General features: G+C 35.1%; 1 protein-coding gene and 1 long non-coding RNA gene across 2 annotated transcripts; both read right to left on the bottom strand.

Annotated features, from left to right (window-relative positions):
* Window positions 1-20,463: 20,463 nt before the first annotated feature.
* On the bottom strand, window positions 20,464-63,541 carry LOC125107747 (uncharacterized). Its single transcript, XR_007129646.1, has 3 exons — window positions 63,477-63,541; window positions 60,819-60,876; window positions 20,464-20,528 (listed from the first exon to the last, which is right to left on the bottom strand). It is a non-coding gene; the product is annotated as an uncharacterized LOC125107747 (long non-coding RNA).
* Window positions 40,998-41,864, bottom strand: LOC125107746 (40S ribosomal protein S3a). Its single transcript, XM_047743117.1, has one exon. The coding sequence runs from the start codon at window positions 41,851-41,853 to the stop codon at window positions 41,059-41,061; it is 795 nt and encodes a 264-aa protein (XP_047599073.1). The 5' UTR covers window positions 41,854-41,864; the 3' UTR covers window positions 40,998-41,058.
* Window positions 63,542-72,089: the final 8,548 nt, after the last annotated feature.

Here is a 72,089-nt window from a genome sequence, read left to right as displayed (position 1 = left end):
ACAGACAGATCACAAGTAGGCAGAGAGGCAGGCAGAGAGAGACAGGAGGAGGAAGCAGACTCCCTGCTGAGCAGAGAGCCCGATGCGGGACTCGATCCCAGGACCCTGAGATCACGACCTGAGCCGAAGGCAGAGGCTTTAACCACTGAGCCACCCAGGCGCCCGCATGATAAGATTTTGAATGGATAGAGACCAATGAGTAATTCTTAGCCTTCAAAGCAAGACAGGCATATTGACAATGAAAAGTGGATACGTTTGAAGGCAGAAGGCAGGCCTGACTTCAGAGAACCAAGGAGACAGTTAATAAAACATAGGTCAAGATACGTGGATAGCCAAAAAGTATATCACTATAGTAATACAACAAAAACAAATCAAGTATAAATAACTCCAATTTTAAAGGAAGCTGCCATAATAAAATGTCAATGGAATATCTCCTTTTTATCCACCAGTCCTCCTTCTATAAAAAAAATGAATAATAAAAGACACCAACGGGTTATTATGACAAATTTAGCCATACAGTCACACAACTGAAGCTACTTTGACAGATGTGGAATCTTTGTTAGAAAAAAAACATGAACAAAGACTCAGGTACACAGTATGGGTCATTTAGGGACCTAAACTACTTGGACATTCTATAGAATATCACACTGGCCACTTTATCAATGATAGTATGTTAACTGAGTCCAATAAGCAAGGTATGGCATATTAACTGAAGACTTACTAAAACACATGTACTCTGAATGATAGGAGATAAACACTATATATCAGTGGCATGTTAGGGAATTTAGTGATCTTCAGAATACTGGGATATTACTTCCAACTAAAAGGATATATTATTGTATCTCATACCTGCAAGTACTTAAGGTGGAAGTACAATACCTACTAGGTTTGTTTGGGTTCTGAAAGCAGCCTATTCATACTTGGTGATAGATAGTTCTCCTACCATTCACTGAATGATAAGAAAAGCTGTCATCCTTGAGAGTGGTCTAAAGCACGAAAGAGTTCCACAGCCCAGGCCATGGTACAAGTAATCCTGACATTTGGGTCATATGACTTAGCAGGATTTATGCCACTAGAGGTACCTCTGGTGGGAAAAGGAGCTCTGTGGATTTTACGAGAAGTCCCAATAGGAGAATCACAGGCTGAGTAAAAACCTAAGTTCTTACAATGGATTACAAAATTTTGCATCATCTGTCCTCTGTCCTCTCTCTGACCTCAACTTTCTTTTTCTGTTATTCCCCCAACACTATTCATTCCAGTCACACTGGCTTCTGTGCTGTTCCAGGAATGTTCCCAAAATAAGGGGTTTGCTATTTCCCTGCTGCCTGGAAGGCTCTTCTCCCAGATGTCTGCATGACTAATTCCCTCACTTCCTTTAAATATTTCTCCAAGTCACCTTGTTAATAAGGTCCATCTTGTAACCTGCTCGCTTCCTCTATCACCACTCACACCCAAAGCTTCAAATCTCTATTATCCTCCACTACTTTTCCTTTTTTAAAATAGTTCATTACAAGTTCTAACATCTTGGATATTTTACCCATTTTTTTTTTAATTTTTACCTGTTTTCTGTCTCTCTTCACTGACAGAATATAAGGCAAAGATCTTTGTTTCATTCACTGATATGTCCCAGGTGCCTTCAATAATTCCTGGCAAACAGTAGGTACTCAATAAATTTTAAGAATAAATTGAGAGGAGAGAATAATCACCACTTTGACTATAATAGCCTTTGAAATGATAACCTTTTTACTTCAGGGAAATATTGAAAGTCAGGACAAAAAAAAAAAAAATACACGCATCTGAATAATGCCTCACAGGAACAAAGAAAAACAATCCAAACCGGTATGAGGAGAAATTAATGTAGTTTGTACAATAAAGATATACTAAATTAACTGGTCTTCTAAAACCTCATTAACATCTATAGAATTTCTTCTTTATCTACAGCACAACATAAGCAGTATTGCTTATCATGATGACAAGATTCTTAAAGGAAATGCTGCTAAAATATATTCCATGTGTACTCTTCAAAAGTCTGGAGAAGATAATGCAGGTATTCATATTATTCATTTTGTATAAATAAAAACAGCTTGAATGGTTAAAAGTATAAGTAGTTAATTTCTCAGCTAATATTTAGAAAATACTAATGCAGATTCACACCTTTGCCTGTAATTCTAAAAAAGAGATGCCCGATGTCATACTGTGAAATCTCAATTATCAGTGTATAGTTTTTCCAGTCTGCGGATTCTGTACCATGTGTTTCAAATCACAGAGTAACTGCTCTGCCCTACACAGAACATTTCTGACTGTCAGATTCTGTCTCCATCTCTAACCTCTGCCTATCCAGGTGTTCCCACATGCGTAGGTGACCACCTGCAAATTCTGGAATTGGTAGCAGTCTAAAACTAATTCAGACCCTGCAGAATCCATAGGAGTTATTTCCATCCTGAGGCAACAACTTAATAAAATCATAAGTTAGTCCCAGTGGGGACTAATTACAATCTAATCCTATGGCATATAAACAGAGCCCTAAGTTGACGGCTCTCAATACCAGTGAAAGCACACAGTGTTGGCCTGAAAGGCTGAACTGAACATCTCTGCTTTGTTTCTTCTATTTCCTGTGCTTCCATTTGAGACACTTTTTTTTTTTCCCAAACAGAGCTGATTTTTTTTTTTAATTTAAAACAATTCTAAGTTTTATTCTTTACAGATAAAGAACCAAAATTCCAGGGTGGAGAGAGCCCCGTGATTCAGGCATAAATGTTCTTCAGTTTAATTCATGCATGAAACTATTTTTTATACTACAGTCTAAGTATTGGAAAGGTTCTGTAAATTTCCTGAAGTTAATGATACAAAGCCAATGAAAGTGATGGAATAGTCTTTGGAATACATAGTTTAAAAGTGTATAATCAATGATGTTTCAGATTATGAAAGCCAAACCAGGAGGAGGAGGACAAAACCCGGACAGTCAACACAGGCAGAACTACAAAGCTATATGGGCTACACTAAAATCTGTATCAACAGTTTTGCACTTTTTCTAGAACTCCGTCTCCTTGACCTCCCCAGGGGCTATATAAAAGATTCTCAAACTTTAATGTAATTTTCCCAAGAAAACCCTTATTTTTCTTCTTTAAATTCTCCCTCAGTTTCCCCCAGCTCTGTAATTAGAACTATAGACCCAGAAACTTAAGACAAATAGCTAGGGTTGATCCTAGTGTCCCTGTTTTCTCAGTTCCCTCATTGACTACATGAGCAAAATTTGTCAATAATATCCCCAAACATATCACCAATATTTTGTCCATTTTTTACTGACCTACACCTAATTCTGAACCACCACTTCCTTGCAGCTAAACATTGCAGAAGCCTGTTAAGAACAAAAAAAAGGCTAAAATTAAAAATAGATTTTGTTTATGACTTGGAAAAATTAAATCAGCTACATTTTTTATAGATTGTTTAATCTAGTTGACCATACTACTTCCAGAGGGTAAATCACCTGCTGAAGCTCTCACAGCTATCTAGTAACTAACCTAAAGCTGGAATGAGGGACATCAGTGCATCAGAAAGTCCAGTGTTTCATTACATCTTATTTTATTCATTTATTCATTCAGCCCATTTATTGATCATCCACTATATTTTAGGCAAAGTACCCGAGACTACAGAATACTGCGGAAATATACTAAAATTAACAGAATTATCTATAGCTATAGAAAATAAAGAAAAATACATTTCAGAGTTTGCTTGTAACTGATCAAATTGCTTGCACACATACCAACTATCTGAATTTTACATCTCACTTATTTAGAAAAAATTTCTTGCCTGACTACTGGCTCGATCTATCTCTACTCCCTATCTCAGTGACTGCTTGCCAGTCAATTGCTCCATTTAGTAAGATATTTTGTTATATACTTTTTATATGCTTTTATATTTGATATATATGTCAAAGCAGTAAATTAGACATTATAAATCCCATCTTTCAGGTGATTAAACTGAGGTTTATACACCATAGCTAGTAAGAAGTAGAAATAATTTTGATCTCCTATCTCTACAGCTTATGCCTATACCCATTCAATTATGCCATTTTGTCCTCTGATTATTTTTCCTAGATCTTCAGTACTTGAATGTTTCCTGATTTTTTAACTTCATCCATATTTTTCATTCTGAAGTCCATATAAGAATTTTTGGTCTCTATAATTGCACTATTGTTTTCAACTGTAATACCCTGTCTGGAGCATGTTTGCCCATTCTATTTTGATAGCCTGCCTTTCCCCCACAACCAAAACCCTGTGACCAAGTGCTGCGAATGACAATTATCCACAAAATATTTTTGGGTGTACCTAGATGAAATATGATTATAGTATTAATATACACAAAAAAGGAAGTATAAAGTCAATGATCACATTGACTTTATATCACATTACAATGATCACATTTAACAATGTGTTAAAAGTAACACATTGTTACTTTTACAATGCACATAAATGACTCAGTTCCACTGACAACAGTAATTGAAATGAGGGACCAACAAAGAGGAAGATTACCTTTCTGTCCCATGATAACCCACTCCTAACCATTATTACTGATACTACAGTTGTGATTAAAAAAAAATATTGAAAACATCACTAATCTTCTTTTCCATAACAGATTTCTCAAGTTGCACCTGGTCTACCTGGACATTTTAAGTTAAACAAGATAAGAAGCCCTGACCAGCCTGTCTCCAACTTCGTCTTTAGCATTACAGAGAGTAAGACAAGATGCAGTTTCTATTCTTATATCTATCTTCTTTTCAGCTCACCCATGGCTTTAGGGTGAATCTCTTAAAGTTTGGCTTTCATGACTTTCCATGTATTTTGATTTAGTAGTTTTGGTAATAGTTTTGCTGATTAATATTTACTTCTCCATCTTAAACCTTCTCCCTGAATTTTGGAGAGACTTCTAAACCTAAACATCAGGTCCTGACCTTTGACATGAAATCTCATCATTCATAGTCCCTGCTCTCCTGAGTAAGAGGAGGAAAATTGTTCTATGTCAGAATGGTGACATTTTCAATGTGACTTAAGAATTATTTTCTCTCACAATTTGAGAGCAATGTAAAGGAACCTCAGTCTTATAAATAACAAAGAGAAGGAGTTTCTTCATTTTAACACATTGTGAACATAGTGACTGATCAGTACAACAATTTGCTTTTTTCTACTTGCTTTTCTGTTAGAGAAACAAGTGCTCCATGTCTTTAAATTTTAATGCATTCCTAAAATAGAATTTAAAAATTAAATAATTATGACAACTACAAAAAAAGAAAAAAAATGTATTCACAGACTCCCTATGTCTAAATAAATGCAGAGAACTCAGTACTCAGAATATTCTTTTGAATGATCTTTTGTGGTCCCATATCCATTGATCTGAATAAAAAGCCTTTAAAATTCAGTCAAGTCTGAAACCTTATATATTAAAAACAAATATATGGCCTTCATAATTTAAATTAATCTTGTACTTCCAATTTTTGTTTGCCATTATTTAGACACATACAAGTCAGTGACAAACATAGATGTATTTACAATAACCAACCATGAATAATGTACAGGACAATTTAACTGCCCCTTTTTAGAAAATGGTCAAATAGAACATTAAACAGAAAACCCAGGTCATATTATTTTAATGACATCTATTTGAGATTTATCTTGAGTATGTCCAGTTTCACACCAAGTGGCTGGATAATTCAACATCCCACCTGCAGAAGGTTCCTGGCCGCATAAAATTCACAGCCAGTACTCATTTCCTATTCACTTTTAGAAGCAATTTAAGCATTGATTTTAATGTTTAAAGGCAGTTTGAGTTCCAGATACCCAGATGCCTAATTTTTATGCTGTATTTTTATAAGAACATGGTTCAATTTATGGGTTCCTGTGAACAAGTTTTAAGTTTGACTTTTGGAGAAACAGGTAAAATTTAGAGGCCCAGGTGTATGTGCATCTTAAATGGTACCTTGTTATTTTGAATTATCTTCTGGTAAAATTCAGGATCTCTTTATTTGTTTGATAATCTGTATCATTATAGACACATGCAACTTTTTAAATACTTAATATCTAAACTGGTCTATTTACCTATAGTAAAGCAAAAGACTTAGCAAAAACATCAGATTTTATTTTTATCCTCAAACTGTATATTATAAGGAGACTGTTTTAAAAATTTACACTAAAATTTTAAGCAGAGAAATCTTTGAAATTGGAAAACAAGAACTGAGTTCCATTCTAACCATGTTTCTACATGAAGAATCTAACTAAAAACAAAAGTTTCTACTCCATTAAATCAACTACTGTAATAGTTGATTTAATATATGACTCAATGATTCAAGCTAGACTTCACATCACATTTATGATTGATGAAGAAAAATTCCCATTCTTCTCATTCAGGGCCTTGAAGACATGAATAGATACATATGTCTTACTATTTTTAGACCTCCCACAAAGATAGTTTGAATGAATATCAAATGAATATTAGAAAGAAACAGTGAAATAATTTTCTAAAGTTCTCTCTACTCTTCAGATGACATCAAAATCTAAATTTTATCTGTGTTATAAAACAGTACTTTGGTTTTTGAAATACAGAGTATAAGGAAACATCATAGGAAATGCCAATATGCAAAACAACAAGGCCTTACAGGCACATGAAAAGATGCCAACATCACTAAACATCAGGGAAATAGAAATCAAAACTACAATGAGATACCACCTCACAGCTGTCACGATAGCTAAAGTCAACAACACAAGAAATAACAGGTATTGGTGAGGATGTGGCAAAAGGGGAATCCTCTTGTACTGTTGGTGAGAATGCAAACTGGTACAGCCACTCTGGAAAACAATATAGTGGTTCCTCAAAAAGTTAAAAATAGAACTATCCTACAGTCCATCAATTGCACTAATATGGATTTACCCAAAGGAAAAAAAATACTGACTTAAAGGGACTCCGGCATCCTGATGTCTTAAGAAGCATTGTCATCAATAGCCAAATTATGGAAAGAGCCCAAATGTCCACTGACCAATGAATGGATAAAGAAAATGCAGTATGTGTATGTAATACACACACACACACACACACACACACACACACACACAGGAATATTACTCAGTCATCAAAAAGAATGAAATCTTTCATTTGCAACATGGATGGAGATAGAAGGTACTACGGTAAGTTAAATGAGTCAGAGAAAGAAAATACCATAGGATTTCATTCATATGTGGAATTTAAGAATCAAAACAAATGAACATGGTGGGGAGAAGAGAGAAGTAAACCATCAAAGACTTTTAACTATAGACATCAAACTGAGGGTTGCTGGAGGGCAAGTGGAGGGGGATAGGTTCAATGAGTGATGGGGATTAAGGAGGGCACTTGTGATGAATACTGAGTGTTGTATGTAAGTAATAAATCACTAAATTCTATATCAGAAACTAATATTACATTATAAATTAACTGGAATTTAAATAAAAATGTGAAACTTAAAAATAATGAAAACTAAAATCAAAGAGTCAAAAAGGGGGGATACGTGCACCCAAAGTTTCCAGTAATATTATCTATAATAACCAAACTACGGAAACAGCCCTCGTGTTCAAAAACTGAAAAATGGATAATGAAAAGATATACACACAACACACACATACATAAACAGTGGGATATTACTCAGCCATAAAAAAGAATGATATCTTGTTATTTGTGATGATCTTGTTATTTGTGATGGACCAAGAGAGTATTAGCTTAAGTGAAATGAGTCAGAGAGAGTCAAATACCAATGATTTCACTCATATGCACAATGTAAGAAACAAAACAAATGCGCAAAGGAAAAAAAGAGAGAGTGAGAGAGAGGCAAACCAAGAAACAGATTCTTAACTATATAGAAGGAACTGATAATTACCAGAGGGGAAGTGGGGAGATGGGATGGGTTTAATACATCATGGAAATTAAGGAGTACATTTGTTGTGATGAATACAGGGTGATGTATGGAAATGTTAAGTTATTATATTTACACTTGAAACTAATACTACACCATATATTAATTAACTGGAATTAAAATATAAATGATCAAGACTGAAACAGAAAGAAATAGGAAACCAGAACAGACCCAAAATCAGCAAGGAAATTGAAGCAGTAATAAAAAAACTCCCAAGAAACAAGAGTCCAAGGCCAGATGGCTTCCTAGGGGAATTCTACCAAACAATTAAAGAAGAATTAATATCTAATCTTCTGAAGCTGTTTCAAAAAATAGAAATGGAAGGAAAACTGCCAAACTCTTTCTATGAGGTCAGCATTACCTTGATCTCAAAACCAGATAAAGGCCCCACCAAAAAAGAAAATTACAGACCCATATCCCCAATGAACATGGATGCAAAAATTCTCACAAAGATACTAGCCAATAGGATCCAACACCGCATTAAAAGGATTATTCACCATGACCAAGTGAGATTTATTTTTGGGCTGCAAGGGTGGTTTAACATCCGCAAATCAATCAATGTGATACACTACATTAATAAAAGAAAAGACAAGAACCATATGATTCTCTCAATTGATGCAGGAAAAAGCATTTGACAAAATACAACATACTTTCTTGATTAAAACTTTCCATAGTGTAGGGATAGATGGAACATACCTCAGTATCATAAAAGCCATATACCAAAAGCCCAGGGTGAATATCATTCTCAGTGGGAAAAACTTGAGAGCTAAGGTCAGGAACATGACAGGGATGTCCACTCTCATGACTGTTGTTTTACACAGTACTAGAAGTTCCTAGCCTCAGCAATCAGACAACAAAAAGAAAAAAAGTCATCCAAAGTAGCAAAGAAGTCAAACTCTCACTCTTTCCAGATGACATGATACTCTTATGGAAAACCCAAGAGACTCCACCCCAAAATTGCCAGAACTCATACAGAAATTCAGCAAAGTGGCAGGATATAAAATCAATGCACAGAAATTAGTTGCATTTCTACACATTAACAGTGAGACAGAGGAAAGAGAAATTAAGGAATTGATCCTATTTACAATTGCACCAACAACTGTAAAATACCTAGGAATAAAGCTAACCAAAGAGGTTAAGGATCTGTACTCTGAAAACTATAGAACACTTATGAAAGAAATTGAGAAGGAAAAAAAGAAATGGAAAAGCATACCATGATCATGAATTGGAAAAACATATTGTTAAAATGTGTATGCTACCCAGAGAAATCTACAAAATCAATGTAATCCCTATCAAGATACCATCAACATTTTTCAAAGAGCTGGAACAAATAATCCTAAAATTTATATGAAACCAGAAAAGAACCTGAAGAGCCAGAGGAATGTCAAAAAAAGAAAGCCAAAGCTGGTAGCATCACAATGCTGGACTTCAAGCTCTATTACAAAACTGTAATTAATCATCAAGACAGTATGGTTGGCACAAAAACAGACACATCGATCAATAGAACAGAATAAAAACCCCAGATATGGACTCTCAACTCTGTGGTCAAATAATTTTTGATAAGACAGGAAACAATATCTAGTGGGAAAAAAGTCTCTTCAACAAATTGTGTTGGGAAAAATGGAAAACCCCATGCAGAAAAATGAAACTGGACCAGTTTCTCATATCGTACACAAAAATAGACTCAAAATGGATGAAAGACCTAAATGTGAGAAAGAAAGCCACCAAAATCCTAGAAGAGAGCACAGGTAGCAACCTCTTTGACATGGACCACAGCAACTCCTTGCCAGACACATCTCCAAGGACAAGGAAAACAAAAGCAAAAATGAATTATCAGGACTTCATCCAGATAAAAAGCTTTTGCACAGCAAAGCAAACAGCTGACAAAACCAAAAGACAACCTACAGAATGGGAGAAGATATTAGCAAATGTCTTGTCAGATAAAAGGCTAGTACACAAGATCTGTTAAGAACTTATCAAACTAAAAAAAAAAAAAAAAAAGAACTTTTCAAACTCAATACCCAGAAACCAAATAATTCAATCAAGAAATGGTCAGATGACATAAACAAACATTTCTCCAAAGAAGAAAAACAAATGACCAAAAGACACATGAAAAAATGCTCAATATCACTTGGCATCAGGTAAATATAAATCAAAACCCCAATGAGATATCACCACACACCAGTCAGATGGCTAAAATTAACAAGTCAGGAAACAACAAATGTTGGCAACTGCGCAAAAAAAGGGGAACCCTCTTCTGAGGGGAACTTCTCACTTTTGGTGAGAAGTCACACTGGTACAGCCATTCTAGAAAACAATATGGAGGTTCCTCAAGAAAGTAAAAATAGAACTACCTTACGACCCAGCAATTGCACTACTAGGTATTTACCCAAAGGATACAAACATTCTGATCCAAAGAGGCACCTTCACACCAATGTTTATAGCAGCAGTGTCCACAATAGACAAAATATGGAAAGAGTTCAGATGCCCATTGAGAGATGAATCGATAAAGAAGAAGTGGTGTATATATACAATGGAATAATAGTCATCAAAAAGGATGAAATCTTACCATTTACATCAATATAGATGGAACTAGAAGGTATTATGCTGAGCAAAATACATCAATCAGAGAAAGATAATTATCATATGGTTTTATTCATATGCAGAATTTAAGAAGCAAAACAGAGGATCATAGGGGAAGGGAGGGAAAAATAAAACAAGACAAAAATCAGAGAGGGAGACAAACCATAAGAGGCTCTTAACTATAGGAAACAAACTGAGGGTTGCTGGAGGGAAGGGGAAGGGGTAACTGGGTGATGGACATTACAGAGGGCACTTGATGTAATGTGCACTAGGTGTTATAAGCAACTAATAAATTACTGAATTCAACATCTGAAACTAATGATAAACAATATGTTAAATAATGGAATTTAAACAAAATAAGTTTAAAAAAATTAAAATTAAAAAAAAAAAAAAACAAGGCCTTCCATCATATGGCAGAAATAACTACTAAATGCTAATACTAAGTTGTCTGAGAACCAGTAGACATGCACTGGACTATGGCTTTTAACTCTGTGTACTCCCAGAGCAGTTTTGGGATTTAGGATCACCAATCTGTATATTCTTACATTTGATCTAGATATGGAGGCTGAAATCTGGCTCCAAACAACTTCTAAATATAGTCAAACTTGTTAATGATATATTAAGTTTTATATTTTATAAGAGAAGTGAAGATTCATGCTACCCAAATAGAAATACTATTTGAATGTCATTTAGAAAGACGAGGTGAATTTCTATCATTATTTATTTATAGAATCAATTGATATAATGGCATCTTTAATCCCAACTAGCAGATATCTACTTTTTCTCTCATTGTCAAGAATCCCAGTTGTCCCTTTCAATTTCAAAGGAATTCTAAAAATAATATCCTGGGACTCCTAAACAAGATTATACATAAATCCTATGATAGTCATCTTAATTATCCTGCTGATTGCTCTATTCCCACCCTGATCCATTTCTCAAATTAGAACTTGGTGGAATTACATTGAGATCAGCTTCACTATCTACAATATATTCAGTCTGCCTAATTTGGGGGTTCCAATAGTTCTCTATTAATGTCTCAGAGGAAAAACTATGTATTGCTCTTCCATTTATAAAGAGCCATTTTCTTACATCAGATTATATGTAAAAGTATGTGTTATATAACATAAGGAGTTATAATGAAGGTAGTTTATAAAACACTGTAAAGAAAGAGAAGGCAGTAGTTGATAACATGTAGCTCAGGAAATATTTAATATAATTAATACATAAAAATAATTATTATCGGGGCGCCTGGGTGGCTCAGTGGGTTAAGCCTCTGCCTTCGGCTCAGGTCATGATCCCAGGGTCCTGGGATCGAGCCCCGCATCGGGCTCTCTGCTCAGCGGGGAGCCTGCTTCCTCCTCTCTCTCTGCCTGTCTCTCTGCCTACTTGTGATTTTTGTCTGTCAAATAAATAAATAAAATCTTAAAAAAATAATAATTGTTATTATCCAACAGACACATGAAAAAGTGCTCCACATCACTCAGCATCAGGGAAATACAAATCAAAACCACAATGGGATACCACCTCACACCAGTCAGAATGGCTAAAATTAACAAGTCAGGAAATGACAGATGCTGGCAAGGATGCGGAAAGGGAAACCCTCCTACACTGTTGGTGGGAATGCAAGCTGGTGCAACCACTCTGGGAAACAGCATGGAGGTTCCTCAAAAAGTTGAAAATAGAGCTACCTTACGACCCAGCAATGGCACTACTGGGTATTTACCCTAAAGATACAAATGTAGTGATCTGAAGGGGCACTTGCACACAAATGTTTATAGCAGCAATGTTCACAATAGCCAAACTATGGAAAGAACCTAGATGTCAATCATCAGATGAATGGATAAAGAAGTGGTATATAAACACAATGGAATACTATGCAGCCATCAAAAGAAATGAAATCTTGCCATTTGCAATGACGTGGATGGAACTAGAGGGCATTATGCTGAGTGAAATAAGTCAATCAGAGAAAGACAATTATCATATGATCTCCCTGATATGAGGAAGTGGAGAGGTATCATGGGGGCTTGGAGGGTAGGGAAGGAAAAAATGAAACAAGATGGGATCGGGAGGGAGACAAACCGTAAGAGACTCTTAATTTCACAAAACAAACTGAGGGTTGCCAGGGGGAGGGGGCTAGGGAGAAGGTGGTTGGGTTATTGAATCGAGGAGGGTATGGGCTATGGTGAGTGCTGTAAAGTGTGTAAACCTGGCGATTCACAGACCTGTACTCCTGGGGCTAATAATACATTATATGTTAATAAAAAATAAAAAATAAATAAATTATTATCATATATTATTTTTGTGGTATTATGATAAAGCTGCAAAGGAAAATCATATGTAAGATAAAATCCCCTGATCCTAAAGAACTTACAATTGAGCTGAAAAGGAAATAACATATCTCAGAAGATAATATGGTAGTTAATATCAAATTCTCGAATATATATTTCATGCTAAAAATGTTCAGAAATAAAAGTAATACCTTCCACTTGGTAGCATAATACCATTTGGTTTCATTTACAGAAGCACTTTAGAGGTTTACTAAGAGTGAGTTATCTTAAACTTTTATTTTCTTTCATAGTCGTACATTGAATTAGGAAAGGCACAGCAGAAGCAATGTAAGAAGTATTAGATAGCTAAATCAAATAATTATTATAACTGAAGATTGAGTATAATACTGGATTCCAAATGTGAGTATCCTGAATGTCTGTCTATTTACTTCAACTATCTACTACGTATATACACTGGGTGGCCCCTAGGGTCACAGAAATTAAGAAATTAACAAAAGCAATATGGCCTAAAAGATTATTAAAAAGCCCCACTGGTCAATTTTAATTACAGCAGATTAGCATGGGGAAGAGAGTTAATAAACATCTACTAAATATGAATTTCTTATAGTACGTCACATTTTAATATACAGCAGATTAGCATGGGGAAGAGAGTTAATAAACATCTACTAAATATGAATTTCTTATAGTACGTCACATTTTTTTGTATCTAACATAATTATTATGGTTTACCCATCACAGACACTTGCTCATTCAAAGCTGACAACCTCACAACAACCCTTTTAATAGAATAGTTATGAATGGGGCACCTGGGTGGCTCAGTGGGTTAAGCTTCTGCCTTCAGCCCAGGTCATGATCTCAGGGTCCTGGGATTGAGCCCTGCATCTGGCTCTCTGCTCAGCAGGGAGCTTGCTTCCCCCTCTCTCTCTGACTGGCTCTGTGCCTACTTGTGATCTCTCTCTCTGTCAAATAAATAAAATAAAATAAAATAAAATAAAATAAAATAAAATAAAATAAAATAAAATAAAAAGAGAATAGTTATGATTACTACCAAGCTTTTTACATATAACCTAGAGTCAGAAAATTTAAGTGACTTGTCACAGTTAAACAGCCCAGACTTAATTATAGACATTGACTGGGACACACTGTCTTCTTAGAGATAAAAGCTACAAAATAATCTTAACATCTTTCAACTATTTTTTTCTCTTTGTCCACTGTTCAGAATAATAGTAGTGTCCTAAGAAGGAAGTCATGTAAACAAAGTAAAACTTTGAAGACAAGAACTCTTCTATTACAGTTGGAAAAAGGAGGGGGAAATGTAGTATATTCTTTTTTCTAGGAAACTTCTGATTACCATTCAGAATCTACTTGCAATGCAAATGAAAGGGTGCAGAGAATTCTCTTGGTATTACTCTTTACATTTAAACATGTCTCACTTCATTGCTAATACACCAGGTTCACTGTGCATAATGAGTGTCGTTGGCAGTGGATTTTGTACATTCTATAACTACAAGAAATAAGTCAAATCCTTTTAAAGCCTATGAAAAATTAATGCTTAACAAAAGAAGCATAGTAATTCTGTTATTCATTCCTGGATTAGGTTAATCTGTTCTCCTTTGTTATTTCAATCTGGTAAACATTTTCTTCATGCTTTTGGATTTATCTACCACATTATGAGTTTATTTTGTCCTCTTAATTTAAAATTGAACAGTGTGACATTTTCTTTAGCCCTGATACAGTGTTACACAGGGTTTTTCAGTTATTTTGCTTATTTTCTAATCAAGTAACACTGTTACTAGACACTGTTATTTAACATATGCTCAAATCAATGTGAAACCAAAATATGAGTATCTTATATAAGTAGATTCAGGTATAGAAAGTGGATTTAGGTCATGTGATAGACAAATTAAAGTAATTGTATAATACAATATTATATCCTTCACATATTTCTCATGTCAAAGTTGAGACCCTTAGTCCATCCTACACTATTGTTTACCCATGATTTTGGGCTGGATTTATATCCATGTCCATTCAATGGGCACTCTTTCATGTATTACTCACAGTTGTTTAATACAATATATTAAAAAATATTACTATGAAATTTTTATTCAGATACCAAAGAATGTTTATGTTCTTTCAGCCAAAATAGACACTTCTAGGCACCTAAATCATAGAAATACTCTGAACTACAAGGAGGAAAGTTTGCCCAATATTTATCTCAAAATTATTCATACAAAATATTGGAAAGAATATAATGTCCAGTATCAGCCAAATGTCAAGTGCATTATGAAACATCTAAAATGATGTGAATAAGAAATATTTAATCACACAGGAATCTAGTCTAGTGGTTGAGTACAAGTCTTATTGGACTTTCTGGGTTCTCCTACAAACTGCTTCCACAAAATATCTCCCACAAACCACTAGTTGAGTGATCTTGAGCGAGTTATTCCTTGCTTCTTATTTTCTCAGCCGTTAAAATGGAGAGTGCCTTACATGTAATGAATCAGTGTATGTTAAAGTCTTTGAATAGTGTTTAGGAGGTAATTACTGCTCAAACAAGATGAGCTATTATGAGTATTTTATTATAACTCTAAAGTAATATATTAATGATTTGAAATATTTAAAAGATTAAAATAATGAATGTTAACCATACAGTGAGATTATTGGTGGTATTGTTATTTAAAATTTGTTAATTTCATACTTTTTAATTAAAAAATATTTTTATAAACATGTATTTTGAAATAAAAATTAGAGATGTGAAAATACACTTAACAATTATTCTAAGTGACAAAACCAACCCTACATGGCCTGTCGATTGATCATTGATTCCTAGATCCTTTTGAATCTAAAAAATTTGGAAACAAATTTTGGAAGCAGACTTCCTCTAGGACTGTTTCAGCCAAGATTCACTGGATCATTCTGTGCTTTTAAGAAACAAAAAATAAAAACACTATCTCAAACTAAGGGATAGAGTACTCTCTGCCAGTCACAGTTTCTCAGGTATCCAGATTGATGGAGAAACCATCTCAAAGTTCCATTAATGAACAAGAATAAGGAAAGCCCTAGACAACCTTGCATTAGCAATTAAATGCTTTAGCCTAAAGTGTCATACTGCTTCTAACAACTCATTGGTCAGAACTAGTCACATGATGAGACTAAACAATGAGAGAGCCTTGGTGTGGCAAAAGGATTATCCTTTCTTTCACAAAAACATATTAAAGACTAGAGAGTTAAGGAATGTGCCTAGCAGTCTAAGATTTAAATGCCAATTGGCTAGAGATTTAATCATATGAATAATAGCTTTACCTTTCAAAATGATGGTTTCAGTAAAACTAAAGCAAGAAATAAAGGAGGTCAAATGACTGAAAGGAGGCTGAATTTCAGATTTAATTAAGAGGGCAAAGGGAAATTTTTCAATATGCCACAAGGCTCTACACTTCTGAGTTTAACTGCAAATGTCAGAAATCAAGCAGGGAAAATAGTAAAAGGAAAAAAAAAATCAGTAACACAAAAAGCAGATGAGGTAATAAGTATAGCACAAATCCACCAAAAAGTGAATATTTCTGTCTCAGAGCTATTTAAAAGGTCCAGGAACAATGTCCTCTTTCTCCAAATGTCAAAAAATTTCATTTCTATATCAGTAGACTAAGAATTAGTTACTCAGTATTCTTGGATGTAGTCCAAGAATGGTCCCAACCTTCTGTTATTATCTGGTCAGTATCAGAAAATACAACTAACTTTTGCCCTTACTTTCTAATTTGTAAAATTATTTTTTTGGGGGGTGGGGGAGGTTGAATAACAGAAGATTCCTTTGAATTCAGCCCCAGAAGATTCCTTTGAATTCAGTCCATTCTAAACTAAAGGTTTAGATTAAAATCAGTTTTATATTGTCATTCTACCTGCCCAGTGAGTCCTCGTTGGTCATTCATTTCCACTCCCTTTCTTCTTCCACTGTCCTATATTATCCATTGTGTCATGTATTTTCTACTATATTTCTAGGGTCTCCTTCTCAATCTTTTGTTTACCCCCAAACTCTAAAAGTTGGAGTGCCTAATGTTTATTTCTTTGAATTTCTTTTCAGCTACATTCTAATGTCTATCAAATCTTTGGTGAACACATAAATGGCTTTAAATATTCTGATAATTCCTACATTGACACCTTGAGCCCACAGTTTTCTGCTCATCTTGTTTACGTAATTAACTTAGTTTCTTGGCATCTCTCCTTGACTGTCTAGTAAGATTATCAAATCAACATACCCAAAACTGAGCTTTCTGGTCACTCCCCATCAACCACCACACACACTCACACCCTGTAAATCTGTTTCTTCTCCATCTTTACTAAAGACAATTGTCCAAGTTGCTCAGCTTGAAAAACTCAGAGACAACATGAAGCACAATAGGTTATTTGGTAAAAATTCTTTGCTTTATAGGTAGATTATTCAAAAGGTTAAACAAACAGACAAAAACCTTTTACAATCTCTAATCAAGAGCAGACCAAAACTCCAAAAAAACTTTGTCCTGTTAATAGGGAGAAAACCAAATTTTAATTTTGCACCAGTATACATTAGGTATTAAAACTCATTTTTAAAAAAATTTAATAAACCCATTCTAATCTTAGCCAGCTTGACCACACATAAAATTCCTTTTCCAAGATTCATTTTCCATAAACTTCCTACAGCTTTTCTATGTTCATTCAGATTTTGTCTTTTTTTTTTTTCTTTTTTCTTCTCTTTCTGGAACAACAGTCTTTCCTTACCTACTTTTCATACAAAGTTGTTTCTTCTCACCCTTATTAAAGGAGCTTAAAATACATATATTGATTAAAATGCTTTATTCCTAGTGAAAACTAAGAAGTAAGCAATTGTAGATGGTTACACTCACATTCTGTGGATTGGCAAATCTATAAATATATTTTATAATTTCTAGAAGCATATTCTTCCTCAGTAAATTTTTCAGTGTGGCGTAAAACATGTTTATCAATACACCAATTATCTTTAGTTTCTCTGTAAATGCAAGCCAAAAGTGGAAAAACCTATATTCAGTAACTAACATTTCAACATTGCATCTTATTTGGAAATTATGTAGATATTCAATGAATGTAACTAAACTTATATCAGTATAACTTCAAAGTTTTAAGTTACTGAAGATTTAGAAACTATTTTAAAGTAGACATACAATAAAGCATAATTATTATTTAAAGTTTTTACGAACTTTTACTTTCATCTATTTACTATTTCTTAACAATTATGTTTAGATTACTATAAAAATTTCATGAGGCATTAAACAGCTTAACCATAATCTAAAGTTCTCTTTCAAATTAATTTAGGCAATACCATCAAAGGTAAAGGGAAAATAAAAAAGATCAAGAAGATATACATAATCACACAAAGACCTATAGACAGCCACAGAAATCTTACAACTTTTAAAATTTTAGCCATGAGCTATGCTAATGAAAAACTCAATAGTGCATAAAGGGCTTTAGGATATAAATTCTGTTTCTAAGCCCTAGACTGGAACCACAAACTGACCAAGAGCTAAGGATTGGTGCAGCTTTATGACATAAGGTTTAGCATAAGCAACTCCATTTCGGGCTTGTTGTCTTGTTTTTTTCATACATAATACTACTCTCTTTGCTCGCTCTGACCTCTTAACTGTTCTGGGCTTGAGGCCATTTTCACTTCTCTTTCCTGGACCCAAAATGTTCTTTCCTCATATATTTGCATGACTTATTTCCTTTCCGCCTTTAGATCTTTAATAAAATGTCACTTTCTCAATGAAATCTTTTCTGACCACTCTATTTAATTTTGTAAAACCAATACTTCCTTCTACGCAGCTCTGCAACCTCCTTCCAAAATCCGTCTTATTTTTTGCTTTGTAGCATATCACCATTTCTCATACCATTAACTATCTACCTTGGCTTTTGCCTGATTTTCCTATTAAAGGAAAGCTCCCGTGAACAATGATTTTTTTTTTTTTCTGGTTTGTTCACTGTTGTAGCTTCACTGTCAGAAAGTCATTGGTATATAGTACTCCTGTAACGAATGACCGAATTATTTCTACTTAACAGAAATATTTTGAACTGTGATGGGAGTATAATTCAAATCTTATTTATAATTTTATATTTGATTTTAAGGTGTTTATAAATATTTTAGCTGTTTCCATGGTATTTTAATAATGTTAAATCAACTTGCTATTAATTTAGAAACCCCTAAAAGTCCTCTGGTTTGATACTCTTAAAACCAACACTATAATAACAACAACAACAACAAAAAATCATGTAGCTAAAATACATAATTGTTACTTTTTCCTGTATTACTGAAAAACTCAAGTTTTTCTGAAGTGTAGGACATTAAGTAAATGTTAACTGTATTTTATATTGTTTTACACAAATGTTAAATTCAAATCCAGAGGTATCTCATTTTATTATGTTAGGTTCAAAAATGAATATGTATGACACATACAGTCAAAATTCCCTTCCTAATTTTATAAATAACCCTAAAAATATAAAAAAAAAAATCTAAGCTACTGAGTGCTATTTTATATAAATATGTAAGTTAACTTGTAGTATTTAGCAGAATTCATGTGCAAATTTTAAGAACTTAAAAATACATATGAACAAGTGATTGTATATAGTTGGACAGAGTTAAAGGAACATAGCTGGAATCCCATTGCTCAGATATAAGATATTCATAATCTAGGGCATTAGGATTATTTCCTAGAAATCTTAGAAATGTTTCAGATCTGGATACGATTCAATGGAATGATACAAAACTTAATAAAGTTAAAATGTTAAAACGTAAATTTCTACTAATTGAAAATATCTTCAAATGATAAAAGAAAAATTTGGGAAACCATTTGTTGAAATAATGATTTAAGAATCTTTCTATAAAACTATGAAATGATTGATTTTTTTTTTTAAATCACCAAATCCTTACAGTTGACCACCAAAACTGATTTTGTTGTGGCTGATCACATTAATGTTTACACAAATGCAGTGTTCTCACAGATCTCTCTTTGTAACTGACAGGACCTAAAAAAATAAATGTCATATTCAATATTAAAGTTGTTTAATGTAACTGAAGTTTCATTGAGACTATCTTAATAGATAGTTGTTTAATATACTTAAAGAGTTACTTAAATAAGTCTATATATTTTAAGGTATTTGCTCTGGCTAAAATTAATTTAAAAAGCTATATTTTAAAAGATTGTAAAATTAGACATTGAAAACAGAGGTTCTGATTTCACTATGTAATGCTGTTAAACTTTTAAAAGCAGAATTAGTAGCCAAGTTCCTTTATAACATATTAATCTGAAAAACCACATAAACTGCACACTTGCAACTTGGCACCTTAGAGAATTTCTCCCAATCCAAACACCGTTACCCAAATAGTGTTTCACAGAGATGTGAAAACTCATAAAGATTTTCAGACGTGGTTGGTGGTCCCTGAATCTTTCAGTGGTCCTAGTTCCTATACATTAAAATTGTAGCTAAGGTCATTCGCACAGAGAAGACTAAGACATAAATATACGTTAAGACCTCACACCTCACAATGTGTCAGATACTCTGCCAGGAGCACTACATACATTATCAGTTTTAATCTTTATAAAATTCTTAGAGATAGTAAGTTTATTCTAGTTACACAGATGATTCAGTTAGAGACAACTCACCAAACACAGGCTGCTAGGAAAGAGCCTCAATTTCTGATTAGGTTACTACTTTCAGTGTTTCTGTCATCAGGAATGAAAACAGCAAAAGGGATTCAGTACCAGGCTCTGGGCAATATGGTTTATACGCTTTATGTCATTTATCCCAATAACCTCAAAAAATAAGTGCTATTATTCTCATTTTATAGAGAATGAAACTGAAACTCATGAAGATTATGTATATTTCCCAAGTTTACATAGAAGATGGATGTATCAGGGCTCCTTTCAGCTCTCTCAAACTAAAATTGCAATCAGTGGGTCTACCTCCTTTCAAAGTTAATAGAGCTTGAAGTTTAACTCGGAAGATTCCAACTACATGGACCTAAAAACTATGGGAGAAAAAGAGTCCAGTACTTCTTTCTGCTGTGTAACCAGAGGAATGCCACTTTCTTCATATTAAATAGGAGTAAGAAAAATTCATCCCTCAAAAGATTGTTATAGAATTTGATTAAGAAATTCATTTAATGCACTTAGTACACCATCACTGAGAAGCCCCCACCTTACTTCCTCTACCAGCCCAGGAATAATAAAAACTTTTTCCTCATCATGGTGAAACATAAAAGTAGAAGTTTATTGTCTTAAGCTTTGCCACAGATTTCTCCCACAATGGACTAGACTTAGAGTTAGATAATTGGTTAGAAGGCATAAATGTTTTCGGGCCACAACATAGAAAATAATAAAACCAGAAGACACCAAGAATGTAAGTCATATCATGATGATAGAACTTCCAACCACTGGGCTTTAGAATTTCATTAAAAACTTCACCAGAGGGGCGCCTGGGCGGCTCAGTGGGTTAAAGCCTCTGCCTTTGGCTCGGGAGCCTGCTTCCTCCTCTCTCTCTCTCTGCCTGCCTCCCCGCCTATTTGTGATCTCTCTCTGTCAAATAAATAAATAAAGTCTTAAAAAAAGGAAAGAAAGTAAGAAAGAAACTTCACCAGGGAATGTATCTCAAGTAATAGCTCAACTGTGTTTTATAATTAGGATATATATTTTATATTTAATAAAGAATTTTGTGTGCATATTTGAAAAGGGTATTTAGTTTATTAATTGACAATTCTCCATTATAAACTGACTATACAAAGCAAATGACACAATTTCAGACAATAAGGAGATGAGTTTCTGAAATGGAAAACCTTATTGTTCTATTTATTCATAGTCTACCAGGTTCCAAAAAAGACAACACTGAAGCCATGTTATTCAAGCAAAATGACATAAATTATAACTGCTTATGACAACAAAAACTTCAATATTCAAATATTTCAAATAACTGTACATATTTGATACTATATTTCTTTTGCTCAGGGATTAATTAAAATTTTACTCAGAACTAACTCCTCTGTTTTGCAACATTTGTCACAGACTATTTATCATGCTATTTTGGCTAAATTGTTTTTTATTCTCAAATAACAAAAACAAACACTTGTCTGCTTTTTTATTTGATAAGCAGTATCTTTTTTTTTTTTTTTTTTTACAATACAAACTGCATTTTATGACAATGGAAGTGTTAATGAAAATTCAATAAATATTTACTGAGTTCCTACTGGAGCAAGATATTTTGCCAGGTCCTGAGAGGAATAGGAAGATAAATAAGATTTGTTTTGTGACTCCTAAGATTTTACCATATCATTTGTCTGAAATGCAGTTTACATGATGAGGTGGAATGGAAAATTAGATTGAGAGGAAAGCTAGGGCCTGATCATGACAATTCTTCCATACTGTGATTAAATTTTGGATTTATCTATATCATCAGAAGATTTAGGATTAGACAGACGAGTTTGAATCTGCATATTTCTATCTGATTAGCAATGAGATACTGATAAAGTCACTATAAGATACCCTCAGATAATATGTCATTTTAAGCTGTTGCTCAAAATGGGGGCAATACTGACTTCTTTTTGGTTATTTACAACCATGCTTCTCCCACTTTCCTTTGGAACTTCCCACATTTCTAAAATGTGAGATCCCTTCATCTATCCACTTTATTAACAGCTCCTACTCTTCTTTTCGATGTTAACTAACACTTTACATATTCAAAAACTTTATCCATGGCGTACATCCATTGTGGGTCAGTTTCCCTTTTAAAAGTTTACAGCATTCTGTTTCCTCTCTTGAAATTTTGTTTCTATAATTTATTATATAACAGAATCTGTAATAATGGCAGGGGGTGGGAGGAACAGGGGGTTAAGGTGACTTTCTTTTAGCTTACATTCCCTTCCTTCCTTCCGAGGTCAGGCATGATGAAAGTGTTTAATATTTTTAAAAAATATTTTATTTATTCATGTGAGAGAGACAGAGACAGAAAGAGCACAAGTGGGGGTTGGGGGGAAGCAGAGGGAGAGGGAGAAGCAGACTCACTGCTGAGCTGGGAGCCGGACAAAGGACTTGTGCCAAAGGCAGACTCAACCATCTGAGCCACCCAGGTGCCCCAAAAATGTTTAATATTAAGAAGGCCCATCACCCAGGGGCACATGGGTGGTTGAGTCAGTTAAGCATCCAACTCTTGATTTCAGCTCAGGTCTTGATCTCAGGGTCATGAGTTCATGCCCCACTTAGGACACTATGCTGGGTGGGGGGGCCTACTTAGAAAAAGAATAAGAATAAATAAATAAATAAAAAGAAGGCCCATCACCCAATTAATAGCGTTATTGATTGTAAGATGACAAATCATTTATCCTTGTTAAGTTTATCACATATATAACTTGGTAAATTCAATATATAGTTTTTAAATTCCTATTTTGTACCCAATTCTGTGAAAAAGAAATTAAAATGATATAATCCTCAAGGTTTTCTTGGCAATATGTATATACATATACAATAAATGAGAAATATTAAAGTATAATCAAATATCATATCTGTTTTGTGTTCCTGGCATATTATCAGCACTCAACAAAAAAACTGTTTAATTGACTGATGAATCTCCAAATGATGAATGTTAATATAAACTTAGATCAAAAAAAAGAAGATCAATAATATGGACTAGAATACTTGGCAAGTTTTACAGGAAAGATGACTTTTAAGTGAGACCTGGAGATGGAAATAAAATTCAGCTCAGTGGCTTACCATTCATTTTCAATGCTTAGAGTAATAATTGCACATAGTCGATACATAAAAAAAATTCAGAAAATGAAGAATCAAAGAATTACCAGCATTTGAAGCCCTACTAGAAATGTATTTTGTTTTAACATAGTTTAGATTTAAAAAATCTATGTTGAAGAATAAAGCTAATGAGAAATACATTGCTAATGAAAAGAAAAAAATAAAACAATTATCAGATATAAATTAAATGATTCTGATCAGTATTAAGTTAGACTAATTCTGTGAAATCTCTTCAGAAAGAATATTAACAAAATGATCATAAATCAGGTGTAATATAAACATTAGGAAGCTCATGGTATAATGAAACCTACCAAGAAAACATTTACTTAAAAATGCAAATTGTTGAGACAAATTTCTTGAGCTATAACAACATAAAATAACAATAATGGAATAATACTTTGTTTATAAAAAGGAATTGCCTCCAGAACTCCAAACCCATAATTGTGAACTCCACATTATAATTTTCAAACACCACAAATTAAATAAGTAAATCTCTTGGTCCCTGGCATCTGGAATTTCTTTCCTTAGATTTAAAATACAGCTTTTAGATTATCTCTATATAGGTAAAAACAAGAACAAAATTTAAAAGATTGAACAAACCATCAAAAATATTTTTTCTCGGGGTGCCTGGGTGGCTCAGTAATTAAGTATCCGCCTTCGGCTCAGGTCACGATCCCAGGGTCCTGGGATCGAACTCCGCATCGGGCTCTCTGCTCAGCAGGGAGCCTGCTTCTCCCCGCCCCCGGCCCGCCTGCCTGTCTGCCTGCTTGTGATCTCTCTCTCTTTCTGTCAAATAAATAAATAAAAATCTTTAAAAAAATATTTTTTCTCCCTTTTTTATCCTATGAGTTCTTAGAGAATATTTTTGTTCCATTTGGATAACATTTGGAAAGATAAATGGTCAAAAGAAACTAATCTAGTAGTAGAGTTGAATCCTGAATCCACATTTTAGATTTAAAATCAACAAGGAAATATAATAATCTTCTACATTTTAGAAGTGAACATATGAACTAACAGTTGGGAAGCATCTCAAATGTTCTGAGGAGAAAGTAAGTTGAGGAACTGAGAAAACTATTTTCTATGATTATTAATCATAAAGTCTATGTTTAACATTCAAATAAGTTCCCCCTTTGTTTTTAAATGCACTGAATTGGATACTGGTCAAGGGAAGTGTGGGGGCAGGGTGGGGAATCTGATAATTTTTTTCGAAACCAGCTTTCCGTATCAGTACTAGGTATCCTTTAAAAACACTATTTTCAGAAGTCCACGACATAAATCCCTTAAAATCAAGAAATTGAGTTTGCTAGATTAAAGGTGAGCCATTTCTCTGTATACTGATTACCCAGTCTCTGGAATATAAAGGTGCGTAAGTAAATTTTAATAAGACCATTAACCCCACAAATATTTAATCTTCAGCGTATACTACAAAAAAAGATCAAATTATCTGTAAGACTCATTTTATTCATGTGTCCTTCCTTCACTTAAACAACTATAATCAAGGATTGAATGTTCTTAAATTTACTATGGGATATTTTACATAAAACCTTTTTTTTAAAAAAAAAACTTGTTTTGACAGGTGACAGATAAGTTGAATATTAAAGTGAATTTAATGTGATGATGTGACTCTTTTAATTGCTTTTAAATCACTGCAAAATTATTCTGGTTGGCTAATTTACAATCGACTACTTTTTGTCTACTTATCTTGTCACCTGACATCTTGCAGCCTCCACAAATTCAGCTTGCTCCCTTCTTTTGTCATCACCTTCTGTGCTACTGGTTTTCTCAGTAGCACCTTGGTTTTCTCATTTTCCTCCAACACTCTGATTGTGAAAAAGTGTACAATGACCCATTCTACAGGAATTTCCTGTACCATGAAAGATTCAGATACTTATAAACAAGGAGAGGATGGCAACCGAAACTATTTCTTTCCTAGACTCCTTCCCTAATCCTATTTTTAATGTTCTCCTGTGGAATTCTTCCAGACTTTTTTCTTATAATTCATCTATCACCAGTCCTGGCAAGATTAGACGCCCGATCACCTTATTTACACTTTTGGCTGCCATTTTTCCATTTGCTTTTCTGTCACTTCTTGAGCCAGTTTGAAATATTTTTTTCCTTCGGGTAAGAAGGAGCTCTAAAATAACGACCTAGGCCCATTTCACTTTGCTTCCAATAGTTTGGTTCTTGGCCTTCTAAATGAGGAAGCACTCTGTTTTATCTCAAAAATTATTTCCTAGAACTTTGTATTAATTTAACCTAGATTGGAAATCACTTCTTTCTCACCTCTGCCCCCATTTTGGAGGTCTCTCCAAATAACAGTATTTTATGAAAATCCCCATTAACCTGGACCATTGCCTCCGGACTATTAATTTTCTGTAGCTCAATGATGGAAAATATGCAATCTGACAGATTTCTGCATCCATGTGCCAAACCTATCACCTCTCTTTTTCTGTAACAACTTTATTGAGATATAATTCACATATTATAAAGTTTACCCATTTAAAAATACAATTCAATGGTTTTTAGTCTTTTCAGACTTGTACACTCATCACCACTTAATTTTATTGCTGTATAAGAAATTCCCAATCTTCCTCTCTCCCATGCCTTTTCCTCCCAGCCATAGGCAGACATTAATCTCTTTAGATCTGACTCCATAGGTTTGTCTATTCTGGACATTCACTTTGCTTTTTTCATGGAAAAACCCACCCCAGCAATCTCTTCACAGCAGTGAATTGATCTTCCTCAGTCCTTGTTACAGACAGAGCCCTCCATTGTGTGAATGAAACCTGGCTTTTCCCCCAATCCCTACTAATAGACGTTTACCCTGTTTCTACTCTTTCACTATTAGAAGAAATCCACTGAATGGACTTGCACATACATCATTTGGTCTTTTAGCCACTGCATCTATGGAAGCTATTCTTAGAAGTGGGCTAGTACACATGCAATTTTGCTAGCAATTGCCAAATTCCCCTCAATGGGGTTTGTGCTATTTTGCATTCCCATCAGCAGAGTGTGACAGCACCTGTTTTCCCCACAAGCCTTTCCAACAGAACATGTTCTAAATCTTGGGGTTTTGTCCATCCATAAAAAATACTAACAGTGTGATTTTTCAGGTGAGTTCGCCTAACATAAAATTAACCTTTGTAAAGTGTACAATTTAATTCATTTGCATCATACAATGACTACCTCCATCTAATTTCAAGATATTTCATCACCCCAAAGGAAAACTCTGTACCAGGCAACCTTCATTCAGCGGTCACCCTTCATTTCCTCTCTATAGCTCTTCTATGTAGGCCATTGATCTATTTGGAGCTGATATTTGTATATGTTGTGAAATAAATGTACCACCTCACTTTATTGCTTGTAGATATCCAGTCATGCCACTATCTGTTACTGAGGAGATTAGTCTTTCCTCGTTATATGGCCTTGGCAACTTGTCCAGCATCAAAGGATTATAGATGGAGTTTATTTCAGGACTCCCAGTTCTAGTCCATTGACTTAAATGGCTGTCATTATACCAATATTACACTATATTTATTACAGTATCTTTGTAGCAAATTTTGAAATCAGGAATTGTGAGACTTCCAACTTTGTTCTTCTTTTTCGGGATCATTTTGGTAAATCGGGCTCCTCACAATTCCGTATGAATTTCAGGATCTACTTTTCTACATTCATACGATTGGCCACTGGGAATTTTAGTATGGATTGTATGAAATCTATAGATCACTGGGAAGTTTTGACTTCTCAGTAATATTGACTTCTAATCCATGAACACAAAAGGTCTTTCCATTTCACTTAACTCTTTAATTTCTTTCAGCACTGTTTTACACTTTTCAATATATATTTTTTTTCCTTTTTTTTTTAAAATTTTATTTTTTATAAACATATATTTTTATCCCTAGGGGTACAGGTCTGTGAATCACCAGGTTTACACACTTCACAGCACTCACCATAGCACATACCCTCCCCAGTGTCCATAATCCCACCCCCCTCCCAACCCCCCACCCCCCATCAAACCTTAGTTTGTTTTGTGAGATTAAGAGTCACTTATGGTTTGTCTCCCTCCCAATCCCATCTTGTTTCATTTACTCTTCTCCTACCCCCTTAACCCCCCATGTTGCATCTCCTATCCCTCATATCAGGGAGATCATATGATAGTTGTCTTTCTCCGATTGACTTATTTCGCTAAGCATGATACCCTCTAGTTCCATCCACATCGTCGCAAAGGGCAAGATTTCATTTCTTTTGATGGCTGCATAGTATTCCATTGTGTATATATACCACATCTTCTTTATCCATTCGTCTGTGGATGGACATCTAGGTTCTTTCCATAGTTTGGCTATTGTAGACATTGCTGCTATAAACATTCGGGTGCACGTGCCCCTTCGGATCACTACGTTTGTATCTTTAGGGTAAATACCCAGCAGTGCAATTGCTAGGTCATAGGGTAGTTCTATTTTCAACATTTTGAGGAAACTCCATGCTGTTTTCCAGAGTGGTTGCACCAGCTTGCATTCCCACCAACAGTGTAGGAGGGTTCCCCTTTCTCCGCATCCTCGCCAGCATCTGTCATTTCCGGACTTGTTAATTTTAGCCATTCTGACTGGTGTGAGGTGGTATCTCATTGTGGTTTTGATTTGTATTTCCCTGATGCCGAGTGATGTGGAGCACTTTTTCATGTGTCTGTTGGCCATCTGGATGTCTTCTTTGCAGAAATGTCTGTTCATGTCTTCTGCCCATTTCTTGATTGGATTATTTGTTCTTTGGGTGTTGAGTTTGCTAAGTTCTTTATAGATTTTGGACACTAGCCCTTTATCTGATATGTCATTTGCAAATATCTTCTCCCATTCTGTCAGTTGTCTTTTGGTTTTGTTAACTGTTTCCTTTGCTGTGCAAAAGCTTTTGATCTTGATAAAATCCCAGTAGTTCATTTTTGCCCTTGCTTCCCTTGCTTTTGGCGATGTTCCTAGGAAGATGTTGCTGCGGCTGAGGTTGAAGAGGTTGCTGCCTGTGTTCTACTCAAGGATTTTGATGGATTCTTTTCTCACATTGAGATCCTTCATCCATTTTGAGTCTATTTTCATGTGTGGTGTAAGGAAATGATCCAATTTCATTTTTCTGCATGTGGCTGTCCAATTTTCCCAACACCATTTATTGAAGAGGCTGTCTTTTTTCCATTGGACATTCTTTCCTGCTTTGTCGAAGATGAGTTGACCATAGAGTTGACGGTCTATTTCTGGGCTCTCTATTCTGTTCCATTGATCTATGTGTCTGTTTTTGTGCCAGTACCATGCTGTCTTGATGATGACAGCTTTGTAATAGAGCTTGAAGTCTGGAATTGTGATGCCACCAACTTTGGCTTTCTTTTTCAATATTGCTTTGGCTATTCGAAGTCTTTTCTGGTTCCATATAAATTTTAGGATGATTTGTTCCATTTCCTTGAAAAAAATGGATAGTACTTTGATAGGAATTGCATTAAATGTGTAGATTGCTTTAGGTAGCATAGACATTTTCACAATATTTATTCTTCCAATCCAGGAGCATGGAACAATTTTCCATTTCTTTGTGTCTTCCTCAAATTCTTTCATGAGTACTTTATAGTTTTCTGTGTATATATTCTTAGTCTCTTTGGTTAGGTTTATTCCTAGGTATCTTATAGTTTTGGGTGCAATTGTAAATGGGATGGACTCCTTAATTTCTCTTTCTTCTGTCTTGTTGTTGGTGTAGAGAAATGCAACTGATTTCTGTGCATTGATTTTATATCCTGACACTTTACTGAATTCCTGTACAAGTTCAGGCAGTTTTGGAGTGGAGCCTTTTGGGTTTTCCACATATAGTATCATATCATCTGCAAAGAGTGATAGTTTGACTTCTTCTTTGCCGATTTGGATGCCTTTAATTTCCTTTTGTTGTCTGATTGCTGAGGCTAGGACTTCTAGTACTATGTTGAATAGCAGTGGTGATAACGGACATCCCTGCCGTGTTCCTGACTTTAGCGGAAAAGCTTTCAGTTTTTCTCCATTGAAAATGATATTTGCGGTGGGTTTTTCATAGATGGCTTTGATAATATTGAGGTATGTGCCCTCTATCCCTAGACTTTGAAGAGTTTTGATCAGGAAGGGATGCTGTACTTTGTCAAATGCTTTTTCAGCATCTATGGAGAGTATCATATGGTTCTTGTTCTTTCTTTTATTAATGTGTTGTATCACATTGATTGATTTGCGGATGTTGAACCAGCCTTGCAGCCCTGGAATAAATCCCACTTGGTCGTGGTGAATAATCCTTTTAATGTACTGTTGAATCCTATTGGCTAGTATTTTGGCGAGAATTTTTGCATCTGTGTTCATCAAGGATATTGGTCTGTAGTTCTCTTTTTTGATGGGATCCTTGTCTGGTTTTGGGATCAAGGTGATGCTGGCCTCATAAAATGAGTTTGGAAGTTTTCCTTCCATTTCTATTTTTTGGAACAGTTTCAGGAGAATAGGAATTAGTTCTTCTTTAAATGTTTGGTAGAATTCCCCCAGGAAGCCATCTGGCCCTGGGCTTTTGTTTGTTTGGAGATTTTTGATGACTGTTTCAATCTCCTTACTGCTTATGGGTCTGTTGAGGCTTTCTATTTCTTCCTGGTTCAGTTGTGGTAGTTTATATGTCTCTAGGAATGCATCCATTTCTTCCAGATTGTCAAATTTGTTGGCGTAGAGTTGCTCATAGTATGTTCTTATAATTGTCTGTATTTCTTTGTTGTTCGTTGTGATCTCTCCTCTTTCATTCATGATTTTATTTATTTGGGTCCTCTCTCTTTTCTTTTGATAAGTCTGGCCAGGGGTTTATCAATCTTATTAATTCTTTCAAAGAACCAGCTCCTCGTTTCGTTGATTTGTTCTATTTTTTTTTTTTTTGGTTTCTATTTCATTGATTTCTGCTCTGATCTTTATGATTTCTCTTCTCCTGCTGGGTTTAGGGTTTCTTTCTTGTTCTTTCTCCAGCTCCTTTACGTGTAGGGTTAGGTTGTGTACCTGAGACCTTTCTTGTTTCTTGAGAAAGGCTTGGACCGCTATATATTTTCCTCTCAGGACTGCCTTTGTTGTGTCCCACAGATTTTGAACCATTGTGTTTTCATTATCATTTGTTTCCATGAATTTTTTCAATTCTTCTTGAATTTCCTGGTTGACCCATTCATTCTTTAGAAGGATGCTGTTTAGTCTCCATGTATTTGGGTTCTTTCCAAATTTCCTCTTGTGATTGAGTTCTAGCTTCAGAGCATTGTGGTCTGAAAATATGCAGGGAATGATTCCAATCTTTTGATAACGGTTGAGACCTGATTTAGGACCTAGAATGTGATCTATTCTGGAGAATGTTCCATGTGCACTAGAGAAGAATGTGTATTCTGTTGCTTTTGGATGAAAAGTTCTGAATATATCTGTGATGTCCATCTGGTTCAGTGTGTCATTTAAGGCCTTGATGTCCTTGTTGATTTTTTGCTTGGATGATCTGTCCATTTCAGTGAGGGGAGTGTTAAAATCCCCTACTATTATTGTATTATTGTCGATATGTTTCTTTGATTTTGTTATTAATTGGTTTATATAGTTGGCTGCTCCCACGTTAGGGGCATAGATATTTAAAATTGTTAGATATTCTTGTTGGATAGTTCCTTTGAGTATGATATAGTGTCCTTCCTCATCTCTTATTGTAGTCTTTGGCTTAAAATCTAATTGATCTGATATAAGGATTGCCACTCCTGCTTTCTTCTGATGTCCATTAGCATGGTAAATTCTTTTCCACCCCCTCACTTTAAATCGGGAGGTATCTTCAGGTTTAAGATGAGTTTCTTGTAGGCAACATATAGATGGGTTTTGTTTTTTTATCCATTCTGATACTCTGTGTCTTTTGATTGGGGCATTTAGCCCATTAACATTCAGGGTAAGTATTGAGAGATATGAATTTAGTGCCATTGTATTGCCTGTAAGGTGACTGTTATTGTATATTGTCTCTGTTTCTTTCTGATCTACTTCTTTTAGGGTCTCTCTTTGCTTAGAGGACCCCTTTCAATATTTCCTGTAGAGCTGGTTTGGTATTTGCAAATTCTTTCAGTTTTTGTTTGTCCTGGAAGCTTTTAATCTCTCCTTCTATTTTCAATGATAGCCTAGCTGGATATAGTATTCTTGGCTGCATGTTTTTCTCATTTAGTACTCTGAATATATCATGCCAGCTCTTTCTGGCCTGCCAGGTCTCTGTGGATAAGTCTGCTGCCAATCTAATATTTTTACCATTGTACGTTACAGACTTCTTTTCCCGGGCTGCTTTCAGGATCTTCTCTTTGTCACTAAGACTTGTCAATTTTACTATTAGGTGATGGGGTGTGGACCTATTCTTATTGATCTTGAGGGGGGTTCTCTGAACCTCCTGGATTTTGATACTTGTTCCCTTTGCCATATTGGGGAAATTCTCTCCAATAATTCTCTCCAATATACCTTCTGCTCCCCTCTCTGTTTCCTCTTTTTCTGGAATCCCAATTATTCTAATGTTGTTTCGTCTTATGGTGTCACTTATCTCTCAAATTCTCCCCTCGTGATCCAGTAGCTGTTTGTCCCTCTTTTGCTCAGCTTCTTTATTCTCTGTCATTTGGTCTTCTATATTGCTAATTCTTTCTTCTGCCTCATTTATCCTAGCCGTCAGAGCCTCCATTTTTGTTTGCACCTCATTAATAGCTTTTTTGATTTCAACTTGGTTAGATTTTAGTTCTTTTATTTCTCCAGAAAGGGCTTTTATATCTCCCGAGAGGGTTTCTCTAATATCTTCCATGCCTTTTTCAAGCCCGGCTAGAACCTTGAGAATCGTCATTCTGAACTCTGGATCTGACATATTACCAATGTCTGTATTGATTAGGTACTGCCTCTTGTTCTTTTTTTTGTGGTGAATTTTTCCGCCTTGTCATTTTGTCCAGATAAGAGTATATGAAGAAGCAAGTAAAATACTAAAAGGGTGGCAACAACCCCAGGAAAATATGCTTTAGCCAAATCAGAAGAGATCCCAAATCGTGAGGGGGGAGAAAGGGGATAAAAAGAGGTTCAGAAAGAAAGAAAAAAAAAATTAAAAAAGAAAACCAATAAAGAAAAAGTATAAAAAGGAAAAAAATATATATATTAGATAAACTAGTTAAAAAATGTTAAAAAAGGAAAGGGTATAAGTTAAAAAAATTTAGCAGAAGAAGAAAAAAAATTGAAAAAGAAAAAAAAATTAAATTAAGTGCAAGGCTAAAGAATCATGGGGAGAAAGCCATGAGTTCCGTGCTTTGCTTTCTCCTCCTCTGGAATTCCGCCGCTCTCCTTGGTATTGAAACTATACTCCTTGGTAGGTGAACTTGGTCCTGGCTGGGTTTCTTGCTGATCTTCTCGGGGAGGGGTCTGTTGTAGTGATTCTCAAGCGTCTTTGCCCCAGGCGGAGTTGCACCGCCCTTACCAGGGCCAGGCTGAGTAATCCGCTCGGGTTTGCTGGGTTTGCTTTCGGTAGCTTTTGTTCCCTGAGCGCTTTCCGTAGAATTCCGGAGGGCGGGAATGAAGATGGCGGCCTCCCAGTCTCCGGCCCGGAGGAGCCGAGAGCCCGGGGCCCCACTCCTCAGTGCACCCCCAGAGAACAGCGCCCAATGACTCCCGCCACCCTGGCCTCCGGCCGCGCTCCGAGCTGACCGAACCTGTGACTGGTTTTAGGTAACCCCGAGCTGAGAGCTCACTCCTCGGCTCTGTCTCTGTAGCCAGCTTCCCCGTTCTAATACCTGTGAGCTCTGCGACACTCAGACACCCCGATCCTTCTGTGACCCTGCGGGACCTGAGGCCACGCTGACCCCGCGCGGGCTTCACCCGGGTTAAGCCTCTGGAGCGATGTCCCTCAGTGGAACAGACTTTTAAAAGTCCCGATTTTGTGCTCCGTTGCTCCGCCACTCACCGAGAGCCGGCCTCTTCCCCCGCGGTCTATCTTCCCGTCGCTTTGGATTCACTTCTCCGCCAGTCCTACCTTTCAGATAGTGGTTGATTTTCTGTTTCTAGAATTGCTGTTCTTCTTCTCTTCAATCTCCCGTTGGATTTGTAGGTGTTTGCAATCTTTAGATAAGCTATTTAGCTGATCTCCCGCTACCTGAAGTAATCTCAGCCTGCTACTTCTCCGCCATCTTGACTCCTCTCCTTCAGTATATAATTTTTTTTGCATTAAGTTTATCTCTTCATTAAATTCATATGAGGGCATTTGATTATTTTGAATACTATTATAAATAGATTTGCTCTCTTAACTTCCTTTTTTAATAATCATTGCTGGTATATAAAAACAGTTTTTATATTGATCTTCTATCCTAACGATTTGCTGAATTTATTATTTCTCATAGTTTTGCTTTAGGTTTTGTCGATCTGTAGGTTCTTTGTGATTTTTTTTTCTCCTTTTCAAGTAGGCTCCATGTTGGGCTTGAATTCACGACCCTGAGGTCAAGACCTGAGCTGAGATCGAGACTCAGATTTTTAACCAATTGAGCCACCCAGGTGTTGCTTTGGAATTTTCTGTGTATAGAATCATGTCATCTGCAAATCGAGATATGCCAGTTGAAATTTTAGTGATATTTTCAAATGACGGCAGAAGAAATATAATTACCTACATAGATGTAATAACTTGTTAAAATTATCAAGCAAGATATTATAGAAAATGAATAGTTTCTGATCTTCAAAGATGAAGAGTTTTCTCTACAAAATTTTCTTATAATTGAAAAACTCAGATAGGTTGAAAGTAAGAAGATAAAGACTTTTGCTTATTTTCTAGCTAAGTAGTTCCTGCAGAACTCAATGATGTCAAATAAAAACTAAAAAAACAAGTGCACACACAAATACACAACCATCTGAAAGCAGGCACATTCTGAAGATAAGTCAATATTCGAAAGTAGGAAGTGGCACAGATATAGTTACAAATTTTTCCAGCTTTCAGCTTGAGGGCTGGCTGAAGTCAGTGACTTGGGTAGGGCATAAAACACTAACAGAAAACCCACAGTCTTCATATCAAAAAGAATCAGAAGCAGAATGTAAGGCATCTGTATCTGCTGGAAAATGAGGTTTGAATCCTTAAAAAAAAGAGAAACACTAGTGGGGAACCCCATATGTTGTACACAAATTCTTCCTATGTATACAGAATACAATTCAATATTATAAAAACCAGGAAAATCTGACTCACATTTAAGAAGACAATGAAAGGTGACCTACATTAAAATCACCTTCATGTAATGAAGAAACACGTGTTAGATTAAATATTTATTCATGATGCAAACTCTTAGAAACATAATAGAAACGAAATTTTTCCATCTGATAAAGAACTTCTATGGGGTCATACTCCTAACCTACTTAGCGATAAACATGGACCAATTACCCCTAGGATCAGGACAACAAGAAAGAATGTCTGCTCTTACCACTACGACATTTCTGAAGGTAATACCTATTGCAAGAAGATATGAAGAAGAATAAAATCATGAAGATTAGAACGTGAGAAATTAAACTTTATTTTCAGATGACAAGATTCTTCATATAGATAATCCTAAAGAAACTATAAAAATGATAGAACTAATGAAACAATTTAGCAAGATCTCTGGATAATAGGTTAACTTATAAACCATTTTCATATGCCAGCATTACAATATTGGGTATTATTTTTTTAAATTTCACTTACAGCAACATAAGACACTAAATTCTTAGAAATGCATTTAATCAATATAAAAGGCCTCTAAAAGAGGTTATTAAGACTTTAACATAAATCTGACAGAGATTACATGTGTTCATTTTATCACTACTTTCAAAACTGTGCATAGATGTAATAAATGTGTTTCATAGGAAGAATAAAGCACTTACAGAGTATTCCTAACATATAGTAAGTTATTTTGAAATTAAATGCATTTAAATATTATTCTGAATTAATATTTCAGGAGGATAACAGTAGCACCTTAGTAGGCTCAAAAGAATGGACCTATATTCCAACGTTACTTAAATCCGCAAACTTCCACATTCAGATAGAATTTATTCCTTACTTACAAATGAGTCAGATCATGTCACTTTCCTCCTCAAAATGTTCTAATGGATTTATATTCAATTTAGATTAAAATATAAAATTTTATATGGCCAACATGATCTGCTCCATGCCTTCATGATATGTCCCAGGCCATAGTTTCCCTCCATGTACTTCTCTGGCTTTACTGATGTTCCTTAAAAATAACAAGTATATTTACCCTCATGTACCCTTATTTTATCAAATTGGAAGTCTCTTCCCATAGGTTGTCACCCATTTTCAGATCTCTGCTCAAATATCACTCCCTCAGAGACACTTGCTTTGATGTTTCTCTTAAAATGGGATCATCTCAAACTCTATTACCTGAACAGCTCCAACTTTTCTATAAACCAATGACCCTGTCAATACATTCTATATTTATATTATATATTTAACATATATTTCACATTTTTTTAAAGATTTTTTATTATTTATTTATTTGACAGACAGATCACATGTGGGCAGAGAAGCAGGCAGAGAGAGAGAGGAAGGGAAGCAAGCTCCCCGCTGAGCAGGGAGCCCGATGCGGGACTCAATCCCAGGACCCTGGGATCATGACCCGAGCCGAAGGCAGAGGCTTTAACCCACTGAGCCACCCAGGCGTTCCTATATTTCACATTTTTATATGCATTTTTAAATTATGTGCCTTCCCTAATAGAACACAAACTAAGTTCCACTAAGTTCCATGGGGACATATTTATTGTTTCTTTGTCTCTTTAACTCTCCAGCTTAAGACTGTGCCATCTACATGGTTTGCTATCAATAAAGTCATTGAAAGACTGAAGTAAAGGACAGTTTGTGTCTCTTTCTAAAGACTCCCTAGTTAAGCTCCTCTCGTTAGATAGGATTAAGTCATCACTCTCAGGTAATTCTAAAGCATAAAAGAGTAACTAACACTCAGCCCTGTGAAATATCAAGCTGTTTATGTGCTATTTGGCCAAGATTGTCTACTTTCACAGGATCGCTTTCATGACTCTCAATAGTTTCACCCTTGTGCACATTCACTCACACACACACAATTTTTCACAATGTAGCATTAGAGTTTTATGATGTGTTCAGACAGTGACAAACAGCACTTTTCCCAAGAGAGAGGTAATTTCTTTATATTAACATTAGGAGTTATTTCTGGCCAGATTTACTAACTGTAATTTTAAATTTAAAAATATTCCCTTTGCTATTGGTATCGTGTGATTACATGAGACTGCCAATGGTCATCATCATAACATATCCAACTCCATCTATTTTTCCAAGTAGTTTCATAATTTAGTTAGCTTTTATTGCATTTCATCACATTCTGCATTACTGCGTAAATTCCTTAAGGCATTTCACACATTAATAGTTATTTCATCCCAAATTTTAATCTTGAATATCACTTTATTTAAGTTCCTGTGAAAATGGAATCCATCTGTATATTGACACGATTTTGACAGAAAACAAGTGGTTGCCAAACATTCTGTAGAATTCCATTCAGTGCCAATTTGGTTTTGGCAAAATTAATGGAAAACAGAGCACTAATGAACCCTTTGCCTAGAATAATATTTGATATTTATATAGCTTCTCTCATCAAAAGATATCAAACATGCAATAAGTGAAAATCTTGTTAACCTACAAAAAAAAAATCCCTGTGAGAAAATAGAGGTCATACATTTATACTCCAATTTCATGCACTTTCCATTCTACGTTTTCAGGGACAGAGGTAGGGTTTTTAAATAATGACACATAAAAAAGTGGAAAGGAAGCTGTCCCTTATCCACAGAAAAAATATTTAAACCAGATTTGCTCAAACACTGGATTCAAATTAAATTTTGATAGGGTTCTTTAGAGCATTCCACATATGAAGACAGATGTGAATGATTATGTAATTCTTTGAAATGCGTTGTAAATTGATTAAATCTAATATTGGTCAGGAAGTATTTTGTTACACATTTTGCAATCAAGTACACTACGGTTCCTTGACTGTATCTCAAATAATATATTTTTATGAGTGGCAATGTTATTAGTTCATTCATTCATTGTTTAAAACATTTCAGAAATAAAAACTCTGGGTCAAAAATTAATCTTGGAATTTCAACTCCTCTGCCCCTGTGGCCTCCTCAGTTGCCAAATACTGGCTTCCCCTCCCTCCTACCTGAAGTCAGAACCCAGCAGCTTCCCCTTATCCCTCTCGCACCCCACCCCCAGTGTTTCCTGTATTACAGCCATTCACAATGTGTGGCCCATAGACCAGCAGCATCAGTATTAACTGGGTACTTATAGAAAAGCAAAAATTCAGCCCTACACCAGACCCTCTGAATCAGAATCTCTGAGAGTTGAGCCCAGAAATCAGTATTTTCAATGGTAATACTGATGCATTTTAATGTTTGAAAGTCACTGTTTTATAATTTCCTTTTTTTTTTAAAGATTTTTATTTATTTATTTGACATAGTGAGAGAGGGAACACAAGCAGGGGAGTAGGAGAGGGAGAAGCAGGCCTCCCGCCCAGCAGGCAACATGATTCGGGGCTCAACCCCAGAACCCCGGGATCATGTCCTGAGCTGAAGGCAGTCTCCTAACACCTGAGCCACCCAGGTGCCCCTGTTTTATATAATTTCCTTTACCATGATCTGAAAGTCTTAAGTTAGAGACTTAGATTCATATTTTTCAAAATAAATAGTATATATAGCATTCTATCCGCTCCAGTGCTTATTTCTGAAATGTGTCTAAGTATTATTTAATTGCCTAATTGATATTTTTCAAGTGATTCTACGGTCTGACTTGGGAACCTATCGATATTCCCAAAAGAGAGAAATTAAATCATCCCTTAATTTAGAAAAAAAAAAAAATTCTTAAGATTTTTTAGATTGTGTGACCATATAGTATCTTTATAATCCTCACTTTAATCTTCATTACTGAAAAACTTATATATATATATATATATATATATATATGTATCAAATCAAACTGTTGACACTGTAAACTTACAATGTTATATGTCAGCTATATCTCATTAAAATTTAAAAAGATACAAATTTCACCTTATGACTCAGCAAATGTTTAAAAACTCAAAAAAAAAGCACCTAGAGGGGCACTTGGGTGGCTCAGCAGGTTAAAGCCTCTGCCTTCAGCTCAGGTCATGATCCCAGGGTCTGGGATCCACCCCATATCAGGTTCTCTGCTTGGCAGGGAGCCTCTTCCCCCTCTCTCTCTGCCTGCCTCTCTGCCTGCTTGTGATCTCTGTCTGTCAAATAAATAAATAAATAAATAAATAAATAAATAAATCTTTAAAAAAAAAAAGGCACCTAGAATCAGTAATAGCTAATAGAAATGGTAACATTACCATTAAAAAGAAAGAAAAGAAATAATCTTTGAAGCAGATAGCCTTAGCTTCTATTTGAGCAGCATATTTTACAGAATTACAAAAAAATAAATAATAAACTTTTCAAAGTTTTTAGTCATAATGAGCATCAGTTTCCTTACCTGTAGAACAGGAAGAAATATTATCCACTTTGCAGGTTTGCACTGAAAATGAAAAATTATAGTACAACCTACAGCTAACATCATCCTCAACAGCGAAAAGCTAAAAGCATTTTCTCTTAAGAACGGGAACAAAACAAACACGCTCACTCTCACCACCCAGAGAGCGTCATACTACCTGATTTAAAACTATATTACAAAGCTATAGTAAGTCTCTTATAAACGGTTTTGATTAAACTAGACAGTCACATGCTTAAGAATGAAACTTGACCACTATCTTATACCACACAAAAAAACTTACACCACACAAAAAAAATGGATTAAGGACTTGAATATAAGACCTGAAACCATAGAAATACTAAAAGAAAACATGGGCAAAAGCTTCTTGACATTCTTCTTGACACCTAACAAAAGCAAAAATTAACAAATGGAACTACATTGAACTAAAAATTCTGCACAGCAAAAAAAAAAAAAAAAAAAAAAAATTTAAATCGTCTGCAAAATGAAAAGGCAACCTACAGAACCGGAGAAAATATTTACAAATATCATGTCTAATAAGGGGTTGGTAGCCAAAATACGTAAGAACACATATAACACAATAGCAAATTTAAAGATTTGTTTAAATTTAATTAAAAAGTGAACAGAGGATTTGAGTGAACATTTATCCAAAGAAGACATGGATGGCTAACAGGTACATGAAAAGATGTTTAACATCATGAATCATCAGAAAAATGCAAATCAAAACCACAATGGGATATTACCTCATACCTGTTAGAATGGCTATTACCAATGAGTCAAGAGATAACAAATTCTGAAGAGAATGTGGAGAAAAGGGAACCCTTTATGCACTGTTGGTTGAATGTAAACTGGCACAGCCATTATACAATATATATTGGTACAGTATGGAGGTTCCTCACAAAAATAAAAATAGAACTACCATGTGATTCAGCAATTCCATTTCTGGATATGTATCTGAAGAAAACAAACACACACACACACAAAGAAAACAAAAACACTAACTCAAAAAGATATCTGCAACCTAATGTTCATTGTGGTATTATTTACAATAGCTGAGATACAGAAGCAATCTTAAGTGTCCACTGACAGTTGAATAGGTAAAGACAATGTGATACACACACACACACACACACACACACACAATGGAATATTATTCATCAATAAAAAAAAAAAGAATGAAACCTTGCCATTTGCAACAACATGGATGGAACTTGTTGGTGTTAACAATAAGTGAATTAAGTCAGAGAAGACAAATACTCTATGATCTCACTCGTACGTAGAATCTAAATTGTGGACTTGTAAAACCACATTCTAAAACTTTTTGTGCATTCATCTATGCAAGTTAAGATTTTTTCTTATTTCCTTAAACCTAACCTAAAAATAAAAATTTAGGGAAAAGCTAAATAATGCCTGAGGTGTGAATTTTTATTTGAAAGAATGCTTGAATTTTGAAGCAGATTTTAGTTAATGGTAAAAAAGCAACAAAAGATGAAATTTGTTTTTTAGTATGGCTCCTCCTGAGAAAATACTGACTGATAAATAAGAATCCATGTATTATGGATTCTAGGCAAAAACAAAGATTTAGACAAGTTTCCTGGGGCTATTTGCCTAACTATAGGCAATCACCTTTTCCCACAATTTCCTTAGGGATGTTCTGTTTTATGCTCTTTGGCTTTCAGTTGTTTAACATCTGAATAAATATCCACATAAACCTTAAAATAAGCATGCTTACTCTATCAGTGCGCCTTTAAACATACTGAATGTTGGTGATTATTAGCAATCAAGGAAATGGGTAACTTGCTCATGAAAACCAAGTGCGATTCTGTCTCCGTTATCAGCGTGTGGTTTGGAGAAGTACCATTTTTTTTTTTTAAACATCACAAATAAGATTTTTTATTTGTCACCATTGAATGTCTGAATTTTAAACAGATTCTTGGACTGGTGGCTCATATCCATCAGCTCGTTCCACTTTAGCACCGGTCTCATCCCCAGTAGCTTTTCCAGAACTACTACCTTCACCATGAAGCTCCATGAGCTTTCCCAATTCAAACTTGGGCTTCTTCAGCATTTTTACTTTTCTAACGAAGACATCATGGAGTGGATAAATAGACTGACAAGCTTTTTCTATATCTTTTCCAATGCTGTCTGGAATCAATTTATTGACCACTTCTTTCAAGTCATTTGTCTGAACCTCTCGGGTCATGATCTCCATCATTTTTTTCCGAATTTGGCGGACCTGTTGATGCTGAGCGTAAGAGGTCTTCCGAATCTGATTATTGCGTTTTTTAGTAAAACCAACACAAAACAGACGAAGCAAGTAACCATCGGTAGTCTTGACATCAACATGAGCTTCAATCATGGTCTGCCATTTTTTGACCATGGAGCACATTTTGTCCCGGGTAAGATCCATGCCGTGGAAATTGGTCAGGCAGTTTTTGCCCTGAACATCCTCAGTAATTAGCTTGAATTTTCTAAATGCAACTTCATCATTCTGCAGATCGGCAAGACTCACTTCAAAAACACGACCCTTGAGGCCATCAGATGCGATTTTGGTTCCTTGAGTTCTTGTGACTAATGTTTTTCCAATATTTCTTATATTGAACATAGCTGGTGCTTTCACATCATACCAATCTTTCTTAGAAAATGGATCAACCACTTTCTTCTTGGCTCCCTTTTTGCCGCCTTTCGTAAGGCGCTTGTTCTTGCCGACCGCCATGGCGCTGCTCCGAGAAGTACCATTTTAACAGAAATATCAGGACAGGAATAAGCAGGCCAACAACCTAGCACCTTGTTACTCTCGACATTCCTTACATGCTATCAAGAATACCCCAATAGGGGCGCCTGGGTGGCTCAGTGGGTTAAGCCGCTGCCTTCGGCTCAGGTCATGATCTCAGGGTCCTTGGATCGAGTCCCGCATCGGGTTCTCTGCTCGGCGGAGATCCTGCTTCCCTCTCTCTCTCTCTGCCTGCCTCTCCATCTACTTGTGATCTCTCTCTGTCAAATAAATAAATAAAATCTTTAAAAAAAAAAAAAGAATACCCCAATATACCTTCTCTCTGTTTTTATCCTTATTAAAAAATCTTATTTGTGACTAAGGATATTTACCTCTGGTGACAGTGGAAGGTTTTTGTTTGTTTGTTTGTTTGTTTTAAGATTTTATATATTTGACAGAGAGAGACAGACAGTGAGAAAGAGAACAGAAGCAGGGGGAGTGGGAGGGGAGAAACAGGCTCCCACACAGCAGGAAGCCTGACTCAGGACTCCATCCCGAGACTCTGGAATCATGACTCGAGCTGAAGGCAGATGCTTAATGACTGAGCCACAGCCCCACGGTGAAACATTCTTAAACTTACTCATTGGGCTATAGATCTTTCTCAAGATCTCCCTGCATAAAACTAAGTTATACTGTTTCCAAATACTAGTAATATATTCCCCCCTGTAATTTTATAGTATTTCCCTAATTCCTCTTATGCCTGATACCTGTCCAGACTTCATATTACCAAAAATTCTCTTATCTCCTATCAAATATGATTTTTAATATTTTGACAGTTTTCAGAGCCTCTGTTTTTTTTTTATTTTTCCAATTTTATGTTGCTAATGTTACAAACTTCATTGATTTTATTATCATTGGTCGATGTTTTTAAAAGTCCATCATTAATTTTGTACCATTATTCTTTCCTGGGTTATTTGAAGTAGAACCAGTTATAACAATGGAGTGTGAGTAAAAGGTATTTTCCAAAAATGCATTCTTGCCTCACTTTTTAAAGATATTACTGTTTTGGGTTTTTTATTGTTTTTAAAGATTTATTTATTTTAGAGGGGACACGGGCAGAGGGAGAGGGAAAGAATCTCAAGCAGACTCCCCACAGAGCATGGAGCCTGACACAGGGCTCCACCTCACCACCCTGAGATCATGACCTTGGGATGACGACGTGAGCCAAAACCAAGAGTTGGGATTCTCAACAAATTGAGCCACAGAGGACCTCTGTATTGTATTTAAAAAACAAAAAAAACAAAAACAAAAAAACAAAAACCAAAAAAAAACTGATTTAAGTGATAAAATTTAGAGTGTCACCTCCTTCATAAGCAAGATTTTATGATCTTAGCTTAACTTTGATACAAATCTTATAGCATTTTTTTTTAACCTTTGAGTCTTCTTTTGAGACACCCTCCACAGACTTGTAGGTGGTTGTTATGAAGAATTACTGAAACAATAGTTAACACATACAAACTAACACAAAATGCCAGTGGGAAATGATTAATGTATTTTTCATTCCAACATCTAAGGGTTGCCTATGGAGACTGCTCCAATTTTTTTTTTTTTTTTTCTGGGGCAGGGGCTTCTCAAGGCATGGTCTCCCTATGATAATGGCAAATACCCAGGACAGCAAGGGCAATAGCCCAAGCACATTTAAAGGCTCCGTGTGAAATGCATCCACTGACCAAAGCAAGTCACATGGCCAAGCTCAAAGTCAAGAGATAAGGAAGTATAATCTTCCCATGGAGGGGGCAGTGTTGGGGGCTAAGCAATATTTGCTGCGAAAATAATCTACTATGCCAGTAAAGTGTTTATAAAGCCTTTTCAAAAGTTAAAAGTCTAAAGAAGTAAAATAGTAACCAATACGACATTAGTGCTTCAGTGAGAAAGACATATTGATTTATTTTCCCATAAAAATGTAATTACATATGGAGATTAGAATCAATTTTTAAATTGCATTTTGGGTTAACTGGATTTGAAGACTGGCCTGAAACCAAACCACCATGAATAGCATTATTTATATGTCCCAGTCATAAAAGTTCAACCTATCAACACTTTTGCGGGGTGGATAGTAATTTGGGGATAGACTGCATATGCTGCTGCCATACTTTTTCATAATTTCCACAGAATACCTAGAATTATAATTTTGATTGTTGTGTTGGAAGCTTAGAGTAAAACTAATTTATTCAGATGTCCATTTTCAGAAGATGTGCATAAAAACAGAGCCCAAAGCACATACCACGTGATATATTAATAGAAATTTAGCTCAGAGTATCCTGTTTACCCTCTTCTGTTAGATTTGTGTGTCTAACATTAACTATATGGTCAGCTTTTAAAATTACATTCATTTATTTATGTTACATAATAGAATTTAACAAAATAAACAATGGTTAACTATAACCTTCAAAAGACAAACAAAAGCTAAAATAGGGTATGCAATTTTATACTTCTACTAAAGCCAGTAGATCTGTACTCATCTCACTATTTTCTCTGAGGCTTCCAAGTGATCCAACAGTACACTTTTCAAAAAACAATTAGGCATTATTATGAGAAAAATACATAGACAGTGGGGATACACACACACACACACACACACACACACAGAATACACCTATTACAAGCTATTGAAACTGCCTTGATATTTAATCAGGCTCTAGTGTCCACATGAACTAATTTCTTAGGAATTCCATTTATCTACAGTAACATTAAGATAAAATTTTTAAATATGCAGAAATCTTAGAAAACCTAATTAAAATGTCTTTTTTTCTTTTTTTCATTGAAGTATATTTCATTTACAACATTATATTAGTTTCAGGTATATCACATAATGATCTGATATTTGTAAATATTGCAAAATGATCATCACCACAACAACTCTAGTTAACATCTGTTATCTATTTAAACATATGACTAGTCTTTTCAGAATCTCTAATAGAAGTAGGAAGTTCATTCCCACTATAGTAAAAAGTTAACATTATGTTTATTACCTACTACTTATCTTTCTTACTAATAGATGGAGGTAATTCCAATATTGACATTTGTGACCCAGAAAAATATGACTAAATTTTTACCCCATTTTTATCACCAGTCTTAAGTTACGATTCAATAATGAAATAATTATAAAGTAACATACTTTATAAAAAGTCCATGACATACAGAGAGGCTGAATTCCATGGAATTTGTTTTGGTAATTGATTCAGAACAACCTGCCTTTAGGTACTTTGGTACAAAATAAATGCTGCTAAAATATTCTACATTACTTGGTCCATAACATATTTTTATTTTTTTCTGCACATTAACAACTATGGGTTACAATAATTATGACATAAAAATATATTAATAATTTTGTGATATTTGATTGTGGCTACCTCTAAACTACATCAGTGGGCACCACATCTTTACCTACCCTAAGTTCCCCAGTGCCAACATTTGGGAATCTTCAAAGACCAAGCAGTTTTTTTGTTAGTTTTTAACATGGCTATCAGTCATAAAAGAATTTGCAAAGTGAAAGATATTGCCTTGCAAGTGAAAACAAAATCCCAATGGCTGACTAGACTTTTATAAATCTAGGTAAGGAAAAGTCCATACTGTTCAATCTAGACCTTTCAGGTCCATGTCAGGGCAGTATTTTCCTATAAATCAACAGTTGTATAAGTGGAACACAGGAGTCTTAAATATGGGCAATACGCAAAATCTACATCATTTTTCCTCATGTCCCCAACTCTCAACTTCTGGTATACGAGATTTGTAGTATGCCAAATACAGGATGTAACAAGGACCAACAAAGATTACAGATAGTTTTCAGTTAATTGGTAATAGAAGGCCTGGCCTTTGATCTGCATCAAGGATCTGTTTTTATCTTTGTCAGTCTTGATAGTCCATGAAATCTAAACTCTTGCGATTGTTGCTGATTTGTCTCTAATGTAGATTTCATTTCTGTTTTCTTGATATAGTGGTACTAAGTAGGGGAAGGGGAGGGAGATGGATTCTCAGGGACTGATCCAGGGTTTTCATTGCCCTACAGTGCCTTTGTGTGAATATTTATGTACTGTACATCTACTCTGAGCAGAAGAAATACATCCTGTAATGTTTCACATCCCTCTTGCTCAAAATGCACTTACTTTAAAGTGATATCATGGGGATAATTTGCTGCCAAATACCTCCTTACTTTAAAATAAAAATGTACATGTCAAACAAAAACATACAAGCACATGGTGAAACTGTCCCTTGGCAGTTTCTAACTAATATGCTTACACTCTTATTCACATGTATTGAGTAGGAATGGGAACAAAATATTTACCCATTAATATAAATGGTAAACATGCTGATATTTAAAAGACCTGGTGTATTACAAAAAATAAACATGACATAATATTTTAACGTTTTGGAACTTCAGCTTCATATGTCTGTTGTTCATACTTGGGCAGCATTTATCTTGCAGACTAAGATACAGTATCTAGAGAAGGGATGGTACATTTCTTAGGATTAGGTTTGTAAGATTCATTTGAAAAATCTCAGAAAATGAAATTTAAAAATGTCTCAAGACAGAGTTTCTATGTCACATAAATGAATTATAGAGGCTACTGGCTCTGGGGCAGTGATTTCAAATTCTTGAGAGAGAATTTCTTGGGTTACCCTTACATCTTACTGGTGATAATTTAGTACATGGTCAGATACAGTGCTGAGGGAACCTAGGAAATATAGTATTGATTCTGTGCAACAAAACAAAGACTTATGAAAGATGTACTTAAGATACTTTAAAGAACAGAAAGATACAATCAAATCTACTGGGGGTCAGCTTTGAGAAAACAGAACAACTAAAACACAGTAAATTAAATAAACTAAAAACAAAAACAAAAACAAAAAAACCCACCACTTTGTTGATTAAAGAAGTTTATTTGGATACCATTAGACAATAGCATGTTCTAAGCACTGTGGTTCCTAAGTACACACACACACACACACACACACACACACACACATATGGACTGACTTCACATGACTTACATGTTAGCAGATAAAGACAGTCTTTTGTTTTGTTTTGGTATATTGGAGTAGGTAGACTGATTTGTTATAATTGAGGAATCATACTTTCTCCTAAGAAGCCTGAGATTCAAGTTATAAAGTAATGTGTGCTTCCTATCCTATATCTTCTACCCTATATCCTATACCCTGGCAGCACCACATCCAACTCCACATTTCCATTTTGTTACTAGTGTTATGTTCTCTCTGTTTCTCACATTTATGTATTTATGTCTCTAATTTGTAGAGAAACAAAATACCAGTTATTTTCTTTGCAAGTTGATCTATACCTTCCTTCATTTCTAAAAAAAACAAGTTAAAAAACCTCCAGGAAACCTGGGATTTTAATGTCCTAATTGCTCCTTCTTGTTTTCGAATTTAGCTTTCTAAACTTGGCAATATTTTTAGAGGAATATTAATTTGTATAAAATTAATTTGTATAAAATTTAGATTTTATAAAATAAGTCACCCATTCACCACAAGTAATATTATGGCATGCATTTTAAATTCTAGAATTTCAGTTGGCTGAAATCTTATTATGCCAAGATCATACTACAATCAAGCTTATTTCTGAATCAGTAATGTGGCCCTTTAATTATAACATGCAACATGAAGATACTGATCCCTAAAATTCTTAGAGATATATTACCAAGTTTTAAATTGCTACTTCAATTAGAGCAGAAAGAACTTACTTTCTGCCAGTTATGTTAATATGTGCCTATAAGAAACTCTATTTACTGGCTTAGCATTTTAAACGTATTCCAGTGATGACTTAGCATTCTGGTAGACTGGTGACAGGCATCTGCCCAGATGGCCTACTCCTTAATGAAGGACTACTTTCAACAACCGCGGGCAGTGAGTAGACAGCTCAGTGTTGTGACCTTATACACACACCTCCAAGATGTTCCCTCTCTGTAATTCAGCTTCTGTGGGACGTCTCAATGTATAGCTTTGCCTTTGATCTTCCCATCTTATTGGTGAGTTTCCCCGTATATGTATAAAATAATCGCATTTCCACCAAATTCAGCTTAAGGATCTGCATATCTTTCAAACAAGGAAGATCTACATGAAAATGACTTTGAGGCATTTCTGTTTGCGTCACTCATTTCATTAATGACTTCATTCACCCACAACCTACCTTCACAGGATTCACCAAGATTTTTTTCAGCAACGCTACTGAAGTATCATCAGCATAAACATTATCAACTTAAAGTGTACAACTTGTTTTGATATATATCTTATATATCATACATATATATTTAATACTTATGTTACCAATATCACCATACAATTAGAACTTTTTAGATTAACTCAACAACTTTCAAGTATACAATTCAGTATTAACTATGGCCTGCACCCTGTATATTAGAGCCCGGAAACTCACTCATAATGGTTAAGTTTGTACCCTTGGACCACCTTCACTTCTTTTTTTCCATCCCTTCCCCTCCCCCCCACTCCACCCAACCACAACCCACCAACCTTCTGTTTCTGAGTTTTCTTCAGATCCCACATACATGTGAGATCAAACAGTATTTATCAAACAAGATTTGTTTTTCTGTCTGAAAATGTTTTTAATTTGTATGTTTTAGATTTTTATACTGAAATAGTCATAGTATTTTGTGCCACTCCCTGCCCCTGAATAATCAGTAATCCGCTAGGGATGCCTGAGGGCACTCACAGGGGCTGAGGTAAAGGCCACACAAGCATTTCCCCTCTGGGAGTCAGGCTTGTGGCCAGACCGCTATTGTGTTTCTTTTTTCTTTCTTTCTTCTTTTTTTTTTTTTTTTTTTTTAGATTTTGTTTATTTAACAAAGAGCACGAGCAGGCAGAGTGGGCAGTCAGAGAGATGGGAGAAGCCGGTTCTCTGCTGAGCAGGGACCTTGAGGAGGGGCTCAATCCCAGGACGCCGAGATCACGACCTCAGCCAAAGGCAAACCCTTAACCGCCTGATCCACCCAGACGCCCCCCGCTATTGTGTTTCTTATTATGACTGCAAGACCCACTTTAGCGACAACAGTCAGGAAACTTTCAGAAAAAACAAGGTTTATTACTCACATATTCCGAAGGATTCTCTCGGCACTCTGCGAGGTCGCAGGTAGGGCCGAAGAGCTTGCGTCTCGGTTCTGCTTTTGTGGGGGTGGAGGATGGGCGCCTACGGTGTCTGTTTCCCGGGCTTTCAGTTTATTGGTGACCTTCAAACAGAGGTTGGGAAAATCGAAGCGCGGGAATTAATGCGCGGGAAGGGGCAGGGGAGGGAAAAACAAGCAGTCAAACCAGAGATCCCTGAACCAAAGAAGCTTCAGAGGTGGGGCAGTCCAGTGGCTGGCAATGTGTTTATTCCAGATGGTTGTCTCTGAAAAGCTAAATGTCAGGCGCCCGCCGTACAGTCGGACAGGCCCACTGTCCAGGTGCTTGCACTTCACAGAGTCACAGGATGTTAGAAGGGTCATACCAAGGGGACCCACGTACCCTTCGCGCTTTCCTCTAAGATTGCGTCTTACAGAATTATAGTACAAAATCTGAACGGGGAATTTGGCGTTGGAGCCAAGTGTGTGGTTCTGTGCCATTTGACTGGTATAAATTTGTGTAATCACCAGTTCAAGTCAAGATACAGAGCTGTTTGGACACGGTAAAGATCTCCTTCATGCTACACTTTATAGTTCCTGCATTGCCTCCCGCCCCAGTCCTTAACCCATAGCAAACACTAAGCTGTTTTCCATTTCTATAATTTTGTCATTTCAAAAAATGTTATGCATATTGAAACAAAGTACACAATAGTTTCGTTTTTGTTGTTTTTGTTTTTCTCAGCATAATGCACTGGAGACCTAGCCAAATGGTGTTTATCAGTCGTTTATTCCCTTTTATTACTGAGTAGTATTTCATGATGTGGAGATACTATCGTTTGTTCAACCATTCACCTAGGAAGGGATATTTTAGTTTTCCACGGTTTGGTTATTTGCTGCTATGAACATTCATGTACAAGTTTATGTGTAGATAAAAGTGTTTATTTCTCTGGGATAATGTCCAGAAGTACAACCTCTGGGTCATAGAGTAAATATTTATTTAGCTGTGTTTGTTTTCTTAATACATTGCCAAATTATTTTCCAGCAATTGATATTGTCGCAGTAACAAAATTTTTTAGCTGTTCTAATAGGTATATAGTGATTTCATATTAAATTTGTATTTTATTTCTTTATAACTACAAAAGATGTTACTGGGATTATTGATAGGAATTGGTGGGAATGAAAGCCCAGTCTCTTATGGTGTGTACTTGTACAACCTGAGGTTGGGAAGGGGCTATTACTGCTCAGTAGGGTAAAAGTCCCCTCCCCCGGCTTGCTCTCTGATACTTCTGTGTAGAGTGGGGAATTGGGTCACCTCATGGCAAGGGTGGATAACTAGGATCTCTACTTGGGTTTTGCTGGCAAAATTAGGGGGAGGGCAGTTTTTCTGTGGTGTCTGGCTGGAATAGAGCAGTTATTGTCTAAAAGGTTTCTGTCTTGCTAATCTCCTTTCCTGGTCCTTTGACTAGACAGAACAGATTTAGAGAACAGAACAGGTTTTTTAGGGTGCTTTTTATTTTTTATCTGTTTAGGGTACTTTTGATTGGTGTTTTGGGGTTTTGGTTATTCCACCCCAAGTCTGAGATATATAAGGTAAAGTAAGCCCCCCCCCCCCCCCGCAAAAAGATGCTCACCACTGTGGCATTCCTTGTATCATTATCCCATCAGCCTTCTCTCCACCTTTCAGAGTCTTTTTATGGTTGTTTCATATATGATGTTCTTATCTTTTACTTGTACATAGTAAGATGAATAGGGAAGATACATCTATTCCATCTTCCTGAAAGCCACTGTCACAGTTTGTAATTTAATATTACCGTGCACTGTGCCCTGTACTATGCTAGGCAAGGAAAGTTTAGACTTTAAAGAAATTATCTTCCACTAGTGAAGGAGCAAACCTAGACAGATTATTTCTAAATGGCATTAATTAGAAGATATAGATATAAATCCTTGCCAAGGAGAACTCAAAGAAGGCTCCACCACTAAAACAAGAAATTAAGAGAAATTTCTTATAGGATACAATGCCTGAATTGAGTCTTAAAATATAAGCAAAAGTCACCAGATAAAGTAGAAAAAACAATACAGCCAAAAGAGTACTTACATGAAAAAACCTGATCTGGCATAATATATTTAAAGCTATTTCAGGATATGAGTATAAAGAAATATATAGAGACTAGACTTTGAAAGTCCTTGAATTCTGTCATAAAGATCATATATATATATATATATATATATATATATATATATATATATCTGTGTGTGTGTGTGTTTTTCTAAAAGCAAAGTTGAATCATTGAAATATTTCATAAAAAGTTTAGGCCAAATTGCTTTCAAATGGAATTATCTAGTTAGATAAAGCTAGGTAAAGAATAAATTGAAAGGGGACAATATTAAAGGCAAGGTGAACAAGTATGAAATTACTACAATATCTCAAGATACAGATAATAAGGGTCTTAAATATAGAAATGAATGTAGGGGTTTTAAAGGGAGAATAAAAATATTCTGTAGGTAAACTTTTCGTATTATTAATCATTTCCCCTCCACTGCCATAAGAAAGTGTCTAAAATGTGAAGCTCAGAAGAGAGGTTATGATTTTGAAGACCTCAATAATCTCAAAAAAATACAGTGAAACTCACACAGGGGGAATAGAACCCAGTAATCTTAGAGTGAATGGGAGAGCTAGCTAGAACAGAGAATTATGAGAGTATAATATATCTGTCTTATGGGGGTAGAGACATGGCAATGCCTGTTACAGTTACAAAAGTAGTTTAGATGTTCAGTAGGAAACCTTAAATAGCATGCTTGTTTATTTTGGCAATAAGATAATTATTGGTATTCCTCAAAAGCAGTGCCTTTCTGTGTTGTGTGTGTGTTGTAATGGGAACTACTTTGAAAAGTAGTAAGAATAAAGTAGACAATGATTTTGACTTTATGAAAATTGATAAGGGAAACAAAGACTCTTATAGTTTAGGGATAATGATTAAAATTCACTTTTTTTAAATTTTAGATCAAAGAAAATAGTCTTACTCACAGGCTGATATGAATAAATTAACTAAAAATGAGAAAAATAATGCTGAAGACGACTATGGGAAGAAGGCAGTAATGGACATTGGGGAGGGTATGTGCTATGGTGAATGCTGTGAATTGTGTAAGACTGATGATTCACAGACCTGTACCCCTGAAACAAACAATACATTATATGTTAATAAATAAAATAAAATAAAATACAAAAAATAAAATGAGTATATAATGATAGTATGGCTTCAAACACTGCTCCTCATAAGGCTTGTCACAGAGCAAACCCTTTTTAATTCCTTATTGACTAAATGGAAAGAGGTTTCAACCCATGAAACTATAGGATAGAAACTGTTTTAGATCATAAGTATGTATGGGTGAGATTTATGACCAGGGAGGTAAGTGGTTCATACCTAGTTGCTTCAATTTCTAAGATTTCAGTGGAAATCCTATTTAACTGGTAGGAGTAGGAGGCTTGGTCTTGACGACAGTCTTGAGGAAAGGGCTTACATTTTATAAAAAGTGAGAGAGACTAAGAGAAAAAAATATTAAGCGGTGAAAAAATAATCTAAAAAACAGGAGGATGCCTGTGTGGCTCAGTTGGGTAAGTGGGTGCCTTCGGCTAGGGTCACCATCCCAGGGTCTTACGATTGAGTCCTGCATTTGGCTCCTTGCTCTGCAGATAGCCTGCTTCTCCCTCTGCCTCTCCCTGCCGATCCCCTTGCTTGTGCTCTCTCTCTAGCAAATAAATGAATAAAATCTTTAAAAATTTAAAAAAAGTAAAGATACATGACTCCATGTTTAAAAAAAAAAGTGTTACTTAGCTATGATACAGAATCAGTTGAAACTGAGAAAGTATCAATTTGTAAATAAAGCATCCACAATACAGATTTGTCTTTCCTTTGTCTTATGCTTTAACTGACCAAGACAAAGTTCTTTGAATAAATTAAAACTGGGAATATTGGTTTTTGGGAAAAAAAAAAGTCAGAAACTCTAATTACTGTTTTTCTTTCAAATCCCCAATTTTCTCCTATGAAAAAGCATTTTTAAAAAATTGCTAGCACTTATCAACTACCGAAGTGTATTAATTATAGCCACTTAATATTTGGTGTGTAATGCATCATTAAATGAGTGGGTGGGTTTCTGACCTTAATGAAATGGACACAAATATCTGTCTGGTACCAAAATGCAGGCCTTTCATCATGTTAATAGTTTCAAGTACAGAGTAAGCCTCCATTCCATCTATGTCATCCCTTCCCTTTATTCTTCATTTTCCAATGTTCAGTTATTTTCTTCAGGATGGCAACTTCCTACTGTAATATTAAATTTATCAGAAGAGGCGAATCTAAGAAGTAACCTCATTCATCATTCTGTCTTCTGATTAGATTACATCTAAAATAATTGTATTTATAAACACCTGCAGAAGAGAAGATTTCACAACTTTTAACAACAATTTAACCGTCTTTGCTGTTAGAAAATGTCTTCCTTAGGGGTGCCTGAGTGGGTCAGTTTGTCAAGGGGCTACCTTTTGCTCAGGTCATGACCCAGGGATCCTGAGATCAACCCTGCTCAGCAGGGAGTCTGCTTTTCCCTCTCCCTCTGCATCTCCCCATCTCTTGTTCTCCTGTTCCTCTCTCACTCACTCACTCTCTTCTCAAATAAATAAATAAAATCTTAAAAAAAAAATTTCTTCCTTAGATTTTCTTAAATGCTGCATGTTCAAAAGGGAGCCAGGTTTCTCTTGCTCCCTATTGATTTTAAAAGATCTGGCCACAATCGTCATATAAAAATCTGGAGTTTAGTATCAGTTATTCCTAATAACTGAATCATAAGTAATATGTGAGCAATCCCAGACTAACACGGTAACCAAATGAATACATTTATGACATGATTTATGACTGTTGATGTGTAACCCAGATGAACCACAAGAACATAATTGTCTTTAGCCCTAATATTTTCCCTTGTTCTGAAGTTTGGCTTTATCTGAAATTAATATAGTTATTTTTGCTTTCTTCTGATTAGATTAGCATGGTGTATGTTTCTCCTGCTCTCGACCTATAACCTATCTTTATATTTGGGTGGATTTCTCATAAACAACATATATATTTGGGTCTTGTTTTATGCACTCTGATAAATTCTGTCTTTTACTTGATTACATTTAAAGCAGTTATTCACACAATCATTAGCCTCTGAAATTCCTCAGTTTTACCCCACCCCAGTATTAATATGCATGATCAGCTGGAAGAGCAGATTCAGAGGTCAAAGTTAGCTCTTTACAATCCTAGGCCTCACCCCCCCATGCATCCAGTCATTTTGCTTTTTAGCCTCTCAAACCCTAAGAAAGGGCTCAAACGTTAAAATCATTCTTTCCCTGTAGAAAATCTCCTCTCTTTCCCAAGTGTAAAGGTCACCTATACCTTGAAAATGTAAAGGCCCGTTAACTCTCTTGTACATTGGGTTTGGCTGGGACTTGGAGACCCCAGGGTATGAGCATCCCATTCCAAGTCAGACGGGAGCCTTTTAAATAAAACAGTGAGAATAAGTCTTCAAAGTGTCTTTCCTCTAATTTAGGATCTGTGCCATTATCATATTACATTGTAAACATTGAAACATTGAAAACAGCCAACTACACTGGGATCTACTGAGCATAACTTCATTGATGCGGCTACCCACCTCACACTGTATGTTTCTCAAGCTAATTGGTAGAAATAGGAAACTTAGAATTTCCCCTGCCTGGCCCCAAGCACAGATATCCCCTGCAACTGTGAATGACCTAACATTCTTTTAAGTAGTTAGTTCTCTCTTCTGCTGTGTCTGAGTTAACCCTGACTACCAGACTTGAGCTCTTCAGCCAGTTTCACTGCAGATATGGGTACACACACAGTGTAATTTGGCAGTAAGTATGAACTTCCGCTTGCTTCATATATCGCTCCTAAATTATCTAATAAGCCAGGCAGCATACTTATAGTGCCGTATTAGTATTACCCTTCCATGTCCTTTGTGAAAAAATCGTGTGCTTAGTTTCTAGAGCAGAAAAAATATTGCTATCCTTCACAAATGCAGTATACTGATATGAAAGGACAAGGAAATACCAGCAAGAAAACAGGATATTTTGAAAATCAAAGGGATGTTTACTGCTGAGGAAATGGGAAGCTAAATGAAAATCAGGTATGTACATACTGAAGAACGCTCTTAAATTTATCAACAAGGAGCAGTTGGTAACCCCAGAAGGGGCAGGTTCAATGCAGTAGTAGAGGCAGTGTAGACTGTAGTAGGCAGAGGAATAAACTTGCAATGAAGCAGTGCAGATATTAAGTTTAAGATTACATTCCATCTAAAAGTTTGATTTTTTTTTTTTTTTTAAGATTTTATTTGACAGGGAGAGACACAGAGAGAGGGAACACAAGCAGGGGGAGTGGGAGAGAGAGAAGCAGGCTTCCCGCCGAGCAGGGAGCCAGATGCAGGGCTGGATCCCAGGACCCTGAGATCATGACCTGAGCCAAGGCAGATATCTAACGACGGAGCCACCCAGACGCCCCTAAAAGTTTGAATTTTATAAGGATCTTTTAAGGCACAGTATAAATAGCTTATCTATCTTTTTTTGTGTTTTCCTTTATTGTTGCTAGCCTTTAAAAATCTACTTTTTTTTTTAAAGATTTTATTTATTTATTTGACAGACAGAGATCACAGGTAGGCAGAGAGGCAGGCAGAGAGAGGAGGAAGCAGGCTCACTGCTGAGCAGAGAGCCCGATGCGGGGCTCGATCCCAGGACCCTGGGATCATGACCTGAGCCGAAGGCAGATGCTTTAAACCACTGAGCCACCCAGGCGCCCCAAAACTCTACTTTTTTATATATGAATGAAACCTGGCTCAGACTCTTTTTCACGATAAGCCCAGCACAAAATAGTAAAAAAATAAATGAGTTGAAAAATGCCCTTTCATATGCATTGTACTTACTGTGAAGTTTCAGGTATTCTTAAAATCTCTTGTCCATCCTCTTTTCCTTTGGAACTCAATTCTTTTATCTACCTTCTTTGAGAGCATCGGACTTTTTTTTTTTTTTTTTTTTTTTTTTAAGTAGGCTTCACACCCAGTGTGCTGCCCAATGCGGGATTCGAACTCATGAACCAGCTGAGCCCCCCAGGTGCCCCAAGAGAATCAGACATTCTTAATATCTTGACTTAATAACAATTTTATGGTTATATATACATGGAAGATTCTCCCACAGTGTCTAAATGATTACTTTCTCTCTTTAGGTCTGATTAGTACCCTTGGAAATATGAAACAGATCTCATTACATTAAGCCTAAAAAATAAACACATTCATATCAGCTAGTTGTAGAAGTATAAATAAGGGTTTTTGGGGGCGCCTGGGTGGCTCAGTGGGTTAAGCCGCTGCCTTCGGCTCAGGTCATGATCTCGGAGTCCTGGGATCGAGCCCCGCATCCGGCTCTCTGCTCTCTCGGGGAGCCTGCTTCCTCCTCTCTCTATGCCTGCCTCTCTGCCTGCTTGTGATCTCTCTGTCAAATTAAAAAAAAAAAAAAAAGGGGGGGGTTTGTTAAAATATTCAAAACTACTTTCATTAATAAACTATCTTTGGGTGGTGAATATATTACTCATTTATTCATGGTGCAATCAGTGTGTGAAAGTTTGAATCATCACTTGTAGGGTCATCTGGAATTATTTCCTATAAAAAGAGTCTGTTGGTATGGGATATAGATCATATCTCAATTATTATTCAAGTTGATTGACTAGCATTATTATTCAAATTCCTCTTACTAACAAAGGAGAAAGAAAAGAGAAAATAAAGAGTAAATTTCTAATTCCTACTGAGTTATATTAAATAAGCTACATATATATATGATATATATATTTATATAGTGTGTGTATGTATGTATATACCACACATATACACAGATGTAACAGTGTAATGTTAGTCATTAAACTGAAATTACCAGTTACAAAATGTATTTAGCAGAACAAGAAACAAGAATTAGATGAGCAGGATAACTGAATATCATAAGGATAAGGTTCATTAATTAAATAACAGATTTTTAGTTCTTTCTGCAGATTGAGTAATAGAAGCAATCAACCTCTATTCCATGAAATTTGCATGATTTTGAAGTAAAATCCAATCCTTAGAGCAATTAAAATCTAATTTGTTTGGAGGCCGATTCTAAAGGCTATACAATAAAAATTATCAAGTATAATGATGCAATTTTTTTAAGGTTTTATTTATTTGAGACAGAGAGACAGCACATGAATGGAGGTGGGAGGAGAGAGGCAGAGACAAAGAGGGAGAAGGAGAAGCAGGCTCCCCACCCAACAAGGAGCCCAAGGCTAGGCTGATCTCTGGAACCCAGTAATCATGACCAGAGTGGAAGGCAGCTGCTGAACCAACTGAGCTACCCAGGCTTGCATGCATAGTTTATCTGAGGTACATTTTGGGGGTTTTAATATTATCAGGAATTCATTTATGATCACCCATTTGCATGGTCATTAAAGTAATTAATTTATTTAAATGCTTGAGACCATGAAATTCTCCAGTTACCTCATTATGTCTTCATTTCCTGCCCAGAGTTTCATCTTTAGGCACATATTCTTTGCCAAATGAGGTGCTCGTTTTGTAAACATAGAACTAACTGTCCTTGTTGTTTTACTTACTGCCTTACACTAATTCTGCAAATGGCACAAGAGGGAATGCTTTGGACTGAAGTCATGTACTACAAACATAAGCTTTAATAACATGCAAATAATATATATTTATTTCGCTGTACTCTTTATTCAGAATCTTTTCAAGCAAAGCAAAGGGAGTAAGAATCAACATTTGCAATTTAAGAGGGTGAAATGCTTTAATTTAACATAAGAAATATAATAGACCAAATGTTGATTAGATTTTTAATTAGCAGATCAAAATAAAATATTGTTATCTATATGATTATGAAGTTTAGGTTTGTTTGGTTGGTTTTCCCTTTCTTTTGTTTCAGTGATTTTCAACCAAATAAAAGTGTGTCTTTTCTACAGTGCTCAGAACTCAACTTCACAATTACTTAAGGAGTTTGCTGGCTGATTTTTTTTCTTTTTTTCTTTTTTTTTTTTTCATTAAAAGCCTGCAGCTCTCTCAGTGATTGGACAAAAGGAAATTCTGTTTGTGGCTTGTTGTTGTCTTTTTTTTTCATTTTCCATGAGTTACCCAAGTATCTACAGTGCTCAACTTTCTACTTTCTGAGGATTCCATAACGTGAAAGAGTCATGGGAATCATTTGTGATGCCTGAACTAAAAAACCATATATGCACATGTATAAAATATCCATATGTTCAAGGATTCTGGTAGGTGACTAAAGAATTCGGAGGCAAATAATATGTAGTATTGCCATTGAGCTAAACAAACAAACAAACAAACAAAAGCAAACAGCAATAGTCTAAAGCTTTTTCTTTTTTCTTTTTTTTTTTTTTAATAATTGCACTGTATACTGAGAAGCTGCAAGCAGGGTCCCTACTAACAAGAATTCTCCAAATGGACTGTTCCTAACTAGGTGGTATGGTCAGCTTTGCCATCCTATCCAGTCTTGCCTTCTTTATGTAAGCCAAAACCTGGTGTTACTGGTATAATTAAGAAAAAATATATATTTTAACAAGTACAATTGAATTTTGAAAAGAAAAGATTATTTCTAATAGGAAGAAATGAAAAGGAATTATACAGGTCATATTTGCTCCAAATGCTGAAGAATTTACTAGATTTTGGTGGGCGAGGTTAGAGAAAGAGCATTCCTCTTAAATGAGAGAATATTGGTTAAGAAATAGTGCAGCAAAAGTCTGGACCATGACCAGGAAATAACAGATAGGGCTTGTCAAAATTATGTATATGGCCCGGGAAAATGTATAGATGTAAGATAGATATTAATTGGCCTTAGATATTTTGCAAAGAAATTTGGATTTTATTTTGTAAGTAGTAGGAAGCCATGTTTTAGAAAAATAAACCTACTCTAAGGCAGTAGTGACAGACATACTGATACTGAATTTTTTGCTAAGGTTGGATTCTACTTTACATTCACTAGGGAGATATATATGAGAAATACTAGTCTGAAATTCTTTAACAAAATTCAATCAAATCATTCTATAACTCCTTTTCTTACTGTTAAGATGTTACATCCTTTGTATTGTATTCTTATAAGTATTTTTTCCTGAATTCAAAATTTAAGACAGTGGTCATTCTTATGATTATATATATATATTTCTTCTTTGGCTCAAGTTGTTCCTAACACACTTCCCTTTATAAGAAGAAAAAAAAAAGACTTCTTCAATAATTGGGAGGAATTTTTCCAATTTATACTAAGATCTAAACATGCAGGGCTCTAATTAAAAGTACAACTACTGGGGGACCTGGGTGGCTCAGTGGGTTAAAGCCTCTGCCTTCGACTCCGGTCATGATCCCAGGGTCCTGGGATTGAGCCCCGCATTGGGCGCTCTGCTCAGCCGGGAACCTGCTTCCTCCTCTCTCTCTCTCTCTGCCTGCCTCTCTGCCTAGTTGTAATCTCTATCTGTCAAATAAATAAATAAAATCTTAAAAAAAAAAGTACTACTAAAACAATGCTTTACACACTGTGTGAATAGTCAATAAGTACCTACCTACAAGCTCAATAAAGGCTTGAGGGGCTGTATTTAGTGTTCTTTATTTTTTCTGTAGAGGGACTAGAAATGAGAGGGAAAGAAGAAAGCCAGACAAATTGATTATAGAAGGCAATCCAAATATATAACTTAAAAAAAAAAAACTTTTTTGATGTAGAATCAGAGAAGAGAAAATTAGGTCCTTTGCTTATAATAACATGTGAGTTAGAAAAAAGAAAAAAATATATATTATTAGCCCTCCAGAAACTTTTTTCTGGCTTATGTTAGCACACATTAAATTATATAGTCCCTCATCTACAAAAAGAAGGATTTCCCAAATTTACTCAAACATTGATATTTTAGCCTTCAATATAGCTACTTGAATTATTCTCATTTGTGATAATAAGACAACTTTAATATTCTCTGATCATTGGTGGTACAATCAGCTCTGTGCCATGCCCTGAATTGTAACAACACATGTACAGTGTTTGAGTTCTTCAAGCAACCAATCAGATACGTATCATGAAGACTTTAGCTTTTCCTTGTTCTCAGTTCTGTCCTCAGAACTGCATCAGGCTCAGGAAAAATAGCATGCCATAAAGAAACTAAATAGGTGCTCTGCCAAAGGAATTATATCTCTTCTGTTGTTATAATTCATGTGGCCACGGGAGGATATCAAATGGTATTTTACAGACTTGTTTAACTCATTTCTCATTCCATAGGTTAGAATAATATTACACTATCTTACAGCATCAGCCACATTATGAGTATTGTTATATAATAATATTTGCTAGACCACCAAAAATGAAAATACTTTTGGACAATTTTAGCTATTGGAAGAAGTCCATTTATATTCAAACAGCAACTTGTTGGCCTCATGCCAGAAATTGATGCCATGAAACAGGAGGGATTCTACTTCAAAAGAAGACTGTGTTTTTATTATAAATTTTAAATACTTGGTGACAGTTACAAACAGGTTCTTTAGGGATGGTTATTTAAATCCAAATATATAAGCCTAGGAAATGCTTATGAACAGTTATCTCCCAAATCTTCTTATAGACCAACGTAGAGCTATCAATCAAAGCATATTTCTTTAAGTTAAAAAAGTACATCTCTAATAAACTCATAAATGCGAAGCTTTGCATCTATTGCTTCTGCCAAATCAAATGTTTTGGCTGGAGCAGCAATAGATTCTGCTGATAAGGACCTAATAAATTACCTGGTGAGGTGATCAGTCTCACAGCACATGACAGCCAAGTCACCCAGCTAGCTTCTCCCTTTTATGAGAAGGAAATACAAGGGCAAAACTATTAAATTCCATTTTCATTTCTATTTTTGTTGAAGCTGAACTATAATTAGTTTGTCTATTTCCTCTAGAGAATATTTACATGTAAAAAGTATTTCTGTTGAGTGTAGGATAAATATTTTAAGAGTTCGGTAATAAATTGTAGAAGTACATTCATTCAAGTAATAAAAACTGTGCTCTTTAATCTGATCATAAAATAATTAGTAATATTTAAATGCTTATGCAGCACTGTAGTGTATAAATGATGATTTCAAAATCATTACGAAGCCAGTAAATTAATAATTTTATAGTGAGGAATGTTGTCACTTCAGGAGAGCAATGCATTTATTATTGAGGAGTATATTAATTTTTTTAGTTCATCAAGTCAATAAAACATCTTAAGATAGAATAATTATTTTCTTGGACTGCCTGCCTTCACACTGTCTATGCATATCATTTATTGTTCTGATATATAACAGTGAATTCATGTTCGAAATACACAATCATAATAAATAGTGCTCAGCACAATTTAATAAAAAGCTATTATTCATTAAATAATCTCTATAGTGCTGCTAGTAAATATTAGGCAATGTTTCTGTGTGTGTGTGTGTGTGACATAGACACCGAGGATATATTAGAAATAGGAAATACACTTTTTCCCAATGGGTAGGAGAGATATCCTATGTATATGTTATAAAAAGAAGTATTTTTGCTTTCAACCATGTTGAAGCTAGGTGGTTTGATATGGAATAGTATACTACAGGGTCTTTAGTACAGCATAGTAGAGTTGAATATGGTATAGAATAAGATGAGATAGGAAAGGATAGGATGGGATTTAACAGTATAGTATAATATGCCAGAGCAGAATATAAAGCATAGCATTAAGTTTAATTTCATGACTGATGTATAAGCATAAAATCCAGAATATCATGGTTGTGTAATCCTGAGGAGATCACTTAACCATACTGAGCTTCAATTTCCTCACCTGTAGAATGAAGATTCAGATAGTTCCTATGTCATAGATAGATGTTTTGTAAAGAACAGATTAAATAATGTACATGACATGTTTAGCACACATATCACAGGCATACAATTGATTATGCTTTTTCCTATCATTTTTATTTTCATGTACTTGATTACATTCAGCTCATATGTTATAAAAAGAGATCCTTTGTGTGCCATATATGTTGAGGTATTTCCATTCTTTCAACTTCAGGGTGTTTATTGCTGTACAGATGTTTTTAGTCTGTACATATTCAGTTCTGCCCAGGTTTTCCCATGTGGCTTCTGGGTTTATGTCACAATTAGAAAGGTTTTATTTACCTAATTTTATAAAAATTGTCTTTTATATTCTCCTGTAGCTATAAAATTTAAACCTTTAATGTTTCATACATCTGAGATATATAAGTAATGTCAGATGGGTGTATAATTTATTTTTCCAAATCATGAGTCAATTGTTCCAATCCCACTAAGGTTAATTTCTGTATCTTGGATCTGAATTATCATCTTTATAATTTACCAAATTCCTCTAAATAACAGATTATCTTCCTGAATTTCCTATTCTGTTTTGTTGATATCTTCTCTATAACCAAGTCATCGAAAATTCCTACCAATTCTGTTTCTAAATGTAGCTGGAATTCACCTTGATCTCCACTGCCCCATTCTAGTCTAAATTACTATCTCCTTTTAAATTGGCTAAAAAATAGCTTCCTAAATACACTCCAGTGTTGCCCTTCCTCATGTCTGTTTTCCACAAATCAGATCCTTTCCTTTTTCCTTCAGTGACGTACCATTATTTAAATTCTTACGGGACCTGCAAGTTCCTAGAGTCTAACCCCAGGCTTCCTCTTTGATTTCCTCTACCAATATTGTTCTCACCCACCGAAGTGGTTTTCTTTCTTTTTTTTTTTAATGGGTTTTTTTTTTTTAAGATTTTTTATTTATTTGTCAGAGAGAGAGGAGAGCGAGCGAGCACAGGCAGACAGAATGGCAGGCAGAGGCAGAGGGAGAAGCAGGCTCCCCGCCAAGCAAGGAGCCCGATGTGGGACTCGATCCCAGGACGCTGGGATCATGACCTGAGCCGAAGGCAGCTGCTTAACCAACTGAGCCACCCAGGCGTCCCTTTTAATGGGTTTTAAGGCAGGCCAATAACTTTTCATTTTCAGCCTGTCTTTTCCTTGACTGTTCTTTCACTGGTCTTTTTTTGTGCTATTTCCCAGTTCTATTTCTGTTTTCATTTCAGATGCCCTTCCCTACCTCATTCCTTGAAATCTAAATTAACATATGCCTTGTAGACAAACCCTATTAGCAGTTTTCTCCATAAATGTTAAAGACATTGGTTAATTTAAAAATGCAATTGTCCTGTCTTTGTAGCTGAATATTCCTGTCTTACAAATACTTTGTGTTCTCACTTAAGATACTACTTAAAATATTTTCTTATATATTATATACATTATATATATTTATATATTATAACTAGGTATATAACATATACTATATATTTATACTATATATTTATATAGTATAAATATATACTTATATTATATGTTATAAATATATACTTTATATTATATAGTATAAATATATACTTACAGTATTTTCAAAGTACTAGGTTATTTCCAGACTTATTTCTGCTTCAGTGAGAACCAATTTCCTTGATAAATTACACTCCTTTTTCTGAAAATTAATTTTCCTTAATTGTTATTTTCTCATAGTCAAAATCTTAGTTTAGATTAAGGGATATTATATACAGAAAAGGGCTTCCTCAATATTGATTTAAGTTACTTTTAAAATTTCCACAGCAGAGCTCCCCAAAGCACTGTAGTTGACCCTAGAGGGGAATGGAAGGTATCTGCCCTGAATGCAGTGAGTGGGTAGGTACAGGTATCATCTAAGCTTTTTCAAGTATTAAGCTTAATCCTGGGGATGGTTAATTCTATATGTCAACTTGACGGGGCTAAAGGATACCCAAATAGCCCATGAAATGTTATTTCTGAGTATGTCTCTGAAGGTGTTTCTGGAAGAGATTAGCAGTTGATTTGGTGGACTGAGTTAAGAGAACCACTCTCACCAATGTGGATGGCATTATCCAACCCATTGAGAGCTTGAATGAAACAAAAAGACAAAGGAAGGGCAAGTTTTCTCTCTCTCTTTGCCTGAGCTGGGCATCCATCTTCTCCTGACCATGGAGCCCTGGCCTAGTCTTTGGACTCCAACACTTGTATTACTAGTTCGCCTGATTCCCAGAACTTCAGATGCAGACTGAAGTATGCTACCAACTTTCCTGGATTTCCAGAACACACATCACACATTATGGGACTCCTCAGCCTCCATAACCATGTGAGCCAATTTTTGTATCTCTCCGTATATTTGTATTATCGGTTCTGTTTCTCTGGAGAACCTAAATATAATTCTCCCTCAAGGTGGAAGACTTAGACATTTTAGCTAAGTTTCCATTATGTTGTTTTTTAGAAAAACTAATCTGAAGGCATATGTCTGTGCAAATTGTTCCATTTTCAAAATTCTGATGGAGTTCTGAATGTCTTTCAGTGCACCACCCAACATTGTTTGGATTGTGAAGATTGCCTGCACTTAGAGATGTAGTTACAGTTTGGGAATAGGAGATTTGTCTATAGAGTTAAAGCGTTTGCTTTTTAATTTTATCTCTGTTAGTTTAAATTAGCTCTAGCTTTGGCCCTTTCTTATTCCTCACATATTTCTAAATGATAACTTATTACTTTATGAATTAAAAAATCCATAGCATTTGTTCTTCAAAAGCTGTGACTTGGAAGAATTTAAATAAATGAAGAAAGAGCTCACAAAATTTAAATAGAAAAAAAATGGTTGCACTAAGTATGTAAATAAGTAGTTTCAGTATGATTCTAGTTGTTGGGAATATTTGTGGGTACAGGTATAAATCTACCTGGAAGAGGAAATTAGCAATGGTTATATCTATGAAATGGAGTTTTAGATAATGATAATGTGTTCTTTGTACTTTTTCATATGTCCCTAACTGTCTTTAATTAATGTCTTTAGTCTGTAAAAATCTAAAAAATAATACTATTATTAATAATTTTAAAACTAATTAGCAGTGCTTGAGTGGCTCAGTCGATTGAGCACCGACTCTTGGTTTCAGCTCAGGTTGTGATCTCATGGGTCATGGGACAGAGCCCCGTGTTGGGCTCTTTGCTTTGCAAGGAGTCTGCTTGAGATTCTCTGTCCCTGTCTCTCCCTTCCCTCCACTCGCAGGTGCTCTTGCACTCTCTAAAATAGATAAATAGGTTTATAAAACTGATCTCAGTTTTTAAAACTGATCTCTAGGATTTTATTTTTATAATAATGATTTATTTCTGATATTTTAATATGTATCATTTAATATGTATCATAATTTTAGTAGGTATCATGCAATGCATTTCACAGTGACTTAGAGAAGCCAACTGTGGAATGTGTCAAAACATCGTTAATGTTTTCTTATATAGGAGGTGATAAAATTTTAATTGTGGAATAGTGAAAGGCTTAAATAAGGTGAGAAATATTATTGAGAGAGTCTTGTGAGATTTTCTACTTAGTTATGTATCTCATATATACATATACAAATATAATTGATTTATAAATAAAATTGATTCACATTATATATATATATATATATGTTTGGGACATACATAAGTATTGTGAGACAAAATAATGCTTTCTGTGGAGATATAAAAAATTTTAAAGCACAGATGCCACCTTTGAAATAAAGTGCACATTTTATTTTTCGGGCCCCAGGAGAGAAGCTGTTCTACATTTCCACTGGCAGGCATGCATGGGCCATCATGATTTCTAGGTAGTCCATGTATACCAGATAGACTTCCCATAAGGGGAAAAAAAAAATACATGGAAAGATCTAGGGTTAAGATTTGAGGTAAAAATCTCTTTATAAGTGTCAGGACTGGGGCAGGACCACTCCACCCTCTTAGATAATGCTTGTAGATGAATGAGGAAACTTTCCTGAAATGAGAATAGAGATGCATGCTCACTAACGATTAAAAGAACACAAAGAAGAATATCTTCTAGCACATGATGTCTGATGACACTCAAATATCTCCTGACCAGGGGATAAGATGAGTTTCTTGACTTAGGAAGATGGAACACAGTAAGAGAGCAGTAGAGGCTCTTATGTGGAAGAGTGCCTCAGTCACTTCTGTGAGAGCGGTCCCAGCAATGACATGAGGACTGCAGTGGAAGATTGGCAGTGACAGGAGGAGCGATACCTCTGTGACAATGAAAGAAGAGCTACATGCCAATAGCAATGTCAAGCGTGAGCCATGAGGCAGAACTTTTAACAGCTGGTGAAAGTCTAGAGGCGAATATATGTAGATGAACACCAAGGACGTCAGTTAATTTAACTGCTGTCAGGGCAAGATTCTTTTTTTTTTTTTAAGCTTCTTACAGAGGCAGGAAAAAAATAAATTTGAAATTTGAAAGCTTACTAATTTGAAACGACATAGGTTTAAAATAAAAGAGTATTATTATTATTACCACCAAAATGAATATTTCCTGTACCCAAGGATTCCAATCAAGGGTTACTAAGATGATAGGGAGTGGGATATAGAGATGGGAATGTGGTTAGAGGAAACCTTCTAATGTTCAAACTAGGCCATTATTATATTTGGTTAATTTAGTACCATGTGTTGTAGAATTTCTCAGTAAGTTTTAACATAGTCTAATTTTCCTTAGCAGTATGTAACACAATAGAAGGAAGAAGAGGCCAGTTTCCCTTTTTTTCTTGCAAGAAGGAAATGTTTAGCTTTACATGAGAAAAACGTAGGGTTACTTTGCACCAAGTAGAGAGTTAAGAGAGTTTTGTTCTTCTAAAACTATGATCAGGGAGGCAAACAGTTGGGTTGTGCCAAATAGGACTGCCTCGTACTAGCTGAGGGTTCTATACCATGAGAAATAGAGAGGAGCTCAGATCTTAGGAAGGGAAATAGTAACCTCAGGCTTTGACTCTAGTGGTAGAGACCAAGACTCAGGAAATCATTAACTGATTTCTGATACTGGTGCAAATAGCATCACAGACTTTGGAATGTCATTAAGGGTAAAGAGACAGATGGAGATTTTGTAGGTCATGAAGCTTATACAAATTACAAGAGGGAAATGCTTAAAGAAAAAATAGAAAACTATGAATACGGTACTAAACTACATGTTTATTTAAATAAAAAACAAATCCCAATGTTATAAATTTTTAAATAACTGACAAATATGATAATTATTCAAAATAATAAAATAACATTTTTTAAACTATCCTGCCATATTTCTAATATATTTTGGTCTTCATTTTTGTCTATATATTCTATAGTGTTCACCTCATATGAAAAGTATATTATCATTTGTTTTTCTATGAATAGAAGAAAAAGAAAAGTTAGTCTTTCTTCAGGATTATTACCAAAATTTAATTTTTGCCATTAGTGGTTTTAAAAATTTCTTCAAAACATATTGGTAATATCATGCATAGTTTTACGATTATTGTCAGATTTGAAAAATATACATCAATATGTTATGATAGTCATGTATTTTGAGTTCATTTTAGGAGTGACTAATTCTAAGTAGTTTTTTTATGAATCAAAAACAAAACCAAAATTAACAAACCATTTAATAATACACTAATGTTTGGTATGAATGCACATGTAGTGTTAAGCTCCATTATAATTCATTTCTGTTTTTGTTTTCTAGTATATCTGTTACAGTACTAAAGGCTTCCTTTGGTCTAAGCTTCCTATTAAAACAGAATATATTCCTTATGAGCATCTAACAGAGTATGAAAAGTAATCCATTTATTTTTCTTTACTGAACATATTCCCAATATTACCATTACTAAAGAAAAATTTGAAGATTTTTTTTTTTGATCACCTCTATTGCTTTAAAATGTGGTCCTACTTTTTAAATTGGCATAGTGGTTGTTTTTAATACAATGGTTATTTTTGCAGAGCTTTATTAAGATACAATTTGCATACCATAAAATTTCATTAATTGCAAGTATATAATTAGGTGATTTTTATTCATTTATAAAATTGTGCCACCATCACCATAATCCAGTTTTAGAACTTTTCATCACCAATAAAATTTCCCTCAGTCCCATTTTCAGGTAACTCCTATCCATGCCTAACTACCAGTTAAACACTGTACTGCTCTCTGTCTCAATAAATTTGTTTTTTGCCTTGGATTTCATATAAATTGAATAACACTATGGATAGACTTTTGTACCTGGTTTATTTCTCTCAGCATGATGTTTTGAGCCATGTCCATGTTGCAGCATATGTCAATACTTTGTTCATTTTCATTGGTGACTAGTACTCCATTACATGGATATGCCACATTTGTTTATGTTTTCATAAACAAATACTATTTGAATTTACTAAGTTTTTTAAACAATTATTAATAATGCTGTTATAAGCATGCACATACAAGTCTCTTTGTGCACCTATGTTTTTCATTTACATTGGGTAGATTCCTAAAAGTGGAATTGCTAGTAAGTCAAGTGAGACCATTTCAGCAGTGGCTGGCAGGCTGCTGATTTTCACAGCCTTCCTTGCCTACTTTGAACTGGTATACCAACAGAGATGGGGAGACAGCAGCAGCTCTAAACAGGAAACTCCATACGGTTCAGGCTATTCTTACCTGAATGAAGTTCAGTAGTTTTCATGAACAAATACTTCTCAGCTTGTTCAGTGTCATTGGTCAATTTCCAGAGCATCAACAGGGTTGATCTGTTTGTCCAACTTTATAGTTGCTTTTGGGGGAAAATTTTTTAATTTCCTTACTCTATCATGCCAGAAGTGAATCTCCAAAATCTATTTCTTAATTTTCTCCTAATTTTTTATTCTTTCTTTTTTTCTAATATTTTTTGATGCTCAAGACAGTAAAGGGAACTCAAATTTTGTCTTGTTTTTAAAGCACATGTATATGATGGTCCATAAATTAAGGTAAGTTACATATTTATGTTGTTCAAATAAATATTTTAAATTTAAAATTATGAAAATGACATATATTGTATAAGCTGTTACATCACCATTTAGAAATTGGTTGCATTGTATATTCCATACGGGTGCTAAGCCAAATCCATTAATTTTAATCAGCTTTTAAGTTGTCTACTAGTTTAGTGTGTGTGTTTGTGTATGTGCCTGTGTGTGTGTTAGTTACAGTCTTCCTCAATGTTTTATGCCATTAAAATGAACTTACTCTACTGGTTTTATTTAAAGAATGTATAATTTCTGATGTGGTCAAGATAAAAAATTAAGAATATTAATATGCCAATGTCATTCTAACACAACTGGCTATAAACTAGGAAATACTAATATGGAACACCACAAATAGGTATTTCAATCAAGGTCAGTAAAGTAATTCTAGGAAAATATCCCAGTGAAGATGAGGCATCCATGAGGGTCCCATTGCTCTAGTGGGAATCTTGGGATGGTTCCCAGTGTTTTCATTAAAAAAAAAAAAATTCCCAAGGAGATGAAATTTCTTGAAGAGAAATATGTTCATGAAAACATTAGGTTTAATGTAATTAGCATGTGGAAGGAGAGAAAATTTATACTAGGAATTGTGGCATAAACTTTAAAAAATCATCAAGCAAAAATGCTTTTCCCAGAGAAATAATGTAAAGGACAATATTCTTATAATCATAGACAAAGGACCATGTCAAGATCAGAACAGAGCATAGTAGAAAGTATGTGTGTGAAGGGGGGTAGGGAGGAGGGAAAGAGATGGTGAGGATGAGCCATTTGTCTAACTATAAGATATGATGATTAATTTTAGTCACTGTCAGAGATATGATACTAAAAAGGAGAAGTCTGTATCTACATAGATATTTTGATTCTAAACAGGAAAAACATTTTGTATCTATATAGATATTTTTATTTTAAACAGGAAAAACTTTTCAAAAGTTAAACAAATACAATAAATTGTGCTATAAAATAGGAATCCTATAAAAACCAAAAATAAGTATCAAGGGAGATGGAGAGAGAAATTAATATAGTAAAGGGAATTAGAACAGGGTTCACAGTAGAGTTTGGTTAGAATGAATACAGCTGTCATACTGGGCATGAAAGGTACATTCCTCCAGTATTTGAGCTCAGACTGAGTTAATGGCAGGATATGTTTTTCTACTTCTGTTCTAGGCTCAAAAACTTCCTATACAGAAAATAACCTTTTCTTAAGTTCTATCCATTTTTTATTCCTAAATTCAAATAGCACCTCTGTAAAATTTTAGCATGCTAGCCTAAAATAATTTTTTAAAAAGATTTTATTTATTTATTTGACAGAGAGAGAGAGAGAGATCACAAGTAGGCAGAGAGCTAGGCAGAGAGAGAGAGGGGAAGTAGGCTCCCTGCTGGCAGAGAGCCCGATGCGGAGCTCGATCCCAGGACCCTGAGATCATGACCTGAGCCTAAGGCAGAGGTCTAACCCACTGAGCCACCCAGGCACCCCACTAGCCTAAAATAATTTAATCCACCTATCTTCTGTCTCCTCTTCAGTCTTATCTGTCATTATTTTACTGTATACACCCTGTGATCCTGCCTAATTCAGCTACTTGCTGTTTCTCACTTTGTTCTCTTCCTTTTCCATAATTTATGCCCACTAGATAGAGTTTTCTTCCTCTGCTTGTCTTAGATTCTCCAGCCTTTCAAATCCTTTAAATATTTTCAAGAAGTGTGACGCCTGGGTGGCTCAGTTGTTTGAGCATCCAACACTAGGTTTTGACTCAGGTCATGATCTCAGGGTTCTGAGACTGATGCCCTAGTAGGGCTCCAAGCTTAGCAGGGAGTCTGCTGGAGATTCTCTCTTTCTCCCTCAATACCTACATCCTGCTCACACAGATGCCCTCTCTGTCTCTGTCTCTCTAAAAATGAAAAAGTAAATCTTTAAAAAAGTATATCTTCAAGACCTGTATGTATTGTTAAGTGCTGTTTGTAAAAATCTTATTGGGGTATATATAGGGAAATGGGTTTAAGGTTCTTTGTTTAAAAAATTATGGAGATTTAAATAAGAGAAACACTAGATTGTGTTTAGTTTTAAAATATAAACTATGTCAAACAAAACTCTCTTCTATGCAGTGAATTCCTCAACCATATTTATGTAAAATTCGTCAATACTGTTGAATGTCTACTACATACTGAGCACTGGTTTAAGCATTGCAGCTAGAACATTGAAGAATGACATGAGTGTGTCACCATGGGGCTTACTCTAATGGGGGAAGATACAGTCAATAAATGAATAAATAAATATAATAAAATATAAAATGACTAATAAAAAGTGATATGAAAAATTAAAAAAAAATTAAAAAGGGGGTAAATTAATTAAAAGGTAAAAAAGGGGTAAAAAATTAAAAGGGGGTAATAGGTAATAATAAGAGGGGAGTATGACTGAAAGAAGCTAAAATATAAGACAATTTAAGAGAGTAATTTAAATAAGGAGGTCAACACATTCCTGTCAAAGAGATCATATTTGAATTAAGACATTAATTATGAAAAGGAGCCAGCCATGGTAACTCTGGTGGTGGAGGTAAGGGTGGAATGTATTCCAGCAGTTAGCAAAGACTCTGACCTGAGAATGAAGCCTATTTGAGTTCCAGGAAGAAGATATATGCTGCTGGAACATAATATGGGGGAAAAGTAATAGAGAATGTATTCAAAGAGACAGGCAAGTACCACATCTGATAAAATGTGTTCAGTATAGCCAAAAAGTATGGGCAGATGTCACATGACTTAAATCATTCTCCAGCACCATAAAAATGAAATTTTATAATTATTTGTTGATAGAGTATCGCCTAATATCTTGAGCCCTTCTACCACTTTGCAATTCAGTCATGGATTTTACTTGTCTCTACAACATGTTATTCAGGAAGTGTTCTAAATTTTGTAGCAGATAATGTTCTTGAGGCTGAGGACCATATCGCTCATTTTTGTGCCCTTGAAATGCATAGTTTGGTATCTTTATCAGGTATTAGGCATTATTTTTAAACATGTTAAATGTCCTGATAAAATTAACCTGAAATGAATATTGTTGGATTAATTGGCATGATTTGTAACTTTTTAGCAAGTAATTGTTCAGTGAAGAGTTTTCTTTAATTTTTTTGTGATTTTTTGTTTACAGTATAGTTGAAGCTTTATAAATCACACTTGTAAAATTGTATGCAAGGATACATTAGATTTACTAGAGTAT

Source organism: Lutra lutra, chromosome 8 (assembly GCF_902655055.1).
Source record: "Lutra lutra chromosome 8, mLutLut1.2, whole genome shotgun sequence".
Lineage (NCBI taxonomy): Eukaryota > Metazoa > Chordata > Mammalia > Carnivora > Mustelidae > Lutra > Lutra lutra.
Note: the sequence above shows the minus strand (reverse complement) of the source record. Positions and strands in the feature narration are given on the sequence as shown.

Excerpts from the sequence above, each read along its gene's own strand:
- LOC125107746 (XM_047743117.1), bottom strand. The coding sequence starts at position 41,853 with ATGGCGGTCGGCAAGAACAAGCGCCTTACGAAAGGCGGCAAAAAGGGA.